Source organism: Stegostoma tigrinum, unplaced genomic scaffold (assembly GCF_030684315.1).
Source record: "Stegostoma tigrinum isolate sSteTig4 unplaced genomic scaffold, sSteTig4.hap1 scaffold_86, whole genome shotgun sequence".
NCBI classification, from domain to species: domain Eukaryota; kingdom Metazoa; phylum Chordata; class Chondrichthyes; order Orectolobiformes; family Stegostomatidae; genus Stegostoma; species Stegostoma tigrinum.
The window spans coordinates 624336-696424 of record NW_026728811.1 but is presented as its reverse complement, the minus strand read 5'-3'; the positions used below and the strand labels follow the sequence as shown (position 1 = coordinate 696424).

At 44.9% G+C, this 72089-nt stretch overlaps 1 long non-coding RNA gene across 1 annotated transcript; it reads right to left on the bottom strand.

Moving 5' to 3' along the window:
- Nucleotides 1-26517: 26517 nt before the first annotated feature.
- On the bottom strand, nucleotides 26518-41492 carry LOC132209328 (uncharacterized). The gene is made up of 3 exons (XR_009445434.1): nucleotides 41468-41492; nucleotides 26702-26822; nucleotides 26518-26586 (listed from the first exon to the last, which is right to left on the bottom strand). It is a non-coding gene; the product is annotated as an uncharacterized LOC132209328 (long non-coding RNA).
- Nucleotides 41493-72089: the final 30597 nt, after the last annotated feature.

Here is a 72089-nt window from a genome sequence, read left to right as displayed (position 1 = left end):
CCAGGAAACTGTGTCTTTCTAGCCTCTCCTTCCTTTAATCCAGGCAGCATCCTGGTAAAGCTGGTAAAGGCGCAACAACACCTCTTCTTCCTGAGGAAGCTGAGGAAATGGATTAAGAGATTTAGTATATCTGCACCCGAGAAAGCATTCTGTCCCAGCACAGCAACTAGCCTGCTCAGGACCGTAAGAAACTACTGAAGGTTGTGTGCACAGGTCAGACCATCACAGAAGCCAACCTTCCATTCATTGGCGCCATGACACATCTCGTTGCCGGGGAAAATCTGCCATCATAATCGAAGACCCACGCCACCCGCTAAGGCTCTCCAACATCCTCTTCCATCAGGCAGAATATACAAAGTTTGAAAACATGCACTGGCGCCTAATTTGACAGAAACACTGAAATGTGCCACAGTAAACCACTGTGGGATAAGGTTGCACAAACCAGCACTACCCTCAGGCACAGCAACATGGTGCTTCATTGCTGCAACATTGAACTGAAATGAGAAAATCCTGGATGGATTGATTAATGAGTGAATTTGATTGATTGATGAATTTGGGTAAAGGGATATTTCAGCACATTCTTCAGCTGCTGCCTGAACTTAGTCTGGGTCACGGCATAAATCGCGGTGTTTGTGCAGCAACTGAGGAGCTGCAGCATGAAGCCCAATTCCTGCACACAGTGGTCTAGATACACAGACTTATACCCAAACCACCACATCCGGTTCCACATTGAATACACCATTAACATTGACCACAACAGGACGAAATTGGCCGAGATCACAAACAGAAAAATGATGGATTTTTTTCGATTTCTCATTTCTGTGTCACACTGACCGTCCCCATTGGTGTGAGCCCGGAGTCTCCTGCGGGCTCTGCTGGTCACTAAAATGTGTCTGACAGTGAAAACATTGAGCAGCAGAATCAGGAGAAATGGAAGAGCCGGGGTTAGAATGTGGTGGAGGAACTCGATTGTGACCAAGGCACGAGAGTCATAAATACCACCTCTTACATGACAAAACCAGGGGGCATTCACCAGCCGATACGTTGCTGTGAGCATAAAATACCAGAAAATGTTCTTTAAACAGCTCAGCACAGTCACTGTTCCCAGAACCACAGCCGCCGTTTTCTCACTGCAATATTTACTTTTCAGCTTCTGGCAACAAATGGCCACAAATCGATCAAAGGTGAAAGTGACGGTGAACCAGACAGAACAGTCAGTGGCTGCATAAAGCAGGATGGCGTGGATATTGCACACACGGATGAAGAACAGGAAATAAAACTGTTCCCGATAAACAATGGGAATGTGTCTCAATATCAGATCAAGGATAATGAGCAGTAAATCCGCTGCTGCCATGGCCCCCAGGTAACGTCTGACACATGGAGATAATCCACAATCTTTATAAAGCAGGACGTAGATCGTCACTACGTTAACTATGGAGAAAGAAAACAAATAAATTATACATCAGCCTGGAGGCAAAGCCACCAGTTTGGATGAGGATCCAGTGCGATTTTTAAATGTGTCGCTGTATTCAGAGATTTATTAAAGATATTGAGGCTGAAATGCAAATGGTAGGTTCTAAATTACTTACAAAAATGTGGCGTAAAGTACAAAAAACACTCCCCCTCCAAACACACAGGCACTCATCCATAATAACAGATGGTTTCTCGAGCGTTCCCACATAATTGATCGCTCAATAGCATGCCGAAGTCACTTCTTTGCAGTTTCTAATATGGAGGGTGAAAACATTGCTGTCCCGAAGGAAAATTGAATTAAAATTGAGGTTGGAAATTTTTGTCTTTTGGTCTAAACAGTGGTCGACCCTCAGTAATGAAGAAATGTAACTCAGGGAAAACTTATTCACCTCTTTAACTACACCGGGGGACTTCGAAACAATGTTTCCTTCCTCTCCCTGGAATGGGATCTCTTCTTTCAGGACGTTATATTTTGTTCAAGTAATTGACCTCCGGGCGTTCACAGGTAATGCCAGTCACAGAATGTTTTGGGGAATGTCAGTTTTAGAATTTTCTAGGGAATGGCGGTTATAGAATAGGCCTGGGAACGCTAGTAATACAATATTCCAGAGACTGACAGTTATAAAATGTTCTGCAGAAAGTCGGGTATAGAATGTTCTAGAGAATGTTGGTTATAGAATGTTCCAGAAAATGCCACGTACAAAATGCAATAGAGTCATAAAGATCCATATCACAATGGGCCTTCAGTCCACCTGGTCTGATGAAATCCACTCAGCCTCACAGTGTTAATCTCTCATCAAACTCAACTCGACACACTCTCTCTCTCTCTCTTGCCTTTGCAATAACCCCATAGGGGCATAGAATCTTCTGGAGATAGTCAGTTATGGAATGTTCCAGAGAATGCCACTTGTAGAATTTTCTGAATGATGTCGTTTATTGCAGTTTCCAGATAACGCTCTGGACATTTTGCAGTTTCAGAATAATGTCAGTCGCCTGATATGTAACACATAAGGGGAATAAGCAGAGCGTTTTTTTTCTCAAATCTCATCCGAATAACGTCCATCCCGAGTCCAGCCAGCCTTTTAAACCTGCTCCACCATTTAATAAGCTCAGGACTGATCTGATGGTGTCCTGAGATCCATGTCACAGATACTTTCAACTATTCAATCCTTTGTCTCGTTATACAATTAGAGATCCTGCATAGGGAATATTAGGAATTAGGAGCAAAATTAAAGAGCAGGACCTCAACTGTTATAACCACCTGGTTATTACCTGACCCACGTGTAAATTGGTACAGAAAAGAAAAGACAACTGAGGAAGTAAGGTTGCCACGAAAGGAATGGTGCAGGAAGGATGGGTTCCTTTTCGAGGGGCACTGGTATTGGTTTTGGGACAGGACGGAGCTGAACCTTTGGGACGGACTGCACCTGAACTGTTCAGCAACCAGGATATGACTCGAAAGGTGAAATACTGTCGTCGCAAAGACTGGAAACTAGTAGAAGTGGGGAGAAGTAGAAGGAGAGGTCATTAACATTTCCAGAACAATGAGATTTACCAGGTACTTGAGATAGCTTTGGAACCAGGATTAACAAGAATTCAAGGAAATTCTACCAATTCATTAGTGACAAAACACTAACAATTGAGACAATAGGGCCCGTTAAAGATCAACAAGGCTGTCTATCCATGGAACCACATGAAAAGGGTAAGATACTAAACAAGTGTTTTGCATCCTATATCGTGTGGAGTAGGATATATAAACTAGAGAATTTGGAGAAATACATTATGATTTCTTGAAATGTGCCAATAGTACAGAGGAGGAGGTGCTGGACGTCTTGAAATGCATAAAGTTGGGTAAATTCCTCGCAAATGAGCAGTTGTACCCCAGAACATTGTGGGAATCTGGGGAAGTGAATGTTGGGCCCCTTGCTGAGATATTTGTATCAACAATAACCATGGGTAATGTGTTGGAAGAGAAGGGGTTGGTATGTGGTGCTATTATTTCGGAAAGATGGTAAGGAAAAACCAGGGAATTGTGCATTAGTGAATCCGACATCAGTGGTGCCTAAATTGTTGGAGGGGACTCCAAGGAACAGGACATATATATGAGGAAAGGTAAGGACAGATCAGAGATTTTCAACATGACTTGTGTGTTAGAAATCATGTCGCACTAACTTGATTGAATATTTTGAGAAGTGACAAAAAATATTGATAATGGCATCAACTGTCTGTACAGACTTCAGCAAGGCATTCAGCAAGATTCTACGTGGTAGACCAGTTTGCAAGGTTAGATCGCATGGAATCTAGGGGCAACCAGCCACTAGGATATAAAATTGGCTTGAAGGTGGGATGCAGAGCATAATGTTAAGTGTTGACTTTTTTTTGTCTGATTGGAGGCCTATGACCAATGGTGTGTTGCAAGGATCAGTGCTGTGTCCGGTAGTTTTTGTCATTTATATCAATGAGTTAGATATGAACATAGGAGGAAAAGTGAGTAAGTTCACAGATAACTCCAAAATTGTTGGGGTGTCAACAGTGAAGAATAATATCTCAGAGAACAATGGGACCTTGATTAAATGGGCTGGTAAGTGGTAGATAAATTTTATTTTAGATAAATGTGAGGTATTGCATTTTGAAAGCCGAATCAGGGCAGTATTTATAGACTTATTGGTAGGGATCTTCAAGGAAATAATGGAATCCCTACAGTGTTCAAAAAGGCCCTTCTGCCCTTTGAGTCCACACTAATACTCCAAAGGACATCCCACCAGGATCACCTGCACCATATCGCTGTAAACCTGTATTTTTACTGTAAATCCAGTAATACACATCATTGGAAAAAAATGGCCAATTAACATGGCCAATCCACCCTAACTTGCACATCTTTGGACAGTGGGAGTAGACAAACGAACCCACAGAAAAGCCGTGCACGCACAAGAAAAGCGTGCAAACTCCACATAGGCATTCATTTGAGGGTGGAACTAAACCTGGACCCCCATTTCCGGGAAGTAGCAAGGCTAACTACTGAAACACCATGTCACCCTGGGGTGAAGGTTCACAGTTCCCTGAAGCTGGAGTCACAGGTAGACAGGTTAGTGAAGAAAGCATTTAGTACACTTACCTTTTTTGGTTAGTGCGTTGAAGAGAGGCGTTTGGATGTCATGGGACTGTACAGAACATCAGTTAGTCCACATTTGAAATACGGCATTTAATTTTGATCTCCTTTCTATAGAAACAATGTTGTTGAACTTGCAAGTATGGAAACATGATTTATAGGGTATTGCTGGTGTTAGAGAATTCGAGCGAAAGGGAGAGTTTGAATTGGGTGGGGCCATTGTCCCCAGAGCTTTGGAGGATAATGGATGACTATATAGAAGTAATAAAATAATGAGAGCATTGGATATGACGAATAGTCAAGGTCTTTTCTGAGGGTAGGAGAAAGCAAAGCTAGAGTGCATAGGTTTAAGTTGAGGGGTAAAGACTGAAAAGGGTTCGAAGGTGCAACCTGCTCAGGCAGAGAGCGGTGCATGTACCGAATGAGCTGCGAAATGAAGTGATGGAGGCTGGCATTTGGATTTGTACATGAAAAGGAAGGGGTTGGGGCATTTAGGCCAAATGTTGGAAAAGAGGACTAGGTTAATTAGGATACCTGGTTGGCATGGACAGATTGGCAGGAAGGGGCTGCCTCCGTGCTGCACAGCTGCCTGACTCTATATGAGAAGGTGAACATTCAGTTTCTCTCAGTTCCGACGAAGGGTCACCGGACCTGGAACATTGACTCTGATTTTTGTTCATGAATGCTGCCAGACCTGCTGAGTCTTTCCAACAACTTCAGTTTCTGTTCCTGATTTATAGCATCCATAGCTTTTTCTTTCAGTTTTTATTGAACCTCTCTAGCCTGTTACACAGAAAAGGAGGTGGCTATTCAGCCTCTTGGGTCTCTTAAACTGAAACAGGAGGAGGCTATTTGATCTCTCAAGTCTGCCACAGGGGGCCTTTTAGGTTTTGAGCCTGTTACAATGGAACAGAGGGAGGCCATGTGGGCTCTGGACTCTGTTACAGCGGAAAAGGAGGTGGCCAAGCAACCTCTGGAGCCGGTTACACAGGTTGGAGGGTGTGAGCTATCGGGAGAGGCTGAATAAGTTGGGGCTAGTTGGCCGGGAGCATCGGAGGCTGTAGGATGAGCTTAAAACTTTATACAGTCATGAGCGGCATGGATATGGTGAGTAGTCAAAGGCTTTTCCCCAAGGTAGGGGAGTCCAAATCTAGATGATACAGGTTTAAGGTGAGGGGGAAAAGATTTTAAAAAGGACCAAAGGGGCACTTTTTCTTTTCACACAGAGGAGCACTTCTGTATGGATTGAGCTTCAGTTGAAGTGGTGGAGGATTGTTTCGTTTTCAGGTTTAAAAGACATCTGGAAGGGGATATGACCAGGAAGGGTTTAGAGCGATACAGGCCAATTGCTGACAAATGGGGCTAGATTCATTTGGGATATCTCATCGTCCTGGACAAGTTGGACAGAAGGGCCTGTCAGCACACTGCACGCCTCTATGACTCTACTACTGGAAGATGCCATCCAGCTTCACAAGTCTGTCATACAACTGCACGACCTGTTAGCTCGCTTGCACAATTACTGAGAGAAAAAAAAAATCATAAATACATCGTTCAGATTGTGAGGATGCTTTTCAGAAACAGAAGAAAGGCTTCCAGTCAATAGAAGCTGTAAGTAATGTGAATGGACCATTCAGTCCCTCAATTCCATTCCATGGGTAAAGCACACAGCTATTCGAACCTATTGTTCAGGATCAGGAGGAACACGTCTGTTTTCATGATAAAAAAAAATTAAAAGATTGTGGATGTTGTAAATCAGGAACAAAAGCAGAAGCTGGTGGAAAAATTCAGAATAATTCTGAAGCAGGATCACCGGACCTGAAACGTTAACTCTGATTTTCTCTTCACAGATGCTGTCCGACTTGCTGATGTTTTCACAAAGCTGGCACACAGGGACAGAACAAAGCCATTTAACTGCTCGAGACGATACACAGTTTGATCTGGAGGTCAGTAAGTCTCCAGGATTCTGTTACCCAGGAACAGGAGGAGGCAACTCACTCTCCACCACTATGGTACACTGGCAGGCACGGTGATTTGGCTTGTTACAAACAGAAATATATGAATACGTTGCAGGAGTGGGCCATTCAATCCTGTTCCCCCATTCAATAATATTCAATGTAATTGTGATTCCTCACCCATTTCCCTCTCTGCAGGTTCTGCGCTGTTTTCTGGCCATGTTACAGACAGAGACACTGTAACTACAGTCATGACGACTCATCTAGCATGGGTCACCAAAGCATCTGGTCTTCCTGAATGCCCACAGAAGATTAAAACACAACCTTGAGGAAACTATCCCGAGCAGTTCCATGAACCTCCCAAAAAGAATTAAGTGAAACACTACTCAACGCCAAGTTCGAAGCCTAGTCTGAATCAATAAGAGTCCGGGGATTCCAGAACAAATGATCAGCTGAGAGAGACTAACACAGACGTTCAGTAGACCGTCACAGAACACGTTACAAAGGTGTACCCCTTAGCTGTTGAATATCTCTTGTCCAACATGGAGCACCGCGCAGGACACTGGGAAGTGAAAGAAAGTGCAAGCAATCGTTTTTTTTCAATGTCAGTTTCATAATGATGAACTGAATGTTCCAGAGTGAATGATACAATAGGTCAGTGAGGATACGGGACATCAGTTCAAGTTAAACTGGACAATTACTTAATGGGCAACAAGATGCAGCAATACGTGGGTAGACAGCAGAATGGGACTTGCCTGGGGATTCAGAATTTGGAGGGTGCAATCGTAAGAATGAGAGCATAAAATAAATATGCTGCCAGGTCAGCTAAAATTGAATTTTTAAAAAAATCACATTCACAATCCAGTTCACAGAATCAGCCCAGACACCATAAATTCAGAGAAGGCATCCGTTCAGCATCGAACACTGTGCAAACCAGGATAGTGTTCGTCTCAATGCAAGCTGGCAATCTGTCCAGTGTGGAACACTGATTACACCAAACCAGTGCATTGACCTATAAACCCAAACTAGACATCTATCCACCGCAAGGACCACAGCAGTGCACTGTTCTATAAGCTCAGAGAAGATAACTGTGCAGCATGGGGAGCTGAGCAGACCACGGCTTGCATTGAGTTATAAATTTAAACTATGTATCTGTCGCCTTGTCGAGCTGTGCAAACCACCCCAGTGTATTGGTCAGTAACACTGCTGAAGATCACAACGTGTAGAGCTGGATGAACACAGCATGCCAAACAGCACCAGAGGAGCAAGAAGGCTGACATTTCAGGCTTAGGCCCTTTTTCATCCAGCTCTACACCTTGTGGTCCCAGATTCACCAGCACCTGCAGTTCATACTATCACTGCCTTAGTTCGCTCTCAGCTTGGGGAACCTTGCAGCCCATGCTGGAAGTGACAGGATATGAGGCTCTCATCCATTTGCAGCTCCATATCCCCAACGTGCCATGACAAAGGGTGCTGTGGATGCGAGCATCACTGCCAGAGAGAGATGCCAGGGAATCAGTTTAAATACCAACCAAAACAAGGGGTTCAGAATATAGACAGAGAAAGGAAAACTGAGAGATAATGTCATGGAGGGATGTGTTCACGGGTTTCAGAATGCTGAAGTGAAAATATTTTGATAGCACCTTGCAACATGGGCCAATGTTTCCCACAATGACGGGTGTATGGAATTTTGGTGAGTTCAGTTGACGGAGAGTGTTGGATGACCATTTGTTCCGTAACTTTGAAACTCAGAGTGGCGACTGCAGAACCTTTGACTCATTGGGTTCAACCTTGCAATATTTTGTCTCAGAGTCATTTTCATTGAGTTTGACAGGGAACATCTGCATGAGGCCAAGCTAATTTCCTGCTTCTACCTTGTCAATCTCACCTCATTAATTACCTACACCACCCCATATCTTCCCTCTCACTCAGCATCCTCCAGTTTTGCCCCTTCATCATGGCTAGTGGTACTGACCACTGCCTGGATGCTCCTGGATATTCTGTGATTCCTGGCTCTGGTGCCATCTTTAAAAGGCTAATGGGCACATGCGGTTTTCTTTGTTTGGACCTGCCCTGAACTGTGTACAGTGAGCATAGCAGATAAGGGGCTATTGCATCACATTTTTTTGACAGGGGCCTGGAGGTCCAAGTGAATGGGTTAGTACAGGGGAAGACCATTCTCTTTCCAGGGGAGGCCATGACACCAGAACATGATCCGAGCTTTTGCCTATTTCAGTCCAGTATCGGCAGGGTGAAGAAATGCCCAGCAATACAGGATAAGCATGAAACCCCTCCCTGTTCATTGAGGGTAAGTGCCACCGTATTCTTTCCACTCTGTCACACTCAATGTACTTCTTTCATAGCATTGACCTTCAAACAAGATTCATGAGCTAACATTCTAAGTGCATGCAGCATCATACCTCTCTCCCACCTCCACTGTAACCCCCACACTAATAACACTGCATGGATTCAAAACTCGACTGACTCACTCCAGACACATCAGTATTTACCTCCTACCTCCAACAACCCTAGGAGCAGGATCACCCACTTCCATCCACCCTTCCACCCTCACGCCCTTTCTGTCATTTCAGGAGAACGAGCGTGTAATAGAGTAGAAAGTGTGCAGCCGGTTGGTGGAGTGCCCAACATCCGTTCCCTCACAACTTTCTCCCACCCTGCGCCATATTGACAGGTCCCAAAGATGCTCAGGATGACTTGCGTGGAGGTTCTGGAACATCCATATCGCACCAACTGAGTAAGAAGCAATATTCAGTGATGAACAATTCTCATTTTCAACCTACTGTAAGTTATTTTTCACTTGGCATAACTTAGATGCTGTGGCCCAGAAAACTGTCCCTCTTTTATGTTGAGTCAGTGCAAATGGAATCTCCACGGTCTTGTTGTGTCACAACACATCGTCTCCACCACCTCCCAGGAAAGGAACATGATCGAACAGCAAAACACACTGAGTGGGTCGAATCGGCCATTTCTGCTCCAATTTCTTACGCTTTCATGATCTTATGCTCGTTGTAATTTATCTACCTAAAAGAGCAGTGGAGGATGAAGTTGATAAATATTTGGTTGAAAAGTCTTAATGGTAAAAAGCGGTATGGGGGGTTTGAGGTCTATGCCTGTTACTAATTGTTGTATCCTTCAAACTCCAAAGAGATGGTGACATAGTGTGATGTTAACTCATTTAAAAAATAAGGGCTCGCCTATTTAAGACTAATATAAAGGTATTACCTTTTCTTAGTGTTGTGCTCACCTCCAGGCCAGTGAAGATTTGGTTTTTGAAAATACTCAAGGCTGAGGCCAACTGATTTTTGATGGAAAAGGGAATCATTGTTTATGCGAACAAACAGGAAAGGCATGTTCAGACACATTCAGATAACAATATGCTTTTATATGATTCAACTCAGGCAGGGAGAAATTGCAACCTTCCTGAGAAGCGACCGCTTATTGCCCCCATGTCTGTCTGTCTGCCTACCTGTCTGCCTACCTGTCTGTCTGTCTGTCTGTCTGTCTATCTGTCTGTCTGTCTGTCTATCTATCTATCTATCTATCTATCTATCTATCTATCTATCTATCTGTCTGTCTATCTATCTATCTGCCTACCTACCTACCTACCTATCTCTTTCACCTCACAGCGATGTGTGTGAATGGAAACCCCGCTCAGTGATCTTTACTACACGTGGAGGATTCCGGTTGAGGATTCATTGAAATTTCCAAACTCCCTGAAGCAAAAGGAATTAAACTAAATCCAACTGGTCCAAGTCGAAATCCAACTGCCAGCAGCTTGTGTGTCCAGAATGACTTCAGAAGCAGAGTAACATTTGGGACAATCTGCTTTTTGCTCGTGTCATGAGTTTAACTTTTTTTTTTGACAAAACTCTTCAAACTGATATTCTGCAGTGATTTTTTCCCGTTTGTCTTCACGTGTGCATATGTGTGTGCATGACTCTGTGTGTTTGCATGTGTGTGTGATTGTAAGTGTGTCTGTATGTGGTTATTTTTATGTGTTTCAGTATTTATAGAACGATAAATACTGATGTACATATTTTCAATGCTCAAACTATTTGTCATTTAACCTTCCATCACAGCGTCAGTTACGTTGCTTTGATTATGGCTGAGCTGTTTTTTTAGTAAACGTAAGACTTCTACTCAATTTTTCCTAAACGCTGAACGTAACCCAGTCTGAGACCTGCATAATTAGCCATATCACCAAGTTGGCAACAAATAAATTAGTGAAGAGTTGGACAAAAAAAGAAAAAAAAAACCCTCCATTCTCAGTCTAAACAGGGATGAGGAGAAATTCTCAAAGGGTCATTTGAGTGGGAATTCCCTTCCCCAGAAGTCTGTGGTTCCTGCATGTTTGCATTGATTCAAAGCAGCGTTAGTTAGATATTTGAAAGCAGAGTGATCCAAGGATAACGAACTACGGATAGGAAGGTGTGACTGAGGCGACAACCGGGTCAGCCACAAGCTTAGTGACTGGTGGAGCAGCGTCAAAGTGTCTAATGACCCACTCCTGCTCCTCAGTCCTATGTTCCATTCTGATCCTCAAATCTGCCACACTGAAGCTGTGGAAGGCCACTTGTTCCAGCTACTTCATGCACAGAAACTCCTCAGAACTGCCACACACCATGTGATGCATGTTGGATAATGTTTTTGGTGGAAAACGGGGGCACCAGCGTGAAACACACCCCAACTCTCCTCACAGACGTTCCCCAGTATCCCTTTATTGGTCGTGGTCTAGACCTTGATTCACTGTGAAAACAGCCGCATACTGGTCACTGACATCACTGACAAAATTCTCTGGTCTTCCTACCTGCAACATTCCAAAGCATCAATTTCAGGGAAATCACAACCAATAACTTTTCAAAAGCAGAATTGGAGGAAACAAGATACAGAAGTAAATCTTTCAGCCCCTCAAGCCTGCCTTCCCCTTCAATGTGATCATGGCTAATCTGATGTTGGCCTCAATTCCTCTTTCCTGCCCACTTCCTTGTAGCTCTCAAATTTCTGATGTGTCAAAATTTAATCACTTCTTTCCAAACATTTCAGTGACCTAGCTCTCTATGCTCTTTGGAATTATGACGTTCCGACAGTCACTACTCTCTGAGAGAAGGAAACAGCCCCCACACATACAGCATAACCTATTAACACGAACAAAAGATACAAACACAGTGTAAATGTGATGGGCACAGATTGCAAGGCAGCATTTGACTCGCAGTGGTATCAAGGAAACCAAACAAAATTGGACTAAATAGGAATCAGTGTAAACTCTTCAATGGGTGGAGACATTCGTAGCACAGTGTGGTTGTGAGACATCAATCACCTCAGCGCCGGGGTATCATTGCGGGAGATATTCAAGGTAGCTTCCTCGGCACAAACTTTTTCAACTGTTTCATCAATGCCTTACCCCCATCATAGGATGAGAAATTGGGATGATCGCCGAAGATTACACAATGTTTAGCACAACTTGTCAGGCCTCAGTTCCTAAAGCAGCCTGTGTCAGTGTGCACCAAAAACTGGACAACAGTCAAGCTTGAAATATTAAAGTGTGTGTAACATTCATGTAACAGCACTACTGGACACAGCACATATTCACAGTAAAAGGAAGACATCATTCAGCACCTCGAGGTGATTTCACAGGAGGATAAGGAAGTCTTTCAGTCCATTGAGATTTTGGACAAAGGGGACAGCCCATTCAGTCACTCCTGCCTGTGACATCAGAAAAGAGTGTGTCTTGTCAGCACATCAAAATTTTAAACAGGACTCTGAGGTTGCTGAATCCAGTCCATGATCCTTTTCCATGGAATGAGGAAGATGCCATTCAGCCCTTTGAAACACTGATACATAAATAGGAGGATATTATTGCCGGCCCAACATGATTAACCAATGAACCACAGACTGCACAGATAGACTGTTACATGTTGCTCCTTCTGGCTGCATGGCTAATGGTGCTTTACCACAATTTGCTGATTGTGAAAAAGGAAAGTGGATCAGTTGTGCCAAGCCTCAAAGATACATCTGCCATCTCTGAGAATACAAACTGTTTTTCTATATGGAGGTCAGAAACTGGCTGCAATGGCAAACTCTGTCTGACTTAGGGCACTGTGGCCCCTGACAGGTTTGTGAACAACATGAAAATCAATGCAGGATCACACACCGACTGCAAAATAAAGTGGTGAGAGCTCATTGAGAGCCTGGAGCTCTCTCAACCTGAAGATGAGGTGTCAACTTGGCGAAGCCACCAAAGAGGACTGTTTGCATGCCAAACAACATAAGCTGCAAGTGATAGAATGAAGCGATTTCGTAGCAAACAGATCAGATCAGAGTCCTGCAGCCCTGCTACATCCACTTGTGTATGATGGTGGAGAAACAAACAATGCACTGGAGGAGGAGGCTCCACAAATATTCCCGTCCTCAATGATGGGAAAGCCCAGCACCTCAGTGCAAAAAGTAAGGCTGAAGCTTTGGCTGCCACCTTCAGCCAGAAATGCCGAGTGGATGATCCATCTCGGATTCCTCCAGAGGTCCACATCATTACAGATACCAGTCTTCAGCCAAATCTATTCTTTCTAAATGATACCAAGAAATGTTTGGAGACACCGAATACTTAGAAGGCTACAGGCCCTGGCAATATCCTGGCATTGTATTGAAGCCTTAAGCTCCAGAACGTGCCACTCCCTAACCAAGCTGTAGCAGGGCAGTTACAACGCAGGCATCGACCTGACATCATATAATGTTGTCCAGGTACTTTCTGTACATGAAAAGCAGGACAGCTGCCCCATCAGCCTACTTTCTATCACGAGCAAAGTGATGGGTGGTATCATAAATAGTACTATTAAAAACACTTTGTCATCAAAAAGTTGCTCAGTGAAGTCCCGTTTGGGTTTCACTGGGGTCTTTCAAATTGTGACTTCATTAAAGCCTTGGTTCAAACATGGACAAAAGAGCTGAATTCATCAGCTGAAGTGAGAGTAACAGTGCTTGGCTTCAAGGTAATATTCGACTGAATGTGGCATCAAGGGGCCTGATTAAACATGGAATCAATCAGTATTTGGGTACACTCATGACTGTTTGGACATATGCCTGGCACAAAGGGCAATGGCCACGGTTGTTGGAGGTTAGCCATCGGATCTCCATGACATCACTGCATGAGCTCTGTGGGGTAGTTTCGGACGCCCAACATTCCCTCCAGCATCAGGTCAGAGGATGTTCATTGATGAATGCATAATGTTCAACACCATTCACAAGTCATTAAAATACCAAAACAGTCCACATTCAAATGCAACAAGATCTGAACAGGATCCAGGCTTGGGCTGAAAGATTTGCACCACACAAATGCCAGGCTGTGGCCACCACCAATAAAAGACATTCTAACCACGGCCCCTAGACATTCTGAATCCTCCTCTGTCAACATTCTGGGAGTTATCATTGATCAGAAACTCAGCTGGACACACCACATAACTGCAGTGGCAACAAAATTTGATGAGAAGTGAGGAATACTTTGGCAAGGAACTCACATCCTGGCTCCTCAAAGCCTGTCTACTATCTTCAAGGCACAAGTCAGGAGTGTGACGGAATACTACCCACTTGCTTGGATGAATGCAGCTCCAACAACACTCAAGAAAATTAACATCACCCAAGATACAAGCATTGACTCCTTCCAGCACCAACATTCAGTGGCAGCAGTGCATACTACATGCAAGATACCCAGCAGAAATTCACCAAAGATTCTCAGATAACACCTTCGAAACCCATGATCATTTCCATCGAGAAGGACAGGGAAGAAGGTATGGAGAAACATCACCACATTCGAGCTACCCTTGAAGACACTAATCATTCTGATCTGGAAAGTATATTGCTTATTCCTTCACTGATGCTCGGTCAAATTCCTGGAATTCCCTCATGAGTGACATTACGATTCAACCCACAGCGGGTAGTGATTCAGGAAGGCAGCTCATCAACAACTTCTCAAGAGACATAAGGGCAATAAATGTTGGCCCAGCCAGTGATGCCCAATGCACACAAATGAATGCTAAAAGAAAAAGAAAACAACATGGAGGTTCGGCAGAGAATCGTAAACTATCTGCAGTCATGTATCAATGTTTTGTTTCAGACGTGTGACGGTGCATAAACTTCATCTTTCAATGGAATCACCTCTTATCCTCTCACAGTGCTACAAATTAAAGCCTCGCTTTCTACACACTCTCCTCATGTCATCGTCATCTCAGGAATCAGTCTGGTGAAACGCCTTTGCATTCTGTCTGTGGCAAAGAATCCGTATTCAGGAGAGAAAATCTGTACACGATGCTCAACAAATGCAGAAAGGTGTCTTTAGCCCTATACCTGAATCATTTTGCAATGAAGGACAACAAACAATTTATTGTTTGGATCACTTGCTAACCCGCCTGAATTCTGTTAGCAACTCATGACCAAGGGTATTCAGGTCCTTTTCGACAACAGCACTTCTCAACTTCTCACCTTCTAATAAAAACGAAATGAGAAGGATGGTGTTTTTTGCCTGCATCTAAATCATTTCTTTGCCTTATAAATATCTGTTCTCCAAGCACTGATGCCTGTGATATCATCTGAGTAGTTACCTTCGGTGTATAGAATGATCTGGCGCACTGTATTCTCTCCATTATCCAAATTTCAATCCACAAAATACTTTTCCCCTTACCCAAGGATTCTAAATGGGTTCACTCACCTGTGTACAACCACATCAAAGGTTTTCTGTAAATTGAAATACACCACTTCCACTTGTTCTCATTTGTCGATGTCACAACCAACATTTTGGACAAACTCCAGAAGATTTATCAGATAATTTCCCATTCATGAATATACGCTAACTCTACCAACTCATATCATTATTCTCCAATTATCTAGTTGTTACATGAATTACAAAAAAAAACTGATATTTTCTCATAACTGACATCATGTTATCCACTACTTAATTTTCTGTTCACCCTTTTCATCCTGTTTTAGATATTTGTGATCGCAATAGCTACTTTCCAGTCAGCAGGATCCTTTCCAGAATCTAAAAAGCATTGAAGAACTTTGATCTCCCTCAATATTCCGGAATGTAGATCATAGAATGATGGAACTTACACTACAGAAGGAAGACATTGACCCATCGTGTCTGTATCAACTCCTGAATGAGCAATCCAGCAACTTCAGTGCTCCAGCCGTATATCTGTAGCCCTCTTAAGGCATCACACATCTGATGCATCAACATATCAATGCTCAATAGAATGAGTTTTTTGAATACTTCCTCTTTATTCTTCCTAATTTCCTACATGTCCTCATTTTTACCAGTCACCTTGTTCCCTAATATTACTGGAACGTTTTGCACTGCTCCCTCTGTGGAGACAGAGCCAACGTGTTCACCTCACTGGACAGAGATGACATCACCTCATGAATACATCAGAGGACGGCTCTCTGGGACACGATGGGCATGTAACTCAATTCCGCCCAGAAATTTCCAGAATAAAACCAGTTCACTTCATGGCCAGTGTCAGCACAGTCCTCCCCCTGGTGTGTGACTACAGGTTATACTGAAAGTGGTGACACAACTCTGGGACCTCTTCATTGCTGAATAAAACTTGCTTCACGCTTTGCAACTGAAATAGGGACAACATTGGAAAACATTCCATGAATCTCCAGAGAGGAGAGCGCAGTGCCCTGATACTCTCTGTTTACAGAGCTTCCCTTCAATGCAGCCTCTGTCCCATTTGTTAGCCATATTGAAGTCCCAGATACACTGTAAATGCAGCAAACATATCTCTCACGGAGTGGAGGCACCAGACCTTCAGGTCTCCCGAAATGAATGCAGCAGCTGACAACACACACGCAAGAAACCATGAAAATAACATTCCCTGGCTTTCCAATGACAGTAGAAAGTCAAATTTATGCATTCATGGTGCACCCATTCAGTGTTGAAAATGCCTTCCTCTCCTCATTTTCTTTTCCTGGATGATAAACTGTTACATTTTTACGCAGTCGCAGTGACCTGAAATATTAACAGTTCCACTCTCCATAAAAGTAGTTTATAATACAATTGCACATTTTTTCTGTACCTCAGTCACAATTACAGTAAAACCACTATTACCGGTGAAGATGGTTGGACATGCTGGAAGGAGGCATTCTAGCGATATTATGTGCAGACTGTTAACCCAAGGACCCAGGTATATGACCCTGACTCAGGATTTGAATCCTGCCACTACAGATAGTTGAATTTGAATTCAACAAAATATCTGGCATTATGTATTTATTGAAACTGTGAATGCATCATCGCTCGTCAGAGAGAAAGAAAAAAAAACTGGCCCACCGCTGTACCTCATGGAAAGAAATCAGCCATCTTCATCTGGTCTGGCCTTCAGTGACTGCAGAGCTAAAGCAATGTGATTGGCTCTCAGTTGCCATCTGAAATAGGCAAGACAGCCATTCAGTTATATCAGTCACTGCAAGGTCTCATAGAAATGAACAGAATGGCTCCAGGCATTGACACACGTGGACAGCAGTGGTTGAAGAAAGCAGCCCACTGACACCTTCTGGAGGGGAAGCAGGAAACGGCAGTAATTTCTAGCCCAGCCAGCGATGATCATGTCCCATTAATGAATAAAGGAAGATGATCACACTCAGGGAAAAGAAACAAAGGGGACATAACTCACTTTAAACACAGACTTGGACATATACCTGCACAGGAATGATATTCAGGAATATGGGAAAAGGCCAAAAATAAACAAGATTAGCATCACATTTTATTTCTATTCCAGCTGATCATCAAGTGTCCCTAATTGCTTCTTTTTTCTCTCTCTTACTCCACGTACTCAACACACTCCTTCTCCCCTTCAAAACAAACATCTCTGTCACCAGATTTAATCACATTATTTCCCAGCATCTTTCAGTTCCAATGTGTGGCCAGTGGATTAAAATGCAAACTCTGTTCTTCTCTTGGCAGGAACTTCAAACCTGTTCAGTTTCCTCACCATTTGTTTTTCCTTTTTGTTTCATGGGATTTTGACATTATTGGAAAGGGCCAGCATTTGTTCACCATCATTAATTGTTCTTGCCTGTGAGGCCAATTCTCAAGGCAGTATAGAGCCGAGCACATTATTATGGGTCTGAGGTCACTCTTAGTCCAGATCAGGTGGTAATGTTAGATTTCTTTACCAAAGGATATTCGTAAAACAGATAGGTTTTTAGACAAAATTCTGTTGATTTTATGGTTGCTGTTAGTGACTTCTTTAATTACTCCAGTTCCTGTCATTTGAATTTATGGTCTGCCATCAGCTGTGAATTTGGAACAGTGTTGTTGATATAAATTACCTGTCCATCAACATTACTACTCTGACACAATCTCCGTATTGTAAAGTAAATTCAGAGACAAGAACAAGTTTCTGGCCAATTATTTGTAACTGGAAGACTGGCTGGTGGAGACCTGAAGACGTGAAGTCTTTACGATATCAAGGCGTAGTTAATGGTTTATTCAACAGCAACAATGACACAGAGGTGGAGCCTGTGGATATTATCGAGCTGGTCGTCGACAGGTTTGCTGATGGAGACAACAATGAGGGATAAATCAGTTCAGGGCAAAAGGGGTCCTCCAGGTTGTGAACACTCGTGTCTGTAAAGGAAGGGTCTGAAATTCATGGAAATGAGCGGTGTTTGCAATTGAAACAAAAGAAAATAGATTCTGCCTTTGCCCAAGTGCGGAAAACGGAAATAGCAATGCAGTTCAACATGTTTTATGGAATTAATGAATGGTTAGAGACAGTGACTTACCAGGAACACCAACAATAGCGAGGAGGGGATAGTAACCCACTTGAATAATCAGCAGTAGACCGTGTATTCGCCATGATAACAGGGCCCAAGGATTTGAAAGGTATAAAAGACCCTCGAATAAACTCCTGTCCGTTATTGTAACATTCCCGTCTATTATTCTCAGATTCAGATTCATTGTTGGAACATTCCAGTCGATTGCTCTCAGATTCTGACCTCTCCGCGCCGTCTCTCTGCAGCTGCTGATCCCTGTCAGTGCTGTAGCTGATGCTCACGCTTATACTATGGGAGAACACACTGAATGGGGCCCCTGAGGAGTAGGAGAAGGAAAGCCTCTTGTGACACAGCTGGAATCCATGGAGACTGACATCAATCACAGTCACTGAACAAACAGTTCTAGTTAACTCCTTTAATTCGAGAAACTTCAGATCAAAATAATAACCAAACTTGTTTGGGTGACTTAATCTCTGTCTATTGGCCTTATCTCCCATTACACATTGCTCTAGCGAAGTCAGTTATGTGGGAGCATAATGGATGATTTCTTTTCGCTGGTTAAATGATTCTACTGTGCTGTCCATATACAATGGTGTACCCATCTCCCCCCTCAAAAAAGTCAAGAGGTTGTTATTGTGCTGGTCTTTCCTTCACCAAAACAAGCGCCAACCAACTGATTGCCACTGGGCATAGCTGCCATGACCTTACAGAGGAAGTGTGGATTTGGCTGGACATTCCTGCCATTTATCTAAGAAGGCATTTTTTTTCAACACACAATACACTTTAGCTTTCTTTTTAAAATACACTGAAAGGCATCTTATTGAAGTTTATTTGCTTTAAAGTTTTTAAAAAATTGGTTTTGTAACTTGAATCCAAAGCCAGGCTTGGCATGAACAATGATCCTGTCCATTTAAACCCACGGATTAATGACAGAATGAACATGATGCTGGTTAGGAGACAGAAAGGAATGAAGCAGTGGCGGTGGAGACTGGAGGGGAGTACAATGATCTCACCCAGTCACCAATTTTTGACCATCACTCTCTTTGGGAGGCAGAATGAAGTGTGATGCAAAGGAAATAGACAGACTACATTTGGGAGATGAAATGCCCAAAGACATTGTGAACAGAGCAGGATAATTTTAAATGTGTCGTCGGGAAATATATTTTATATGAAGACTGCTTTATCACAAGGTATGCATGTTGATAACATTGGTCATATCTGGACGGGGTATTCGAAATTAAATATAGATACAGCTATTAGATGTAGGGGTACAGGATGATTTCTGGACAATAACAGTAGAAATATAGCTCATTCGGACCTCCTGCAGTAATGAGGACGTGTGTTACCACTATTTTACCTGTAGTTATTCTGTGACATGTATTACGAGGTGGCATGGTTGTTATGACTGCTGCCTCATAGTGCCTGGGACTTCGGTTCGATTCTATTCTTAGGTGACTGTATGCAGTTTGGATGTTCTCCTGTGTCTGCAATATGTTTTCTCTGGGTGCTTCCGTTTCCTCCCACAGTTCAAGAATTTGCACGCTGATGGAATGGCCATGCTGAATTGCCTGTGATGTTCAAGAATGTATAGATTAGATGGTTCCGGGGGAAGGGTCTTGGTGTGAAGCTCGGAGAGTAAGTGTGACCTTGTTGGGCTGAAGGGCCTGTTTCCAAACTAAAAGGATTCTCTTAAAAGTTTTCAGAGCATGTGGAGACAGGCTTGTTCAATAAAGAACATGGCATGGGTCATCGTCAATAATCTATTCCTGTTTTTATTTTCATGAAGTTCAGCTGCGTCTAAAATATCTTTTCAAGCAACATCAATTTCCTGAGATTCACAAATTTAGGAGGATATTCTCAAAAAAAAAGTTTTTGTTGGAACTTAAAGAAGAAACAGACACCATGTTTATTCAAGTATCACCAGCACAGCTTCCTGAATGGGAAAAGAAATGGACTATATTTTGTCTGATCTGAACGAGTACAGTGAAGCTGCAATTTCAGTCGACTCTCAAGTATTTGGTTATGGCCAATACATGAGTAACTATAAAGTTGCTATGTTTGACAGGTTCCCCAAGTATCAATGACATATTGAGTTGTGCTGACTTGCCATGAAATTAGTGAACTCAGTGACACTGACATCATACGATCAATCCTCTGAAAGTAACCATTTGAAAACAAACAACAAATAAACAAAAGAGAAGTGCAGCACAGGAACAAACCTTTCACCTTTCCAAGCCTGCGCTGATCGTGGTGACCTGACTAAATTAAAGAAAAACCTTCTGCCCTCATTTGTTCCGTATCCCTCCATTCTCTTCCTATTCATGTAACCATCCAAGTATCTTTTAAATTTTGCCAACGTGCCTCCTTTCATCATCTCTTCTGGTAATGTATTCCAGGCTCCTACCAGTCCATATGAAAAAAAAAACTTTCTGCGCACATCTTGCTCAAACTTTTGCCCTCTCACGTTGAACCTGTGCCCATTTATAAATTGAAACTTCAACCCTGGGAAAAAAAATCAAAACCTCTAACTATCCACCCTATCTCTGCCTCTCATAATTTTCTAGGCCTCTATTCGGTCACCTCTCAGCCACCATCTTTCCAATAAAAACAATCCCATTCTTTTTAACATTTCGTCATTACCAATGACCTCGAGACTGGCCAACATCCTGGTGAACCTTCTCTGCACTCTCTCCAAATCTACCACATCCTTCTGGCAATGTGGCAAACAAAACGATGGGAATCACAACCTCAATGTAATGTCATTCTCTTAGTGTCGCTGGAATCAGACTCATCCAGCAAGGTATTACCTTTCTGAAACTATAGACCCAACTGTGAAAGCATAAAATATCTTGGTATTTTTAAGAAAATATATTCATCTGTGTTTTGGAAGGCAAGGGTAGAGTTTGTTTGTCATCCCCAAAACCTCTGGAGAGTTTGACAGAGAGCTTCGTCCTTGAAATTCTTCTATCCAAGTGGTGCAGATACAGACGCAGACCTCTCTGAAAGGGGATTCCAAGATATTTCAACTAACCAACAATGATGGAACATCAAATTTGTCATCGGTGCCACAATTAAAGCAGTCCTTATCATTTAAGTTACAGTGAAGCAGTGCTCCTTGGTTATTCTAATGACCATACACATTGGACAAGTCAGATTAGCGAAGGTAGATTGAATGATGAATTGACCAGTTCATTAGAACAGTATTTTCCAGATACAATCAGAGAGCAAGACACCTGGTAATATGTAATGGCACAAGATTAATCAATGATCTCATAGCGAACACGCACCGAGGTATCAGTGATCACGGTGTGGCTGAGTGTACTTTGAGGGAGAGATGGTTGGTTCTAAGATGACAGCTTGAAACCTATGTGAGGAAATTGGTAACAGTGCGAAATTAGGGCTGGCTGCAATGAATTGGTAAATTAGCTTAGGAGCTGGGTCAGTAGACTTGTAATGTTAGACATTTGAGGAAATATTTCATCCTGGAAAAAGCTAAACTGCAGTCAGAAAGACTCGAAGAGAATGAAGCACCATCCAAGGCGAAAGAAGGATTTTCAAGATAAGGTGAACTTTCAATAAGAAGCGTAGAATGACACATGGATATTCATATTCAGACATATGCACACAGGACACATTTCTTAGGGGAGTACATTTTATACGCCATCTTTTCCTCGATGCTATCAGTTCTGATGAATAGTTCCTGTTCTCAAAACATTAACCCTGCTTTCAAAATGGAGCTGACATCATAACATCATAACATCACATCATAACCTTGCGATATACTTAGAGCAGATATAACCTGACCATTCCTTATTAATGTGCTACATTTTAACTGAAATATAAATCTGTAAAACAATACTAGTAATGCTCTTTTAAACGGGTTAAGGATGCTGCAGTTGTTCAGACCCGAGTACTGACGACGCTTGACTCGCAGCCCCAGGACAACAAATAATGTTGATCTTGCTGCCCTTGATCTCGCCTACTCCATGCCCTGTGCCATGTAACCAATGTACCTCTGTCTAGATCTTTTCGCAAATTCTGATGTGTTAATCAATGCTTAGTATGATCTGCTTGTCCTGCTCGTAAACAAAGCTTTTCACTGTATTTCGGTACACATAATAATCCATCCATCAATCAATCATTTCCACAGATAATGCCTGTTGGACTGAATTTCTCCATAAATTTCTGATTTTGCTCAGAGAACCTTGTACCATTTTGATTGCGAGATACAGGAAGGGTGTAATTGTACTAGAGTGTGCCCAGAGCAGATCAGCAAGGATGTTACCCGGATGGACCATTTCTGCTGAGAAGACAGACGATCTAGGCTGGTTTTTTTTTTCTGACAGCAGAGGAAGCTCAGTGGGGAGCAGATTAACATGTATAAAATTATGAAGGGGATACATAAGGGAGATTGGACTAAACTTCAGCTTATTGAAAATGATTATTAACCTTCAAGAAAGATTGAAAACAAGTGACAGAAGGTTTACGGGAGATTTAAGGAAGATGTGTTTCTCCCACAGATAGTTCTGGGCATCTGAAATTCACTGCCTGAAAGTGTGCTTAAGCTAAGAATCAGAACATTTTACGAGTGTTTAGATGATCACATGAATGCCAGATCTCTCAGGGATAGTGTGGAAAGTGGGACGAGGGCAAACAGATACAAAAGCAGAAATTGCTAGAAAAGTTTGACAGATCTGTCAACATGTGTGAAGAAACATCGGCGTTATTTTTCAGGTCTGGTGACCCTTCTTTCCAAGGAAATTTTTTTTTTGTTAAAAGACACAAAGATGATGTACCAAAGCCAACTTTCTGTACTTTAAAGCTCGAGTAAGCGAGGTTCTAGGTACAATGGCGAGCGTATCAGACATCTATGGATTTATGGCCCTGTATTTCAAATGTTTTGGGTTTGACTCCCACAGAGCTTTAGATTGTGTTTGATGGAAGTCAATGATGATCTGCAAAAGCCGATTCATTGTCACCCCCTGTTGTCCAGCTCCCACTGCTGACCATGCGAAGTTTGTCAAATTTTCGGGGCAGGTTTTCTGGGGATAATAATGTTTGAAAAATATTCAGACTAGAATCGGTTGCCTACATGATAAACCTGCATAGTTCATGAGAAAGCACAACTGGCTCGCAGCACAAACATTCCCTTCCACAGTTGACATGTTACTTTCGAAATTTTTTGAAGGTGGAGATTGATAAATGTCTGGTACCCAACGGTACACAGGGTTTTGTGGATGGGGTGGAAAATGTCATTGAAGTTTAGATCATCCATGATTCGATCGAATGGTGAGACTCGTTCCTTTTTTATGAGTGAATTTTCCAGCTGAGAGTTTTAAACAATAACCTGGTGAGGATGATGTTAATTGACACCACTGAATATCAACTCATCAACTTTACTACACTTCTCTCACAGCTGGAATTTTCCAGCTTCAGATCAGGCAATGGAAGATTTACTGGAAAATAAAAATTAGTTCCTGTGAATTCCTCCAGTCATTACATTTCTTTCCTAAAATTGTGACATTAAGGATTTTGGAAATGTCCACTCTGTGCAAAATTGTGGGCCATTAATACCTGTCCGGAATAGACGTGGTCCCAACACTGACTCCTGGGAACAGCACTGTGCACCCTCCTCGAGCCTAGCCAACAATGCCACATCCCCACTATTGCAGGGATTTTCAGTCCCTGGGCTTCAATTCTTCACAGAATTGGTTTTAACAGACCTTGTCACTTCGTAATTCTTTAGTTGTATTCTGCTGGGTACCATACTTTGGAAGACGTACTCTGCTGTTTATCGTTTCACTAATGCCAAGGAGAAGAGTCTGTTGCTCTGCGCAATTTACTGAACAGCTTTCAGAAGCAAGGTAAACCAACTCAACTGTTTCCTGCTCTCTGTAACTGAAGCAATCTCTCAAATTGATTCTACTGTCACACAGGCCAAGATTGTAAATGCTATACAAAAGTAAAAACTGTCCGCTATCTCACATCCCTGTTCTCCCCAGAAGATGTCAAAGTGCTGGCCTGAATTGCTTCTCTGTCACTCTGAGAATGATTTGAAAAGTAAAATCTATTCCCTGAGCTGGGATCAACACCATGAAGTTTATACAGACCTAGTACAGTGTGTCTGAATGACAAGACTCCCTGCAGTAACTTTCCCGCTGATTCATATAGCAGCGTCCTCCCTGTGACAGTAAGATACAGAAACAGTTCCCTATTATTGGGAGGGATTCTCTCTTTCGTACCAACTCTGCATTTTTCGCTCTGTCTCAGATGCAGTAATTTAGACAAGGTTCCCAACATAATGTCAGTTCCTGTGCAAGTACGATCTGCCTTCTGCACAGACTTCCACAATTTCCATTCCTCACAAGGAGGTTTGACAGAGAACTGAAGAGCATGTTCATGCTGCCCTTCTCCAGCACTAGCTGCCGGTGGAAGATGTCTTACCCCAGGTGCCAATGGACAGAGCTTGGTCCCGGGAGAAGGGAGTAAGGAGTTAGAATGGGAAGAATCTGTTTTTAAAACTCAATGTTGCTTTCACTCCCCGAGGCAATGGGGATATCCTTAGCTTACAAGAAAACTCACCTGGCTGAGAGTTCATTGTTCTGAGCCGTTTGCTGGTTCATTGATCGAGCGGTATGATTCCTGTTTTGTGTGGATAGAATAAATGAGAATGGTTCTGCACGTTAAAAGCGTGGGCAATCTCTGGCATTTTCTATCTTGCTCTCTTCTTTACTGATGAAGTCTGTTTTTGATGAGAACGAGGTCAGTCTGAGGTCCCTCAGGTTTGCTGTGGCGAATGTATCACATGTGCAAAATAAGGAAGCAAGCTTTGAACAAAAAACCTCTTCTCGTGGTGAACGGACTTCATGACATGGAAAGTCCTCTATAAATGCACCTCTATTTATCTTCAAAGTTCAAAAATCCCAGTGTTTACTGCCCCTGGTCTTTGGGAGCAAGTTTCTCACTGTCTACTTCATCCAAACGCTCATGCCATGAAATCTCCATTTAATCTTCTATGCCCCAAACAGAACAATCTCAGCCTCTGGAATGTCTCCATAAAACTGAATTCTTTCATCCCTGGGCATGATGAAGACTGAGCAGCGCCATGAGAATTTAAGCGGGAAATCAGTTAGTACGTGGAAACATGGAAATGATACGAAACAGAAACCCAGTCTGTGAACCTTTCAAAATGTTTTGTGATCTAGGTGGAAGAAAATGGTTTAATACACAAATGAAGAGAACGTAGTCTCGTTGGAATGGACAAATAGCACCATTCTGGGAGCAAGGAGACAAAATGAGAGGAAATTGTTCTTGAAACTCTGGGTTGGTTTGAATTTCCGGAGCAACATTCGTGACAATTCACTCTGAGTAAGTCTCAGCTGGTTCAGAGCTAGGCAAGTGCACACAGGCGGGGCTTGTTAGTCTAGGGGTATGATTCTCGCTTAGATTATGATATAGTGTAGATATGCAAAAAGTCACTGTGTTCAACTCCCAGACAAACCCAGCTTCTTTACCTTACATTTGCTACAATGCCCAATGAGATTTCCAGAAAAAAAGCTGGTTTTGTTAAATGTGGTTGGATTGCCTAACGTAGGAATGGTGCAGAGGTACCGTTGCAATGAACATGCCGAAAGGAAACACTCGTTCAAAGTGAAAACAAGTGTTCTCGGGCCTTTGCCCACGTTAACTGACTCTGAATGAGTGCTCCAACTGCATTATTGCTCATTTCTGGGAGTGAAACATCCAGATTAAAAAAAAACGAAGGAACTGCAGATGCTGTAAATCAGGAACAAGAATAAATTTGCAAGAAAAGCTCAATAGGTCTGGCAGCATCTGTGAAGGGAAAAAAGGCAGTTAACTTTTCGGGTCTGGTGACCCTTCCTTGGAACAGAGTCATCGGATACAATATGCTTGTTCTGTTTTTTTTTCTCTTTCATTCCACGTATTTTCATTGGAAGAGAAGTTGGAAGACATAATAGGAGGGAAAATCGTGCTCCTTTTCATTATGCCATCTCAACATCCCAACTCGATTATCCAGAGATACACAGAAGGCAGATTCTGTACGTAGAGACAGAATGTAAAAGTCAATCAGAGATGTCAAAAAAGTGCTAACGCGATGGGATTGCTTTGTGTTCAGGAGGTGAAAAGCTCTCTCACCTGAGTCACCTTCACATCAGTTGCTGAGGACTGAATAAGAGAAAAGGTGTTTCACCAGAGCTCACAAGCCTCGCTTTCCTATTCCTCCTTGTTTCGCTCTCCTTGATCCTTTGTGAAAGAATGAAAAGAAAATGGAAACAATATTATTTAGTAGCCTGGCTTGTCCTTTTTGCAAACATTAGAAATCAAAAACGACAATATCACGTTGCGAGGTTGTTCAAACCTTGGTGCAGGTCTGAGCAGCTATCTGCCTTGTCTTTCTCCTTAAGCGTCAATTTTCCTGCACAGCTTTCCAATCGTGGACACGAACAAATGTCAGATTGGCAGCCAGCTGATTCAGAAACCTGTGTGGGAAACGAGGAAAAGCAACTCAATAAATTTTACGATATTTCATGGTGCTTATTTAGAGACGCACGTTTGTGAACACATTGACCGTTAGTAAAAGGTGATCAGAGACGTCGGAGATGTTAACAGCATGTGATTGTTTTTCATTCAAGAAGTGAAAAGCCCTCGTGCCTGAGTCACCATCGCTTCACATCCTGCTGCATGATTAAGGTACAAGTTGCTTCACTTTAACTTCATGTGGCACACTTTTCTATCTCTCCTTGCTTAGACTTTCTTGCTCCTCTTTGATATAAAGAAAAGATTGGATACAATATCAATTGGTAGCCTGTCTTGTCATTTCCTCAGTTTCAATACGAGCATGTTGTTGACTTGAGACCACACGTAAATGCTAATGACTCTACGAGAGCATGAGTCATGAGGTTCATCTGAGCTTGTAAATCCCTTCACTCCTGTTGTTGGCTGAATGAGCCGCTATTGTGTCCACTGCTAAGAAATGCAAACACATTTCTCTACTCCGAAAGGTGACTGAAGGCTTCTGGTTTCAATTCATGCACTTTGAGACACGGCAGAGCAGAACTAGGACGTTCAGAGACTACCTTGAGATGCATTTGACAGAGAGGAATATGCGGTGCACTGCGACACCCGCAAATCAAGCTTTTCCTTGACTTTGAGCTGGAACGCTTTCACACAAAAAGCAAAGGTGACACTACACTGCTCCAGAATGAATTAGGGCACGCTAAATGCACACGTGAAAGGGAGCATTTCAGCACATTCATGGCCAGGAATGAGAGAAATTTAACAAGGATTCATACCACATTGAAATAGAATTATCCTCCTTTCCACAACAAAAGCAGAAATGGCCAACTTCATTCAAAGAAATGTTGGCTGACAAGAACGCTCACTTCATGTCCATCCAGAAACCTATCACTGTAAAAGGGCAACAGCACTGTTTCTGCCCAGCTTCGAATCGGGGACCTTTCACTGGGTAAAGCGAATGTGGTAACCACTACACTACAGAAACACAGCCACTACTCTGCCCTGCGCACTGACCTTCCTACAGCATTAAAATGTGCAGCAGTTCAACACTAAACCTCTCTGTTTCAAATAGATCGATGCAGCCCAGCGTTATTGGCATTATCGAAAAATAAAAGATATCATGTCAACCCGCCCAGAAAATATTCACGTGGACTTTGCCAGGGTTGCAGGTTTCGGACTGTATGGCGAGACTGAATAGGTTTAAGGCAGTTTTCCCTGGAGTGCCGGAGGTTGAGGGACGACCTGGCGGAAGTTGATATAATCATCACGAATCTATACAGGGTGAGGAGTCAAGGTCTTTATCGCATGGTGGGTGAGTCCAAACCTGGAGGGTGTGTAATTAAAGTGAGGGGTAGGAATTTAAAAGCGACCTGAGGGCCATTTCTTTTATTGCCCTGAAGTGGTGCAAGTATGTGTTGAACTGCCAGATGAAGTGGTGCAGCCTGGTAAATGTACAACATTTCCAAGGCATATCGAATGTGTGAGTGAATCGGAAGGGTTTAGAGGGATATGGGCCAAATGCTGGCAAATGGGATTGTGTTAATGTGGGACATCTGGTCGACATTGGTGAGTAGACCAAAGGTTGAGTGTCTGCTCTTTCCATTTCCACAACAAAATTGATAACCACTGGCACAATGGAAGCTCTGTGCTCTCTTGCATCGTACATTGATTGGAAACAAAATGCTTCCTACTATTGCTTTCTACTGATCGCAGCTCATCGCCATCCAGCTTCAGCAGAACAGACAAACAACATGACAGGGTACCAGCATAACGGCAGTGGTGGGAATTGAACCCACGCCTCCGAGGAGACTGGATCTGAATCCAGCTCCTGAGACTGCTTGGCCACACAGCCACTGACAGGTGCGCTGCAAACATGATTCTTTCTGATGTTGCTACTGCAAGACAACATAAGCAAAGGCACAGGGAAAGGCTTGAACCATCCCTGTCTTGTTCATCCATTTTCTTAGCTGCCGGGCAGTGCCCAACTCAAACATTATTTTCCCACGAGATGCTGATAGCCGCTCGATCAATTCAAAAATCAACTGAAAGCAGAGCACGTCATGTGAGACTCAGTCAGGCGACAAATGTAATGTGCCTGGGAGAAAGTATATTCGGTTATGCTTGGATAAAGTAAACATGAACTGCATGGCATTTCCGGCATTTAGATTTTCACTCTGGTGAACGATTCCGCCCTTTGCTCAAAACAGGACAACTTTCACGTTAACATGTAGCGTGAGAAACACCAGACTACTGGGAAAATGCACCAACCTGAGCAGGTCGTGCACCAGATGATACCGTGCAACATATGTAGACTTACCTTCGACGACGTTTTGCAGTGTAAGTGGCTCAAAGATAACCCTCTGTCTGAAAAACTGAGCAAGCATTAGAATTCGAGAACGACAAATCACATTGGGAGGTTGATCGAACCTCGGTGCAGCTACGAGCTGTCACCTTCCTTACCTTTCTCCTTACTCCAACATTTTCCAATCGTGGACATGAACAAATCTCAGGTAGCAGCCAGCTGATTTGCAAGCTGGCATTGGAGACGTGAAAAAGCAACTCAGTAAAATTTACGAAATTCCACGGTGCTTATTTAGAGATGCACAAAAGGCAGTTTCTGAACACATTTCTGAATGTAAAAGGCGATCAGAGATGTCAAATAAATGCTAACAGCATGCGATTGCTTTTTGTTCAAGAAGCGAAAAGCTGTCGCTCCTGAGTACCATCACTTCACATCCTGCTGACTGATTAAGATAGGGTTAGGGTTAGGGTTGGTGATCATGTTCTCTTGTTGTTAGTTTCCTTCCTGTTTGTCCGATGTAGTGTTTCTCACAGTCTCTGCAGGGGATCTTGCAGATGACATTGGTCCTGTCCATGGTCGGGATTGGATCTTTAGTTCTGGTGAGCACTTGTCGTAGGGTTGATGTGGGTTTGTGTGCCACCCTGATGCCGAGTGGTCGAGAAGTCTTGTGGTGAGTTCTGACATGTTCCTGATGTAAGGAAGTGTGATGTGTGTGTCGGGGCATGTAGAATCTTTCTGATGCTGTTCCTGGAGACATCTCCTGACACAGATCTTTGGATATCCATTATCGTTGAACAACTGGCTACAAAAAGACATGGCCAATGCTCACTCATCTTAATCCACACGGAGAAGGAGTACCACCACTTCGACTGGGACAGCACCAAATTCCTGGGACAGGCAAGCCAGAGGCAAACATGAGAATTCCTGGAAGCATGGCACTCCACGAAGCAGGCGATGAATAAACACATTGAACTCGATCCCAAATACATTCCACTATGGAGGAAACCCACAAGTGAGGCAATCCATCACAACGAACCCCAGAGTTTAAAAACCAGGCGGGAAAGCACTCTGATGCTTCATCAGAAGCTGCACTGAGGATCTTACCAAGCATGGTAACGAAACGTCTGCGGAACAACAAACCACCTCAGCGAGCCATCCAACCTCAACATAGTCATCATTAGATTTTTAATTCTAGATATCTTTTTAGAATTGGAATGTCACCACCTGCTGTGTCAGGATTTTCAGTGAGTCGATTACAACCAGGGAAAAAAAACACAGATACAAACACATATGGAGACACATGTCAACATGACCATTGTATCATTTGAAACTCAAGAGGGAGAGACAGAGAGAAAACAGGGAAGTGAGTTAACCCCGTTTCAATGGATTCACCCCCAAAACAACAGAAAGCCCACTGGAAAGAACCACAGGCACAAACACACAGCCACAGAGACTCACACTAATGCACACACTCAGCTTACAGTTTTGTTTCACATCAGTCTAGCTTGCACACAGTGGGAGTTCAACAGTGACACACTAATACAGAGACAGAAACACACAGACACATATGTACACACACGTATGTACACAAAGGCATATAGACACACATTGAGACAGAAGCACACAGACACAGAGCCACACACTGAGACAAACATGTGCATACAGACAGTGACACACATACGCACACATATAAATGCTGAAACACAGAGGGAGAAAGGGATGGAACGAGTTGGAGAGAGAGTGTCAAAGGTTCTTTCTAGTTCGGAAGAATCTTGGTTTGAGTTGCCTGGGCCTGAATGCACATAATATTCGCAGACAGTTCAATGATTGGAGAATATTTCCTTGTAGCTAATGTTCCTATTGACGATCCGGAGATGTGTGACAAAGGAAACAGTGAATTTTTTAACTGACAACCTTTATTGGTTAAAAGCTGAGCATCTTGATTGGTTGTGACACAGAGACTGATGTGAAACAAAACTGTAAGCTCTCTTAAACCCAGGTGTGAGCCAGTTCAAATTTCAGATTGCAACAACTAAAATACCAATGTTCCTCTGCCAGTTTATCATGGAGACACAGGCCCGCAGTCAATGCAAGTACACCCATGCCACCAGGAACTGGCCGTGTGTGCTGATACATACAAACTGATTCTGCAGTCTCTCTCCAATTTACTCAGTTTAAATTCAAGCTGACTATGATTCATTTCAGGATAACGATGGGCTGAATGAAGTCTTTGCTGTAATCAAGCTGTGATTTCATGGGAACATTATAGATTTAGGCATTGATTGAATGGATCAAGAGATGAGATTAAAACTCAAGGCGGGTAGTGCTCCAATTAAATGGTTTTGACATCGCTTTTCATCATTTCGGAGTTTAATCAAGGGCCCACTGAAATCATTATCTCGCTTCATGGATACTGAAATTTAATTGAGAAGGAAAAAGAATGCCTCGATCTTGTTTAGTTTGTTGATTTTGTAACCACATGTAATGATTGTGGTTGGCCATCCAAATGTTTCCCGACACAGGGCAGTCTGACCCTCAGGGAGGTTTCTTTAATAAACTGTTCCCGGGGGCTTCCAGCTGCACCATGACGTCATACACCATGAGCGGCGACAGCCTTCAACTACTGTGATGCAACAATGATGCTGGCTCCCGGAATATAATGATTTGTCGTGGGTCACGTGGCGCTGAATCATTCAATGAAATGTAATTACATCCCCAGGTATTCACGTTTCTACATTACAATCTCAGGCACTTCCATCTCTGACTTCAAGTTAAGCAATTCTTGGGATTCCATATTTCTATTAAGGATATTCATGATGCTACTTCCTGGTGAAATTGGAGAAATATTGTGTTTTGGTGGCTGAATTTACTGAACAATGTTCGGTAAGAGGGTCGGGAATCTCGTCAGTTGTTTCTATTTTCCCTCAGATCCTTTTCCTCTGCTTGCATTTTAAGGCGGGTCGATAATAACGATGTACATACAGAATCAAATTCCCCAGTGCCCTACAAGTTCAGAGCAGGACACAGGCAGGGCTCCGCACACAAATCACATTAAGTTTACACCACTCATTTGCAGGCCAGCTTCCCTGGAACATATGCTAGGATGGAGGCTTTTGGCGACGGAGTGTATGGATCTCAAACTCGTTTCTGATTATTTTTCAAGTTTGCCATGGGAACAATGTTTCACGGCTGTGGTGTGCCATTGTTTGGGTAAATTCTCACTTCCTCTCATGTGTGAAGTAAAACGCAAACTGCTCACCATGCGGTTTACACACACAGCTGCCTCCCTCTGGGTAGCTGCTTCATTCAGCCGGTGATAGCACAATGTTAAATATATTACACTGATCTTTTATTACTTAAGCTATAGACACGCCATTTTATGTTTCAATTCATCAGGATTTTCCAGCTTCTCCTGTTGTGGCAGAGTGGCATTGAATTCAGAAAGAGATGTTTCCAATCAACAGCAAATCCCTTCCTCTTACTAGACGCAGGAACAGTGATCTCTATGCAACAGCAAGGGCACATCCACAACCTCTCTTCACATTAACGGTAAGCCTGAATTTTATAATCTGTGTCGAGAGCAGGGAGTCAGAAAGAAGATGTGCTTGAGATTGAACAGTAATCCCATGAGCAACGTGGAATGTACTCCGCTCTGAGGGTATCCCAACTTGACCGGGACTGCTCCTAACTTGGCCAAAAGGGCTGTTTGGTCTTGGGGTATGATTCTCACTTTGAGGGCTGTACAGCCCGTAAAAAATCTGAGAGATCACGTGTTTAAATACCAAACAAGCCCTGATTAGTTGTCTTTGCTTTGCCAATTCACCCATCAACTTTCTGGAAAAAAAACGTTTTCAATGACGTTGAAACTCATTAGTTGCAGTGTGTTGGGTGCTCAGGCCACTCTGCAGTAACTCCCCATAAGTGCCTACAGCAGCATCCTCGCTTTGACACGGGGTCTTGTTTTATTTTTCAATTCATCAGGATTTTCCAGCTCTTCCTGCTGTGGCAGAGTGACATTGAATTCAGAAAGAGATATTTCCAATCAACAGCAAATCCTTTCCTCTTACTGGATGCAGGATGAAGAAAATCATGTTTATTCAAGCTTTCTGCTTCTAAAATTTAGCATCCTTACGTGGGGCTGCAAAACTGACCTGGGTTAGGTGCCAAGTTAAACTGATGTGACTCCCGGTGTGCAAAGGACAACACACAAATGAGAGTTATTGTATCATTGATTGTATACCAGGATAAACAGGGAAAACCAGTCTTGAGCACCCAAATTGAACCTTTCTCCAGTTGGCCTAAGTCAGCTCTCACGAACCACTATCACCATTCACTTTTCCTAATGTCCCTGCTGTTCTTGTTGCAAACTGACTGCACGTCACACAATTGCAGCTGACATTGCTGGTGTGGAACTGTAACTGTGGTGAAGTGATTCTGACTAGTTCACAACATTATTCTGTTTCTAAAGATCAGTCTTTTTTTAACTATAAATGTTAACCATTAGCAGGCCATGGTAGTGAAGGTTCTGAAACCTTATTACGAGACTACCAGTGAAAATCTGTTTAAAAACCAAAAGAACTGCGGATGCTGTAAATTGGGAACATAAACAGAAGTTGCTGGAAAAGCTCAGCAGGTCTGGTGGCAGCTGTGAAGAAAAACAGAGTTAATGTTTCAGGTCGATGACCCCTCCTTTCCGTTCTGAGGAAAGATCTCTGTTTATATCAACTTGGGCACTGTCTGATTCAGCCTTGCTTTCTCCCATCTTCCTGCACATAATACCTACAGCTCTGTTTCGATTTTGTTATTTCTTGATTTAAAGTATACAGGCTATCCCATTATCTATTACATTGTAATTTGTTATACGTGAGACCCTCCGACTATTGTCAGGCTAGTGGCTGAATAGCTCAGCGGTTAGAGCACTGGCCTTGTAAACCAGCAGTCATGAGTTTGCATCTCACTGGGGCCTTAGGCAATTTTTGTACACCTGCTGTTTCCAAGATCCAAAGGAGCACTTTAAACATCATCTGAAATTATGAAAATATCATTTCTTCTACAGGCCTGAAATGTGCTTTAAATGCCACACTCCTGTTTATCTTTCCAGGAATTTGAGGAACACCATTCGGAAGGACAGGAAGCAGCTGATATGATCAATGTTTGGATGGAAGAGTGAGGTGAGGCCATATAGACTACAGAGTGACAGGAGAAGAACTCAGGCCAAGGGGCGTGACTGAGTTCTTCCTTTATTTGCTGTAAGCAGACTCTAGTTTTGAAGTCTGGAATGGGACAAGATAAGCCAAGTGGGTGAAATCCGACTTTCTGCGGTTTGATCTTTCCAGGAGCCTTGGTCACTCTTGGTAGAATGTGCCCATGTTTGTTTCCTTCTGGAGGTAAGGTTAAGTTTCCCGAGGGAGCATGAAACAGTTTTCCCATCTCAAACTTTCCTCCCATTTGTTGTGTTGATTGAGATTAAAACATTTCGGTGAAATTATCATTGAAATGATTACTTGAAACGTCACAGCACACAAGACTACAGGCCAAGTCCTGGAAACTGGGATGATGCTCCTCTTTCCATGCTTTAAAACTCAATGTTTTGATCATCTTTGAGGAGAAATTGATGTCCAGTTAAAAAAAGGCAGGAGCTGAGTCATTAAGAAACTATAGTACTTCTGTCCTCATCCCTGGTGGGCCTACTGTCTAGGATTCAGTGCTTTCACTGTTCACATCCGCAAAATCACAGCAAAAGCACAGCAGCTCTGACAGCAATCTTTTCTATGTCTCCGATCAGAGAATGTCCCTAAGAACACCAGACTCAATGTCCCAGCCTCTAAAAGAAGTCGAATTATAGTACTTCTGTCCTCATCCCTGGTGGGCCTACTGTCTAGGATTCAGTGCTTTCACTGTTCACGTACGCAAAATCACAACAAAAGCACAGCAGCTCTGACAGCAATCTTTTCTATGTCTCGGATCAGAGAATGTCCCTGAGAACACCAGACTCAATGTCCCAGCCTCTAAAAGAAGTCGAAGGTGTCTTGGCAGTCTCTGCTCAGTCGGACATCTGATTCAGTGAATCAGAGGAGAATATCCTTTTACCCAAATTCACCAATCAATGAAATTCATTTGTAAATCCACGCAGGATATTTTCATTTCAGTTCGATGTTTTAGCAATGAAGCAGCCTGCTGTTAGGATAAGAAACTGAGGGTAATGCTGGTTTGTCCAAAATTATCCCACAGCGGGTGGCAGGGATACATTTGAATGTTTCTCTCAATTCAGGGGCCAGTGAGAAAAGGTGCCATTCCACTGACTGTATCAATCACTTCAATTTGTAAATAATTGAAATGTTCATTAAGAAGTGTCAAGCAGCAGAATGAGTTGTATTGTTGTTTGTCTTTGTGTTGTAGAAGCTGGGGGACGGACAATTAGAATTGGCCCCAAGTTGTCATCCTCAGAGTAGAGGACAGGAATGAAACTGAGTTGAGGAGTTGGGTACAAGTCACTCTGTCCTTACTTCCACCTCTGGGTTACCCACTCCAAACTGGTCTTGGTACATTTCACCTTTCTCCCTTGCTCCCTCTCCCTCCCACATTCACACTGTCCCTCTTCCTGTTTTTGCCTCCTGTTCATATCTCAAGGGCAGTATCGATTGGGCAAAACTGCTCTGTGTCTCTAAAGACATTCTTTGAAAAATGAAACAACTGTGCAACCTGACATACCTTCTTCAGAAAAATATGTACCACTTGTGTAGTGAAGTTAGAAGGCCACCAGGCGGTGGCATTGTACGAGAGAGACAGTCTGAGCCTTTGACTCATCGGTTTCTAATTCATTTAAACTTCTCCCCTGAGTCTCATTGCAGCCAGATATAGACACGCAGATACAAATATGCACACGGACACATATGGAGATATACATCAAGCTGACCATTGTATCACTTCAAACGCAAGAGGGTCAGACAGAAAGTTGGGTGGGGTATAATTCAATTTCTATGGATTTGCCTCCAAAACAACAGAAGCCCCAAGGCACAAACATAATAGTACACACACTAGATGTGCACTATCTCACACACAAACAGAAAAACACAGCTACAAATACACAGATAGTTCAACTGAGATAGAAACACACACTCAGTTACAGAGATGCACACAGACTCTCTCTCTCTCTCTCACACACACATAAACAGAGAGACACCGTGGCACACATCCAGAGACAAGCATAAACACAGACACACACTGACATGTAAGCATACAGACACTGACAGACATTAACACAGAAATATACATGCATATGTGCAGACTCTAACTTAACATACATACATACACACAGAAACACAACACACTCATACAGACTGTGTGCAGTAACTGACACTGCTCCGAATTTAACCATCATTAACAGAGCTAGAACATAGAAGCGTAGAGCAATGTATAGGTCCTTCAGCCCACGATGCTGTGCCGAACTTTTACCCTAAACCTAAGGTCTATCTGGCCTCCACCCCTACCTTATGCTATCATACATATGCCTATTTAATAGCAGCTTAAATGCCCCAAAGAGGCCGACTCCACTACCCTCTCTAGCAATGCATTCCAGACCCCGGCCACTCTGAGTAAAGAACCTACCTGTGACGTCTCCCCTATATCTACCTCCACTCGATTTAAAACTATGTCCCCTCATAATAGCTCCCTCCAACCGCGGAAAAAGTCTCTGGCTGTCCACTCTATCTATACTTCTGATCATTTTGTAAACCTCTCACACTTCATCATTCTAAAGAGAAAAGCCCTAGCTCTCTCAAATTTTCCTCCCTCGTACAGCCTTCCTTCCATTCCAGGCAACATCCTGGTAAATCTCCTCTGCACCTTTGCCAATGCCTCCACATCTTTCCTGTAATGAGGCAAACACAACTGGACACAATATTCCACTTGTGGCCGAACCTGGCTTTTGTATAGCTGGAGCATAACTTCACGGCTCTTGAAATCAATCCCTCTATTAATGAAAGCTACCACACCATACGCCTTCTTAACAACTCAATCCACCAGCTTTCAGGGAACTTTGGACATGAACCCCAAGATCCCCATGCTCCTCCCAACTGCCAAGGATTTTTCCATTAACACTGTATTCTGCTTTCAAGTTTGTCCTTCCAAAATGAATCTCCTCACACTTTTCAAGGTTAAACTCCATTCGTCACTTGTCTGCCCCGCTCTGCAACCTATCAATGTCCCTTTGTAACCTAGAACAGCCCTTTGCACTATTCATAACTCAACCCACCTTTGTATCATCCATGAACTTGCCAATCCACCCTTCCACTCCTACATCAAAATCATTTACAAAATCTACAAATAGGAAGAGGACCCAAGACACATCCTTGTGGTACATCAGTCGTAACTGAACAACATGTTGACTATTTTCCATCCACTACCACCCTTTTTCTTCTCAGGGTCAGCCAATTCTGAATCCAATCTGCCATATTTTCCCTACCCACGCCTCCTTACTTTCTGCATGAGCCTACCATGGGGAACCTCAACGAACGCCTTACGTAAATCCATGTATACCACATCCATTGCTCTACCTTCATCCATGTGTTTGGCCACATCTTCAAAGAATTCAATAACGTTTGTGAGGCCTGATCTATCTCTCACAAATCCATGCTGCTTGCGTCAATCAGATAATTCCCAGCTTTTACTGATGAACTATCAATGGGAAAGTGGGACAGTTCGATGAAGTACCTCATTCTATTGTCAGGAATGAGGTGACAGTGTTTGATAAACTTAGGATTATTTGTACAATGAACAAACTTCCACTTGTGCAACAGATCCATGTAATCCCCTGATGTTCACCTGTGAAATAGATTGATATTCATTCCAGAAACTAATTAAAAGTAATCCCCCGTCTTTGATGGTTACCCACAGCTTGACTCATACCTTGCGTTAGTCTGTGTGAAAATACTGTGTTCACCTGCAGGATCAATTTGTGTTATGGCTGCAGAAGGCTCAGTTCCCTTGTCTGGATAAAAGTGTTTTATACCCGTTTTGAAACTGCAGCCTTGTCTCTGTGTGGGTTTTAGGTCTGGGGCCAATGTGTGTGTGTGTGTGCGCGTGAGTGAGAGAGAGTTTGTGAGAGTGCGGGTTGGGGGGAGGGGTGCAAGGGAGGGACAATCATGAGACATTGGACTGAACTTCTGAGTTGCTGCTTTATTTCCCCCTCCTCCTCCACACCCCTCCCCCCACCTCTAACCTCACAAAGAAGCTTCTTGGTTTGCTCTATATCTGGAGGATGTGTGTACCAGGTACAGACAGCTCGGAACTGATTGGGTAGCTGGGATTTGGGAGGAGAGAGGGGTTTGAATGACATAACTTGGGGTTTATAAAATTGGTTATGACAGCCATACTTATCTTGTTCATGTGGATGAAGCCAGGAGGTGAGCCTCAGAGTTATTCTTACTGTGCCAGTGTGAGTACAGCTGGAATCTCAATGCCAGCTTTGGACCTGTACCACCCTCTTCCAGAAGCAGCCCTGGTGAGTATTGGCTCCTCAGACTCTGTATCTTTCCTGAATTCCTGGCTGTATCTCACTGACCTCCTCTTCTTGCCTCTCTTTTTCTCTGTTTTCTCGCTTTGCATCCCTGTTTTTCTCTCCAAGCCTCTCCTTTTGTCTCCCTTTGCTTTATCTCTGTCAGTCTCTTTCTCGCTCACATTCTACTCTTGTCTCTCTTTGTTTCATTCTCTCTCTCCCTCTTTGTGTTTCTGTCTCTTTCTTTCAAAGTCTCTCCTCTTGTCTCCCTTTTGGTCTTTCTCAGTCCTTGTCTCTTTCTCTCACCTGAATCTCTGTCTCTCTCACAGTCTAGTTTAGATCATTTTGTTTCATTCTCTCTCTCTGTCTCTCACGAGCAACAACTCTTTGCCCCCCACCACTCTCTCTTTGTTCCCTCCCCTATCATTCTCTCTCTCTCTGTCTTTTCCCTCCATATTTCTCTCTCCTTTCCCTCCATTTTTCTCTATTTCATCTCCTGGTGTCTTGTTGCACTGCCGCTTTCTTTCCTTCACCACTCCAAAAATTTTGTTTCCATTCAAAATTGCCAAATTCCAACCCCTCCCCTCCACAAATGTGACTGCCCCTACAAATTTGACCCTAGAATTTTGTTATTTCATTTGAGACTCATATACCTCTCTCATTTCACATTCTTCTTCCTCAATTTTCTGCCTACAATATAACCGCCAAGTTTCGCTGCCGCCCAGTTTTGTCCCTCTCTTTACCTCCCAGAGGAATGTCAAACTTTTGTCCCACCCTTACAGTATTGTATCCCCATCCCAAATCCTTGTGCTGGTGAATGCAATATTGCACCCCCCCCCAATACCAATATTTTGTGGGCCTACCGACCAAGTATTGTCCCCACAATTATGGTATTTCCCAATTGCAGTTCCCCAAAAGTTTGTTCTCCATCGCAATTTTGCAAACTCCCCACTAAGTCATCTCAAATATTGCCTCCCACAAATTTGCGCACCTGTTTAAATATTTCCCCCGTGACTTTTACCCCGATGAAAATGTTCAGCCTCACAGTTTCTGATTGCTGCCAGTGTAGCTACACCCTCTTTCTTCATTCCTCTGTGATGCCTCCACTGTGTATAGATAGCCCACTGTATCTCCCTCCATGTGCAAAACCCAAATATCACCTCACCCTCACTGGATCCCTGACTGCACCCCAGAGATACTCTGGCCTGTTCATTGACTGCCTTACTGCAAAGCAAGATCCCATTTCGCAGGCTCACCCCAAGCCCGACTACCACTCACTTTAGCCAAAGTGTAATGGTGCAACATGTAGGCACTGCAAAGACCAGGAAGATCCCCTGGCATTTCGCATGAAGAACAGAGAAGGACAGAGATGGAGATGGAGAGAGAGAGCGAGAGAGAGAGAGAGAGCGAGATCCCATTGAAAACAAGGAAAAAGAGAAAGAGGAGAGAGACACAGAGATAGGAGAAAGATAGAAATCCCATGGACAGGACGAGAAAGGACAGATATAGAGAGTGGGACAGACAGAAGGGACAGTGAAAAATCGAGAGAGAGAAGAGCAGAAAGAGAGATACCATTCAGAACGAGTGACAGAGATGGGGGGGAGGGTGGTATGGGGATGCAGACAAAATGACCCTCAGGAAGGAACATCAAGATCACACAGGACAATGAGAGAGAGAAAGAGAGAGGAGTGTTGAGGAGAGGTGAATGGGTAAACTTGGAAATCAGCAAGACTGAACAATGAAATGGTTCTTGAAAAACCTGGGAAGGGGACAAGACATTTGGAGGGAGGAATATGAAGGGATGTGGGAGAGTGAACAGGGGTGGATGTGAAGAATGATGGGGAGACAAGGATTTATAGAAAACTGTGGGAAGGACAGGAAGGCGAGAATATGGAGGCAAAGAGAGTGGAAGGCAGTGACATCAGACTTAGCAGCAGCCCCCTTTTTCCACTTTCTCTCCCCCACACCTCCAGCCCAGAGCTCATCCCCTTGTTTTACAAATCTCAGGGACAGCCTGAACCCCATAATTATTTTCCCCTGTGAGCATACAAGTGTGCAAATGAATGACAAGGAGACAGGCTGGTTTATTATCATGCTCTCATTTCTCTCTTTCTCTTTGGTTCCAGCTCTGTCCGAAGCTTCCTCACGGCAGAACAATTTAATTCTCCCAATCAGTGCTTCGTCCCAAATTTCAGCTCCCGAATCTAATCACCTCAGGGGCGAGGTTGGAAAGACAGACAAGAAATGAAAACAAAAAACCTACACCCATCACCTAAAACACAGCAAAATCACACCAATCTCTGCCCGAGCTTCCATAATCTGACCCTTTCCCCCAATTGCCCTACGACCTCCAGAACAGCCCATCATCTTCAAGAGGGAACAGGAAGAGGCTCAAACCACCTCAGTGTTTCTGTTTAAAGTGAGGACAGAGAGATATTTACTCCAGATGATGAGGCTCCCCTCCACCGGACATCCCCAACTACACGACCCCGAACATCTCCACTGCCAGAGAATGTGTCCACCACTGTATGTGTATAAGCTTCAGTCTCTCAGTAATCTCCTCTGGTGGAAGAGAAGGAAATTGATCCATCAAAGCCAAAGTTTTGAAACAAAAATGAAGAGAAACGTATGAGATTCCATCACAGGCTGACTTTCGAAATTTCCCCAATTTATCAGCACTTTCCCTGATTTTAAACCCCGAGAATAGGAACAAATTTGACTTCGGTTCAGGGGAGAAATGCTTTCTGACTGCATCCAGTGTTTACTTTCTGAGAGGCTGGACAATTAATCACTGATGGGGAGTCACTCACCGGAGCCTGCGTCTCTCTCTTTGTCGCTCCAGATGAGTTTCTGACGCCCTGCGGTAAAAAAACAATAAAAAGACCAAAGACCGTCCCACTCCCATTCAGCAGGCATAGACCCCATGACCACTACTTCCAGGATTGGGGCTGTTTCTACATGACATATTAATGATGAACTGATACACTTACTTTTCTCTCTCTCTCTGTCACTGTCTCTATCACTGTCAGTCTTCCCTCCCTCTCTCTGTCCCAATCCACCTCTCTATCTCTGTGCAACTTTGTCCTACTCTTGAGAATTGATCAAACTCTCCCTCTCTCTCTCTGTCACTTTTCTGTCTGTGGCTGTCCCTCTGTCTCTCTCCCTCTCTGCCCCATCCACCTCTCCATCTCTGCTCTGTTTTCTGTTGCTCAACAATCGCTCTCTCTCTCTCTCTCTTCCTCTCTGCCTGTCTCTGCCCCATCTCACTCTCTCTCACTCCTCTGTCCCTCTATCTTCTTCTCTTTGACGCCATCGACCTCTCCGTTCAGCTTTCCTTGCTCTTGACAATCGGTATTTATTTCTCTCTCTCTCAGTCTCCATCTCCTCTGTTTTGATTGAAACACTCCTGCCTTACATTTTCCACAAGTTGCAATCTCCCCGCCGTGTCTCCTTGACGTTTGCGACACCAATATCGCATTTTGAAGGGTGAGGCGATGACAAGAGGTGGGAGTGATCGGAGTTGAGGGTAAAGGAGGGACGATGCATTTCACCCACTAAAAGCTGTCAGCAGTGTCCGCTCAGGGCCCTGTAGACAGACACACAACACGTTTGAGGCTGTTCCGCAGACCAAGGGGATGCACAGCAAGATTCCACAGGCAGCCACTTAATGTACCTCGAAGGGATTCCCTCAAAACTTTGTTGGAGCCAACCACACCCTGCCCCCACAAACTGAAGGACTGACTGCGGAATGAAGGACATTCTGCACAGCAGCATCCCAACAGCTTTCCCCAGGTTCCCCATACTGAAGAGACTAAAGGTTTCCATATCCTTCACCGGCCAAGATCAGAAGCGCCGACACACCCACCTCATCTGAATTTGGAAATGGTGGACCCCTGCTCCTGTAGAGGAAAAGGCTGCAGGTTGTCCCCACACAGCAAGATTGCAACGTGAAAACAGGATTCCCCCACTGAGTCCACCAGCAACTACTAAACACCCCATTTTAACTTAGACCTTAGCTCAGACTGAACACTGGAGTTAATCCCTCACCCCCTTTTCCTCAGAACCTATATCTATGTCCCTCAGCCCTGTCCCTCTTTCAGCTGTCTCCAATTTCCCTCCATACCACCATCTTGGCCCCTACACTCTCCACCGTGCCGGTTCCCACAAGCAGCAAAACAATAGTCACTTGTTGATGAGAGAGGATTAATTTCACACCAAACATTGGCCGTGAGGGAGTGTGGGTGTCAGGCCGTGCAGTTTCGGCCCCTTTGAAATATTGATCCCCCTCCTTATCTCCAATCCAGAGCCTGCGCTGACCTCCCCATTCCCTCAACGCTCAACACCAGAGAGAGGAATGAAGTCCCAGTCAATGGAAACAATTCGCTCCATTTACTCACAAACTTCACACAGACCAACCGGGGGTGGTAGGAGGGAATGGCATATAGAGGGGGTGGGATCCCACTCCCTTCCGATATCCTGGCACACCCATCCCACCCACCTCCCCATTAAAATGACAACAAGTCACAGCAGAATTTCTTCCAGATTTTCCAAGATAAAATACAGGGAAGTAACCAGCTGGATGGAGAAACAGGGGAATCCAGCCTTTCCCTCCCCTTCCCCATTGCCCTCAGATCACCACATTCAAGTGGAGCCCGCACCTTTTTTTATCCCTCGCCTGAAGTTCAGATACGACTCTCCTCGATGATTCACAAAGCTTTCAATTGTATCAGTCCTGTCCTTGTTTGTTTTACCAAAACACAGTACCGTGTATTTATTCAAATTTAGACTCCATCTGCCACTCCTGAGCCCATTGACCCAATTGAACAAGCTCTCTTTGTAATCTTAAATATCTTCATTGGCCACCATACCAGAAATTTGGGAATCACTCACAAACTTACTAACCATGCCTTCTATAGTCCCATCTGAATCATTTACACAAATGACAAACGAAAGTGGACCCAGCAGAAGACCCTGTTGAACAGGTGTCCATTCTGAAAAGCAACATCCAGCACCAGTTTGTCTCTTGCCATTAACAAACTCTGTATCCAATTAGCAAGCTCATCCTGAATCCCATGTGATCTAACTTTAATAATGCATTTGTCACAAGGAACTTTGTTGAAAGCTTCACTTTACTCCAAGTAAACAATGTGACCAGCTGTGCCCTTATCAACCTTCTTAGTCACTTCCTCACAAAAACTCAATGAAGTGTGTGCGGCGTGATTTCTCTTGCATAAAACCATGCTGACTATACCTAATCAGTCAGTGACTCTCGAGATGCATCGGCTCACAGATTTATGGTTCTCAGGCTTCTCCTCACATCAGTTTTCAAACAAATGCAAACACCAGCCATTCTCCAGTTATTAGAAACTTCACCATTATTTAGAGACGATACAAATGTTTCTGCAGCGGCTCACAATTTTCTCCCTAACTTTCCAAAGTGCCCGAGACATACTAGCTCAGAACCCAGAGAATTATCCACGTCTATACCTTTTAAGACCACCAGCACTTCCTCTTTTATAATGTGAACTGTTTTCAAAATATCATTATTTATTTCCCTGAGTTCTCCAGCCTCCATTTCTTTCTCCACACTAAAAACTTAGGCAATATATTCAAGTAATATGTTTCCCAACTCCTGAGACTCAACACAAAGATCAACTCCTTCATCTGTATGGAGCCCAACTCTCTCTCATTGCTCTCTTTCTCTAATGTACTTGTGGCATTCCTTTGAGACATCCTCAAACTTACTCACCAAGACTATCTCATATCTCTCTTTGCTTTCCTGGTGCTCCTCTTAGGAATGACCCCACACTATTCATACTATTCGAAAGATTCATTTTCTCCCAATTGTTTATGTCTAATATGTGATTCTTTTTTAGTTTTATTTAACAAGTCCTTCATCCCTGCAATCAATCTTGTAAACGTCCTCTGGATCCCTCGAACACCAGCACATCTTTTCTTAATACAGGACCCAAAACTACTCAATTTTCCCACTGCGGTTTGACAAGCACCTTTTATATGCTCAGCAGTACATTTCCGCTCGAGCTGTCTTCAAATGAATGCCTACATTGCCTTTGCCTTATTACCACCATTTGAACCTGCATGTCAACCTTACAAAGAATCCTGAACTGAATCTTTTAAGTCTCTTTTGACTTTAGATTTCTGAAGGTTTTCCATGTTCAGAAAATAGTCTATGTCTTTACTCTTCCCACCCATATGAATAGCCTTGCACTTTCCTTCACTGGATGCCGCATGCCACTTCTTTGTGCACTCCCCCAGCCTGACCAAGTCATTCTGAAGGCTTCCCACAGCATCGATACAACCTGTCCCTCCACCTATCATTGAGTCATCTGCAAACTTAGCGACCATGTCCTTAATTCCTTTGTCCAGCTCATTAATACATTGCATGAATAGCTGTGGTGCCAACACTTGCTCCTGCTCAACTCCACTAGTCATCCGGCTGTCATTCTGAAAAAGTCTCCTTTATCCCAACTCTCTGCCTTCTGCCAGTCAGCCAATCCTCAATCCATGCCAGTACTTTGTTCCTAAGACCACGGGCACTTCCCTTATTTGGCAGCTTCCTGTACGGCAGCCAGTCAATGCCTTCTGAAAATCCAACAGATCACTTCCACTGGTTCCCCCTCATCCAGGATGCTCAGTACCCCGTCAAAGAATTTCATCAGATTTGTCAGGCATGGAGCCCCCTTGGGGAAGCCACGCTGCCTCTTCCAAGTACTCCATGATCACATCTTTACAGTGACCTGCCACACTGTTTGAAACAAAGGTTTTTTTTTTTCACTTTTATCCAGAATATTTAAAGAATTGCTTTCAGTCATGAATGTTTTGAACCGCTAAGTCAAATTACCATTGAGATCTGTGAACTCTATGTTGTCTCAGCCGGATTGTCAAATGAATGAATTCCTTCCCCCACACAGAGCAGGTGAATGGCCTGTTCGCCAGGGTGGCTCTGTGCTGTCTCAGCAGGGCTGAGGAGTGACCCAAGTGTTCTTTTCTTTTTCCTCACATGCAGCAGGTAAATACATTCTACCCAGTGTGAACTTGCTGGTTTACTGAGAGTTGAGATGATCACCTGAACTCAGTCCCACAATGAAAGCCTCCGAAAAGATACCTCATCATGTGAAAATGTTGATGGGACATCAGTTCGACAGAACTTCGATAACACTTCCCACAGACCGGACATTTCAAAGGTTTCTCCTCAATTTGAACACATTGATGATAAAACTACCTCCATGATCTTGCACAGGGATTCCCATAATCGCAGCATTTATAAGGTCTCTCCTCAGCTTGAACATGTAGATGACAATTCAGTTCCCAGGAGCTTCTGCACCGCTTCCAGCAGTCTGGGCGTTTGAAAGATTTCTCCAGTGTGAATTTGCTGGTGTCTCAGCAGGTTAGACGACTGAGTGAATGCGCTCCCACATTCGGAGCAGCTGAATGGTCTCTTCCCAGTGTGAACCTGCTGGTGTTCTGTGAGGTCGAATGATCACCTGTACCCAGTCCCAGAGTGACAGAACCTGAATGGTCCCTTTTCAGGGTGAAATTGTTGGTGGGATATCAGGTCCGGGGGTTTTGTAGCATTTTCTGCAGGCTGAGCATTTAAAAGGTCTCTCATTAATGTGAGCTAGTTGATGCGACAAGAGATCCCTGGGACTTATAAAGCACGTCCCATAGTTTGGGCATTTAAAAGATCTCTCCTCCACGTGAGCACTTTGGTAGGTCATCAGGTCCCCAGATGTTTTATAGTATTTTCCAGTCTCGACATTTAAAGGGTCTGTCTTCAGTGTGAAGATGTTGATGGGCCGCCAAGTTTCCAGAGGTTTTATAACATTTTCCACAGTTTTGGCATTTAAAAGGTCTCTCATTAATGCAAGCTAGTTAATGGGACATCAGGTTCCGGGATGTTCTGAAGCATTTTCCAAAGGCTGGGCTTTGAAATGGTCTCTTATCAGTGTGAATGAGCTGGCATTGCAGCAGGTGAGATTACTGAGTGAATCCCTCCCGACACATTAAGCAGGTAAATGGCCTGTTACTGGCGTGAATCTGTCGATGAGTTTTCAGCTCAGATGTGGAAATGAATTCCTCCCAACAATCTCCACATTTCCACAGTTTCACCCCAGTGTGACTGCATTTGTGGTTTGTGAGGTCTGATGATTGGCTGAAGCCTTGTCCACACACACAACATGCGTAGTTTCTCTCCAGTGTGAATGGACCGTTTTCCTACCAGGTTTAAAATCTGATCATGTTCCATTTGTGATGAAATGGGCGTGATGTTTGGTTGTGTTCGTCTTCCCCTTCTAATATCCTGTGAAATTGACATCAAACAAAAAACAAGAGAGTCAGAGACAATCTCTCACAAGACACCGGCTTCTGTGTGAAGATAGAGAATGAAAGCGAGGGATTTTGAACACCAGCAACTTGATCAGAATTTTGTCAGAGTCATTTAAACACCCAGCCTCCATCATTGAGAATGGGCAGGGTAGCAGGTGGATGTGAACACCAACATCTCTAAATTCCCTCCAGGTCACAAACCATCCAAACTTTGCTGACATCCAGTCCTGGTGGAGCAGAAATTTCCTCCCATTAACTAATGACAAAACCAAGGCCTTTATCATGTTTCCCCAACACAAACTCCACTGCGTCACAACTGACTCCAAACCCTCTGTGGCAATTGCCTGAGTTTGAACCAAAAAGTCATAACCGTGGTGAAATATTTCATCCCGAACTGAGTTTTCAGCCACATATCCCCACCGTCATTGAGACTGCCTAATTCTGCCACAGTAACATTACCCAACTCTTCCGAGTCTTTGCTCATTTGCTGCTGAAACACTCATCCATTCCTTTGTTACCTCTGGACTTAACTATCGTTACACACTCCTCACGGTCCTCTCACATTCCCCTCTCTGCACTTGTCTTATTTCTCTGCTTCTACTTTTGTGTGTCCTTGAGCTCTGTTTCGTGTTTTTTTTTGCTTCCTTCTACTGAGTGTATCCAAATGAGATTTTTACCACTGCTCATTCTCCCAACCATGTGCTGCTGTCTTAACAGCTTTCTCTTCCCACATCAGCTCTCTCAATGCTGTAAGGGAAGGAGTTTCCACTTTAGGAGGTACGAATATGTGGACAGATTGTGGAAAGATGTAGGAGCAACAGGGTGGTGGTGACGGGAGATTTTAACGTTCCCAACATTGACTGGGATTCACTTAGAGTTATGATCAGAGATAATGGGAACTGCAGATGCTGGAGAATCCAAGATAACACAGTGCGAAGCTGGATGAACACAGCAGGCCAAGCAGCATCTCAGGAGCACAAACGCTGACGTTTCAGGCCTAGACCTTTCATCAGCGAGGGGGATGGGGAGAGGGTTCTGAAATAAATAGGGAGAGAGGGGGAGGAGGACCGAAGTGTTTATCCACTTCACAAGCACCTTCCACCCCAACCTCAAGTTCACCTGGGCCATCTCCAACACATCCCTCACCTTCCTTGACCTCTCTGTCTCCCTCTCAGATACCCAGCTAGAAACTGATGCCCATTTCAACCCCACCGACTCCCACAGCTACCTAGAGTACACCACCTCCCACCCAAACCCTGCAAAAATTCCATCCCCTATTCCCAATTCCTTCGCCTTCACCACATCTGCTCCCAGGATGAGGCATTCCACTCTCACACATCCGAGATGGCTGCGTTCTTCAAGGACCGCAACTTCCCCCTGCAGTGGTCAAGAACGCCCTTGACCACGTCTCCCGCATTTCCCACAACACGTCCTTCACACCGCGACCCCGCAATAACCGAACTAAGAGAATCCCTTCCGTCCTCACATACCACCCCACCAACCTCCGGATACAACACTTCATCCTCCGACAGTTCCGCCATCTACAATCCAATCCCACCACCCAAGACATTTTCCATCCCCACCCTTGTCTGCCTTCTGAAGAGACCACTCACTCCGTGACTCCCTTGTTCGCTCCACAATCCCCTCCAACCTCACCTCTCCCGGCACCTTTCCCTGCAACCACAGGAAGTGCGACACTTGCCCCGACACCTCCTCCCTCACCCCCATCCCAGGCCCCAAGATGACTTTCCAAGTGGAGGGTTGGGGACCACTTTGCAGAATACGTCCGCACGGTTCACAATAAACAACCGCACCTCCCAGTCGCGAACTATTTTAACTCCCCCTCCCATTCCTTAGACGACATGTCCATCATCGGCCACCTGCAGTGCCACAATGATGCCACCCGAAGGTTGCAGGAACAGCAACACAAATTCCACTTGGGAACCCTGCAGCCCAATGGTATCAATGTGGGCTTCACAAACTTCAAAGTCTCCACCTCCCCCACAGCATCCCAAAACCAGCCCAGCTCATCCCCGCCTCCCTAACCCGTACTTCCTCTCACCTATCCCCGCTTCCCACCTCAAGCCGCACCTCCATTTCCCACATACCAACCTCATCCCGCCTCCTTGACCTGTCCGTCCTCCCCGTACTGACCTATGCCATCGCCACCTATACTCTCCTCTCCACCTATCTTCTCCTCTATGCATCTTCGGTCCGCCTCCCCTTCTCTCCCTATTTATTTCAGAACCCTCTCCCCATCCCCCTCTCTGATGAAGGGTCTAGACCTGAAACGTCAGCTTTTGTGCTCCTGAGATGCTGCTTGGCCTGCTGTGTTCGTCCAGCTTCACACTTTGTTATCTTCACTTCGAGTTAGTGGTTTAGATGGAGCAGAATTTTTAAGGATCATGGAGGAGGGTTTTCTAGAGCTGCGTGTAAATACTCCAACTTATTAAGGCGCCATACTGAGCCTGGTGTTGGGGAATAAATATTGATGAACAAAGAAGAGCGTGGTCCTGAAGGAAGAGTGCTAAACTGGGGGAAGGCCAACAATAGCAAAATTTGACAGGAACTGGGGAAAGTGGATTTGGAGCATCTGTTTGAGGGTAAATCCACATTTGATATGTGGGAGACTTTTAAAGAGAGGTTTATTAGACTGTCGGACAGACATGTTCCTGTGAAAATGAGTGACAGAAAGGGCAAGATTAGGGAACAATGGATGACAGGTAAAATTGTGAGACTGACAAAGAGGAAAATGGAAGCATACATAAGGTCTAGGCGACTGAAAACAGACGAAGCTTTGGAAGAATTTGGATAAGCATATGGACGTACATGGAATAGTATAGGTTAGATGGGCTTCAGATCGGTATGACATGTTGGCACAGCATCGAGGGCCGAAGAGCCTGTACTGTGCTGTAATGTTCGGGAAAGTAGGACTAACCTGAAACGAAGAAATAAGAGGGCTGAAAGGGATCATGAAATATCTTTAGCAAACAGGGTTTAGGAAATTCCCAAAGCCTTTTGACAGACATGAGGAGCAAGAGGGTAACTGGAGGAAGAGTTGGCCCACTCAAGGATGAAGGAGGGAAGTTATGCAAGGAGTCAGAGAAAATGAGTGAGATTCTTGATGAGTACTTTAACTCTGTATTCACTTAGAGAAAGACATGACAGATTTTGAGGTTGGTGATAGATTTTTGATTACTGTCGGTCAAGTCGGCATAAGGAGGGAGGTTGGGGGGAGTGTTGGGTATTCTAAAAGGCATTAGGGTGGGCAAGTCCCCAGGCCCAGATGTCATCGATTCCAGGCTTTTGAGGGAAGCGAGTGAAGAAATAGCTGGGGCCTGAACAGATATCTTTGCAGCATCCTTGAGTACGGGTGAGGTCCCGGAGGACTGGAGAATTGCTAATGTTGTCCCCTTGTTTCAGGAGGTAGCAAGGATAATCCAGGTAATTATGGGCCAGTGAACCTGACGTCTGTGATGGGGAAGCCATTGGAGAAAATACTGAGGCATAAGATCTATTTACATTTGGAAGAAAATGGGCTTATCAGTGATAGGGAGCAGGAAAGTTGATGTCTTACCAACTTGATAGAATTCTAAACCAGCTATTCTAAATGCTAAACCAGCCCATCGTGCCCACCCCCATCCCAAGAATGACATTTTTTTTAAAAAAATGCCCTTCCAGATACCTGCATTATCTCTAATTCCATACTCCTGAAAATTCTTGTTTTTTAATGTTTCACATTTGGTGCCCTCAAGTTTCAGCTGCCAAGGCCACAAATGCTGAAATTTCCTCACTAAAACTCTCCCTTTCTCTGCCTCAGTTTTGTACTTGCAAATATGCCTTCAAAACAACAAATTTGACCATAAAGCATTTTGTCACCTTCCTAACATGTTATTGATGATTCTGGTCAAACGTTGCATTGTAATACTCCTGGGGAACAGCCTGGATGTTTCCATTCAGTGAAAGATACTACAATGATATCAATTAATTGTCATTGATTTGGACACATATCACAGTTCCTTCATCACCATTTCATGAGTAACTCCTCGCTGAACAGCATTGTGGGACGTACTCAGGAAATATAATTGCCAGCAGCAAATGGTCAGGCAATTTTCTGCTGTATAAACCTCATTTAGAGAGCGAATGAAGGTAACAATAAAATATCTAGGATAGTCACACCCATTATTGGAGACAGAGGAACTTAGACATGACAGAGCTGATCGAGGAGAGCAGAAATGAACCAGGACAATGGATGGGCTCTCATTCATCAGTGTTATACAGCAACTTTTAACATCAGTCTCACGATATTATGGGGGTGAGAAAATTCTACCAACCATGTGCTGCTGCCTTAACAGCTCCATCTTCCCACATGAGCTCTCACAATGCTGTGAAAGAAGGAACACCAGCCCCAGAGTCAGATGTCTGAGAACAGCACGAGAAGCTGAATTGTGCAGATTTCTGGTTAAAAAATACTGAAATAATTTCATTGTGTTCCAACTATAAAATCAAATGCTAATCTCTACCCCTGGAAAGTTATCAAAAGCACTGGAGTCAGAGGAAACTATCACAGTTCAGGATACCTCAGACTCAGAGTGATGTCACTGAGTAATTGTCCACGTGTCATAGCATCACTCATTTGAACAGACAGCATTTGGGTCTGCACAAAAAGGTGACCTCCATGAAGGATGTGATGGTCAACTCATCATTCAAAAAGAAATTCAGCAGAATGTTTAAAGAACTGAGGGATACTGGTTTTAAGGTCACATTGGAGAAATTGAAGTTGCCCCTCATAGTGCAAAGGAGGTCAATATGACAGTAGATAAAGGGGGTGATAATACAGTATGGACCTGGAGGAAAATGTTCTGATGAAAGGTCCCTTCCTGAAATGTCAACTTGCCTCCTCCTCCAATGTTGTCTGGCCTGCTATGTTCCTTCAGCTCCACAGTGTGTTATCTCAGTTTCCAGCATCTGCAGTTCTTGCTATCTCTGATTTGATAAAGGTGTCCAGGTTTAAATCAGGTGGATAAAGAGCAGCTGTTCCTCTTTGCTGACAGTAAAACTGTTTGGCACACAGATTTAAAATATAGGACAATAGTTACTGGGAAATGTAAGAAAGGAATTTTGTGCTATTTTTATTTTACTCAATACTTCCCTTTAAAGGCCAATAATATCCAGTGCTAAATGAATAAAAAAGGCATGCTTAGATCATTTGGTTTGAGTTTCCGATCTGGAAATCCTCTTCTGATGTGCTGTAAAAAAATTACAAAAGCCACCTCAGTCAATCTGGGACACAATTTCGGAAGAAGCAACTATTTCCTTGATTTGGAGTTTGCTGTTTAAATGCTCCTCTCCCAACTCCCTGTAAAAGCAGTTTATATATACGCCAAGATAACAAGTGTGGAGCTGGATGAACACAGCAGGGCAAGCAGCATCTCAGGAGCACAAAAGCTGACATTTCGGGCCTCCACCCTTCATCAGCGAGGGGGATGGGGAGAGGGTTCTGGAATAAATAGGGAGAGAGGGGGAGGTGGACCGAAGATGGAGAGAAAAGATGATAGTTGGAGAGGACAGGAGAGGTGGGGAGGTAGGGAGGGGATAGGTCAGTCCGGGGAAGACGGGTAGGTCTTCCTACCTACTAACCTCATCCCGCCTCTTCGACCTGTCCATCCTCCCTGGACTGACCTATCCCCTCCCTACCTCCCCACCCAAACTCTCCTCTCCACCTATCTTCTTTTCTCTCCATCTTCAGTCCACCTCCCCCCCTTCTCCCTATTTATTCCAGAACCCTCACCCCATCCCCCTCTCTGATGAAGGGTCTAGGGCCAAAACGTCAGCTTTTGTGCTCCCGAGATGTTGCTTGTCCTGCTGTGTTCATCCAGCTCCACACGTTGTTATCTTGGATTCTCCAGCATCTGCAGTTCCCATTGTCACTTATAAAAACGCCATCTCTGTCAGTCCAGGAGAGACATTCACAACTTTCTTGCCCCTGGCCCAGGACAACCGCACATGCGCCTTGATGCCCTCTGCCTCCTACAAAGATGGCTGCCGTTACCCACAGTCTGCCATTGAGCGGGAGCCTCGATTTTAACATTTTATGAAACCGGGACAGATTGCTTCTTTATACGGGATCTGTCACATTCGCAAAGTGTTCAGAAATTCTCCCCGTCTCACTGACCGGTCTATTGCCTCCCCCGTTCCGCCTTACTATTACCTCTTGTGGAGTCGAGGGAAACAGCGACTGCTGCTCAGGATCACTCCCAGTGCGCAAGCTCTAGACAGTGGGCACTTGGGAACTTAGAGCGCGCGCGCAGTGATCAGCAATGCTGTGCACAGCACTCGGAATTTTGGGTTAAGTGCCCATCGTTGTAAATTACAAAATCTGACACTGAGTCACACACTGAGTCTGACACTCAGATGCCATACACATTCTGGGTCAGAGGACTGCTTTCTTATTAGAGAGACAAAACTGATGGTGGCTGAACTTGAGGGACACCACAACTCATGTCAGCAGAGAGGTTGAATGTAGAAAGTCATTAGTGGTAACCTCAGGCGGTGTGGGATTTCATTCTACACTGTTGGCATCATGGCGGAAACTGGCAAATGGCTCTGAGAAACAGTTTGGATTTAATAGCTGTCTTCAAAGAGGAAAATGTAGTTTCATGTTGTAGCAACCAGCAATGCTTTCCTTTCCTTTGTTGAAGAAAGTGTTTTTGTTCCACTGATGCCCTCAAACTTTGACTGCCTATATGGATGAGCACTTGAAACGTCAAAGCAGACGAGGTGCTGGGCCAAGCCCTGGAAACTGGCTTTAGAAGTGAGATCAAAAACAAAGTTTCTGGTAAAGCTGAGCAGGTCTGGCAGCATCTGTGGAGGAGAAAACGGAGTTAACGTTTCAGGTCAGGTGACCCTTCCTCCGGTTTTTATTTATAAGTGAGATATTTGATGACTGCATAGATATAATGGGCCGAAGGTTCTTTCTCCGTGGTGTTAAAATATCACTGACTAATATTTTGCAACTGAAACAAAAGATCAAAAGCAGTGTCAAGACAGAAAACGTGCAAGTATTGTCTGCACCTTCCTTTTTGGGATTCAGCATTGCAACTGTTGTGTTCATGGCTTGATTCCGAAATAGGAATGAGGATTTTATTGTTCCTCTCAAAATTCTTAAAGTGAACGTGAATTCCTGACATGAAAACACATGAAGGGAATAGCTTTGTCAGAATAAGTAACAGTTTGACATCAGGGATGAAAGCAAACAGGAGGAAGTGCTGAAATCCAATGACTTCACGTGCTCAAACACAGTACTGCAAAAATAATACTTGCGCCTTATTACAGCATACAGATTTCTTTGCGATTTAATATGTTGGACACAAAAAATGGTTTTCCTTTTGGGCAATCTGCACGAGCGTGCCTAATATCAGAATGGGGGTTGCACATTTAAGACAGATGAGGAAAAGTTTATTCTCTCAAATGATGGTGAATCTATGGAATTCCTTACAGCAGAGGCTTGTCAGATCTGGGTCGTTCAGTGTATTAAATGGTGAGATTGGCAGATTTTTAATCAGTAAAGGTATCAAGTGTTATGGGGAATGGCAAGAAAGTGCAGCTCAGGATTATCATATCAGACACGAGATCAGTAAATGGTGGAGCAGACTGAATGGGCTGGATGGTCTCTTTCTGCTACTAAAGTTTATGGTCTTAATACGAGACTGTTAGGATGACTTGAGTGAAATTTGCCAGCTTAACATGCATGGATCCTCTCCGAGCTCTGAAATGAGGTGAGATGTGCACCGTCAACACACAAACGAGAGTCATTGTGGGTGATTGATCCGGAGTGATTATATATCAGGGTAAACAGTGAAAATCAGTCATCAGAGCCCAGAGATAGTAGGAACTGCCGATGCTTGAGAATCTGAGATAACAAGGTGTGGAGCTGGATAAGCACATCAGACCAAGCAGCATCAGAGGAGCAGGAAATTTGATGTTTCGGGTCTCACCCTTCTTCAGAACCTGAAGCATCAGCTTTCCTGCCTTCAGAACCGACGTAGGGCCTGGCTGCGTGAGGCCTACGGTCAGCTCCTACAAACCACTGTGGCCCTTCACTTTTCCTGACGTCTCCTCTCTTCTTGTTTTCAACCATTTGCTAACTCTGTTTCCCGACACAGATGCTGCCAGGCCTGCTGAGCTTCCATGTCAATTCCATTTTTGTGTCATATTTCCCCAGTTCTTTGTTTTATTTTAATCTGAGTGACGTCTGGGACTAAACAGTTCACCTTCCATCTCCTGAAGGATCAGTTAGAAGTGCTGTCACCATGATGAAATAACACAGCAGAGTGACTATTCCCTGACTAGAAATCAAAGCTGGGCTGGGGAGGGGCGAGGTCCGAATCCTAGCCACGAGACCACCAGTGAAAGGGGCAGCGAGTGTGGTACATTTCTGCAATGACACTGCTTTTGCTTTTTCATTTGCAACCATTTTCACTGCAGATCAGTTTCTCCATCTGAGATTTTACAGCGTGGAAGACGACCATTTGGTCCATCATGTCAGCGCAGATTATCAAACCTTCATCTATTCTTGTCCCAGTACTGAGTGCACTGAGTTACAATTACCCATCCAAGCTGCAAACACATCAGCGCAATTACACTGGGAAGAAACTGTTCACCTGCTTTGTGTGTGAGAAGGCATTCACAGCAGTTTCACATTGGAAGGGGCTGTCTCCCTGCTGTGAGTGTGGCAAGGAATTCATGCAGTTATGCCCCCTGCTGACACACCAATGGGCCCACACTGGGGAGAGGCCTTTCACCTGCTTTGAGTGTGGGAAGGATTTCTCCTGGTCATGCTGCCTGTTGAAATACCCACAGGTTCACTCTGAAGAGAGACTCTTTTAATGTGCAGTTCGTGGGAAGTGCTATAAAAGCTCAAGGGAACTCATGTACCATCAACATGTTCACACTGAAGGGAGACCATTCATGTGTTCTCACTGTAGGGCTGGGTTCAGGGCATCATCAACCCTCACTGTGCACCAGCAAATACACACTGGGGAGAGGTCATTCACCTACTCTGTGTATGGGAGAAAATTCACTCAGTCATACAGCTTGAAGAAACACCAGTGGCTTCAAAAGTAACTGCAGTAATTGGGTTTTTCTTTTATTTGTTCGTGTGATCATGGCATCAGAAGCTCAGCAAGCTTTTATCATCCGTTCTAACTGCACAGAGGATGGTTCAGAATCAAACTAATGGTTATAGCTTGGAGTCACATGGAGGTCAGAATAACAATGGTTCCCAGGCCCAATGGCATTGAGTTGATTTTCTGGTCGCTTGTCCCGTTTCTGAAACAATAGTCAATAAATTGTTGCAGTTGATTTAAAAGTGAAAGACCAAAATGGGTTTTATTCTGATTCAGCATGCCCTGCTGTTTTCTCAGTTGTTATTGACAACCTCATGGTCCTCACGCCATCACCTGTTTCGGAGGGTGTTACAGGCAAGGGGGAATGGTTAACTGCATCTGGTCACTCAAAGGGTCAATTGTCCCAAAAGGGTAACTCTGATTTCTTTCATAGATGCTGCCAGGCCTGCTCAGTTTTACAGCAATTTCTGTTTTTGTTTCTGATTTCCCTGCATTTGCAGTTTTTTTAAAAATGTTTTTCAATATTTACCTTGTCTGTTTCAAAGAAGCCTCATTGATAGGTTTGGTGGGTTTTGGAAATTGAAAGTTAGGCCACAGATCAGGCAATGGTCTCATTGAATGACAGAACAGGCTTGAGGGGCCGAATGGTCTACTCCTGTTCCTATAAAAGTATTCCATCTGCAGCTTGTGGCATCATTTCCCCTCACGACTCACTTCACATCCGTGACTCTTACACTATATGCTATTACTGGCTGAACAAATCTCCTGTGTTTGAACTAAGTCTGTTATTATTCAGCATTCCATCTTCGCCTGCCTGGGTTTGACTCTCGTCAGAGAATGTTGTCTCTCCTGCAGAAATTCACCAAAGATCCTCAGGCAGCACATTCCAAACCCATGACCACTTCCATCTGGAAGAACAAGGTCAGCAGATATATGGGAAGGTCACCACATCCACGTTCCACTCCAAGTCACTCACCATCCTGACTAGGAAATATATCACTGTTCCTTCACTGTCGCTGGGTCAAATCCCTGGAATTCCCTCCCTAATAGCATTGTGGGTCACAAAACATCAGGAGGACTGCAGCAGTTCAAGAAGGCAGCTCACCACCACCTTCTCAAGGGCAACTACTGATGGGCAAGAAATGCTGGCACAGCTAGGTCCGCCCACATCCCACACATTAATCACAAAAATATTGTGTGAACACTCACAACTGGAGGATCCTGGAGTTTCATTCGCCTGGAACAAAAACAAAGTTGCTGGAAAAGCTCAGCAGATCTGAAAACATCTGTGACCCTTCCTCACCCCACTGGGATCTACCAAACCTGTTTATTATTTCCACTTCCTCTTTCATTCTGACTCTTTAATTTCTCAATTTCAGTCCACGCGCCTTTTGAGCTCTTCAACAACCCCATTTGGGAAAATGAGAGAAAGCTAGAATTAATGCAGCGAACTGGGAAGTGGTCGGAAGTATGCGGAGAGGCCACATCAAAGGAAGCTCCCATTCCAACAACAGAGCTTCTCAAAACACAAAGACAGCATGAAAGATTGAGCTGAATGAACATGGGGATGTGTGACCTGTCATGAGGAAAATGTGATCATGATCACAAATGGTTAAGATCACAGGATCCCGATAGTGCAGAAAGAGGTCATTCAGTGCATCTAGTCTGCACTAGCTCTCTATCCCACCCTACTCCTATAAACCCCACATTTACCGCAGCTAACCCGACCACCTACCCTGCACACTCGGGGACAATTTAGTGCGGCCAATCCACCTAAGCTGCATTTTTAGACTGTGGGAGGATCACAGTTTAGCTCTAAAGAGGCAAGCTTGTAGATTAAAGTTCAAAAACACCTCAACTCTGAAACAATTTCATGGGTTTTGTTTCCAAAATAAAAATCTGGGGAACGCTGCACCCACAACGATTTCAGTTACTCTCTGGAGGAAGAGAATTTAAAACTCTGACCCGGGGACGCGGTGAGTTGACAGAGGCCTGGGACCAGAAATGTAACAGATTCTGAGCAAGGTGGGGGTGAGACAAGGGCAAAAGGCACATGTCACGGGGGGAAGGCAGGAGAGATTAAATTGCAGAAATGTTATTCGTCCTTCAAGGCAGCAGGGAGTGGAGTTAGGGCTGGAAAAGAAACAAATAAACAAAACATGTGCCTGGGGCCAGGTGTGCAGTGGACACAGAAACAAATTGAGACAAGAAATGTAAACAAATTGGGGCAGAGTTCACGGCCTGAATTTGTTGATCTCAATGATGAGGCCAGAAAGCTGTAAAGCCTGGCTCGTTCTATTCCAGCCAACACATACATGATGGGTCAAGGGTGAATGCTGCTGGCCAGCCAACAATACGCACATCACACAAATGAATTAAAAAAGGCCTTGCTCTGCTCTGTAATTTTCTGTTACTTTTGTTCTGACATTTGCGGTTTGTTTCTGATGATGGCTATAACCCTAAAATTGAATGAGAGTTTAGTACACTAGAGAAATGTAAAATAAGTCAGCTTTGCCACAAACACATCACTGTAGATTGTTGTCTTTGTCCTGAGGGTTGAACAGCACCTGGAGCTCAGAAAGGACAATCTCAGGGGTATGGAGGTAGGGGAATCATACGCAGCAACAGAACTTCAGCCGGGACCCATCCTTCAGGGTCACACTCAGGGGGTCAGATGGCACATTACACTTTCATGTCTCATGCCACGGTGTGGGCTAATCCTGCTGTTTGTAAGAAATGTGTCCCAGCTACTGTCTTCCATGGCTCACAGCTCCTCGACACGGAACAGAATCTCGTTTCCAACTGGGTTTAGTGTCAGAGGAAGAACAACGGTGAACGCTGGAAATGTGCTTCAAATCAGAGATTAGTATAAATCAATGATCTGTTCCTGACTGGAAGTGAACCCTCAGGCTCAGGTTTAGGTTTCCTCTACATTGGTAAAGATAAAACAGTATTTCGTAGCTGTACAACACTGAAACCCAGAGCAGTGGGAGCAGGGGTATGAGCAGCCTGTCCCTGTCTCTGCTGTAACCACACAGAATGCGCCAGGGTGAAGTGAGAGAAGGGTCTGGGTTAGAAATTATATTTCACCAACAGCGATGACACAGGGAGTGTTGACAAAATGTTAATTTTCATTTTCAATATCGACACGTAACATGGATATAATGGTCAGGAAAGGATGAAGAGCGGTTATTGCTGGCAGTGGGAAGATGTTTTTCTGAAGGAGTCTCATCTGAGACTTTGTCACTTTTTTATGCTGTCTCCAGGACATGTCTGTTATTCCTACTTTGATGTCATTTTCCAACTTGACTACCTTCTGTTCAGTTGTCTGATCCAGAGGTAACTGTCAAAAACCAATGTTTCACTTTGTAGACAGCTTCATATGACAGCATTTTTTTTTAATTTCAAAAGCTGTCCATCAGGTTTAATACAATTGAACACAAAACAGCCCTCTTGATTTGCATCTCAATGACATCCCCGTACTCCCTACACCACTGATGCACAGTGGCAGCAGTCACTGCACTAGGATGGACTGCAGTGGCTTAGCAGTGCTCCTCCAACAGAACCTTCTGAATCTGCAGTCTTTACCATCCGGAGCAGGTCGAAATTGAATTAGACCTTGAGCCCTCCAAAAGCTTTTCCAGTCAGAGTATTTAAAAGGTCTGTTGCCAGTGTGAACCCACTGGAGTGACATAACAACATATGAACAGAAGAACTAGGAACAGGAGTAGGCCATCCGGCCCCTTGAGCCTGCCCCACCATTCAATAAGATCATGGGTGATCTTTTGAGACTCAGATTCACTTACCCGCCCACTCAGCATAAAGCTTCAATCCTTTCTTGTTCAAACATTTATCTGGCCATGCCTTAAAAACACGCAGTTAGGTAGCTTCAACTGCTTCACTCGGCAGGGAATTCCACAGATTCACAACCCTTTGGGTGAAGAAGTTCCTCCTGACCTCAGTCCTACATCTGCTTCCCTTTATTTTGAGGCGATGCCCTCTAGTCCTCGTCTCACCTGCTAGTGGAAACAACCTCCCTGCCTCCACTTTATCTATTCCCATCATAATCTTATATATTTCTATAAGATCTCTCCTTATTCTTCTGAATTCCAATGAGTATAATCCCAGCCTAATTATTCTCTCCTCATAATCCGACCCTCTCAACTCTGGAATCAACCGAGGGTATCTCCTCGCCACCCCCTCCAGTGCTAGTATATCTCTTCTCAAGTAAGGAGACCAAAACTGCACACAGTACTCCAGGTGTAGCCTCACCAGGACCCTGTACAGCTGCAGCATCGCCTCCCTGTTTTTAAACTCCATCCCTCCAGCAATGGCAGACAAAATTCCATTTGCCTTTTTAATTACCTGCTGCACCATCAATCCCACCTTCAGCGATTCATGCACAAGGACACCCAAGAGCCCCTGTGCAGCGGCATGCTGCAAATTTTACCAATTAAAACACAGTCCATTTTGCTGTTATTCCTAACAAAATGGGTGACCTCACATTTATCAACATCGTACTCCATCTGCCACACCTTTGCCCACTCACTTAGACTATCTGTATTCGTCTGCAGACATTTTGTGTCTTCTGCACATGTTGTGCTACCACTCACCTGAGTGTCATCCACAAATTTTGACACACCACACTTGGTCCCCAATTCCAAATCATCTTTGTAAATCGTAAACAATTGCTGCCCCAGCACTGATCCCTGAGGCACAGCACTAGCCACTGACTGCCAACCAGAAAAAACACCCACTTACCCCTACTCTTTGCTTTCTACTGGTCAACCAATCTTCTATCCATGCCGATACATTACCTGTAATACTATTCAATCTTACACAGCAGCCTTTGGTGTAGCACCTTGTCAAATAACTTTTGGAAATCCAGATACACCTCAGCCACAGGTTCCCTAATGTCCACCATGCAAGTAATGCCCACCAGTTTAGTTAAACATGACCTATCCTTCATCAACCCACGCTGGGTGTTCCCAATGGGACAATTCATATCCAGATGCCTTGCTATTTTTTTCTTTAATGATAGATTCAAGCATTTTCCCCACTACCGAAGTTAAGCTAACTGGCCTAAAGTTATCTGCTTTTTGTCTACTTCCTTTTGAAAACAGTGGAGTCACATTGGCTGTTTTCCAATCTGCGGGAACCACCCCAGAGTCCAGTGAACTTTGTGAAATAATTACTAGTGCATTTGCTACGTCCCCCATTCCCTCTTTTAGTGCCCTGGGATGCATTTCATCAGGGCCTGGAGACTTGTCTACCTTTAGCCCATTACCTTGTCCAGCTCTGCCTCATTAGAGATAATGATAGTTTCTAGGTCCTCGCCTGCTATAACCTTCTTGCTGTTAGTTGTCTGCATGTTATTTGTGTCTTTCACTGTGAAGACCAACACGAAATAACTGTTTAATGCCTCGGCTATTTCCTCATTCCCAGTTATTAAATTGGCCATCTCATCTTCTATAGGATGAATGTTTACCTTTGCCACTCTTTTACGATTTACATATTTATAGAAACTTTTGCTCCCTGTTTTTGTATTCTGAGCTAGTTTACATGACACTGGGTGAGTGAGCAAATCCCTTCCCACACATTTAGCAGGTGAATGGTTTCTCCCTGGAGTGACTCCGATGGTGAGCTTCCAGCTTGCCTGGCCCTTCACACTGTCCACACATTTCCACCATTTTTCAATGATGCTGATCTCCTGGCATCTCTCCAGATTGCATGATCTGCTGAACTCTTGTCCATAAACACAATGTGTGGACAGTTTCCTTGCTCTGTGGATTTTTTTTTATTTTCAGAATGTTGACTCGATGATGTTGAATAATTTCTGCAGTTAGCTCACTGGACCATTCAGAATCAGGTGTGTCAGTGTGCGGGTGCTGGCGCTTTCCCACTCACACTGATGTTTGAAATCTTTTCCCAGAGACATAACAGATAAATATATTCCTTTCCGGTCCTGATGAATTGAATAACTCGGATCGATCTTAACATAGTGTTTGATTTGATTGTTCCATCTTCAATGTCTTTCTTTCTATTACTCTGTGAAATAGTGGTTGGTCAGTGAGGAGGGAGGGGTGGGAAGGTGGGAGGGAAGACAGACAGATCAAGGAGGCAGGGATGAAGCTAGTCGAGGTGGGGCAGTGACAGGGATGGACAGGAAAGAAGCAAAGGACAGTGACAGGCAGCAAGGGACAGGGGCAGGGATGGAGGGAGTAAGCGGGAGTGAGATAAAATCTTCGAACAAACAAATTCATATTTCTGAGAGAGATAGTAGGAACTGCCAATGTCAGAGAATCTGAGATAACACGGTGTTCTCGAGAAATCTTAAGGGTCTCCACTCAAAATGTCAGCTTTCCTGCTCCTCTGATGTTGCTTGGCCTGCTGTGTTCATCCAGCTCCACACCGTGTTATCTCATATTTCTGAGAGACAATTCTCCTTTATTACACCCACCCCAAAACTATTGACTGACAGTAAAAGATATGAAAATCAGTACCAAAAGCAAAACCAACATTCCTGAACAATCAGGTTGTTGTTCTCAGTGTCTATGAGGCATTGTATACCCTGATGTACCAACTTGTGATGGGAAGTACCCAACCCAGTGGTGGGCTCTACAAGCTCCCCGTCCACAGAGAGGTCACAAAAGACAGATGGTACCCTTTGGGGTTAGTAGGAACTGCCGATGCTGGGGTCTGAGATAACAAGGTGTGCGATAACAGAGTGTGGGATAACAAGGTGTGGAATAACAGGGTGTGGGATAACAAGGTGTGGGATAGCAAGTTGTGGGATAACAGGGTGTGGGGTAACAAGATGTGGGATAACAAATTGTGGGATAACAAGGTGTGGGATAACAAGGCATGGAGCTGGATGAGTACAGCATCAGAAGAACAGGAAAGCTGATATTCCGGGTCTGGACACTTCATCAGAAATGAGGCAGGGGAAAGGCGTTGATAGAAGGTGGACAGTGGTGCAAATAGATGGAGAGAAGACGGACAGGTCATGGAGGCGGGGATGGAGCCAGTAAAGCTAAATGTAGCTCGGAAGTGGGAATGGGGGTTTGGTCAGTGAGGAGGGAGTGGCGGGTAAGTGGGAGGGAAAACGGACAGGGCAAGGAGGCGAGGATGAAGATAGTAGAGGTGGGATGGGGCAGGGATGGACTGGAAGGGAGCGGGGGACAGTGACAGGAAGCAGGGTACAGGGACAGGCAGGGAGAGAGTGAGAGGGAGCCAGGGACAGGAACAGGGAGCAAGCGACAGAGAGGGGGACGGGCCGGTGAGACAGGGAGCGAGGGAAAAGGACAGGGATGGAGGAATAGGAAGGGTGTGAGGGACAGGGAAATGGAGGGAGGGATAGGGAGGGACTGAGGGACAGGGACGAGGATGGACAAGGAGGGGGAGGGACAGGGAGAGATCAAAGGGCAGGGAGGGAGGGACAGTTAGAGAGTGAGGGACAGGGAGGGAGGGACTGTGAGGGAGGGAGGGACACAGACAAGGACAGGCAGCGAGGGATAGGAACAGGGAGGGCAACAGCAAGGGATCAAGGGACAGAGGGCGCGAGAGGGACAGGGAGGGTGCCTGGGAATAACCAAGAGCGAACAAGGTAGAGGGAGCAAGGAAGTGACAGAGAGGGAGCGAAGGAACAAGGGGCGGGTAGGGACGGAGGGATGGGAGGCAGTGGGGAGGGATAGGGAGGGAGGGAGGGATGCCACAAGGGACAGGGAGGGAGGGATAGGTCGGGGTGAGGGAAGGATGGGGAACGAGGGAACAAGGGTCAAGGAGAGAGTGAGGGATGGGGAGGGAGCAAGGGATGTAGATGGAGTGAGAGAGCAAGTGAGGGATGGGGTGGCAGCGAGACAGTAGGGCCATGAGAGAGCCATGGGGAGGGAGCGATGGAGCGAGAGATGGGGAAGGAGTCAGTGAAGGAGCGTGGGATGGGGAGGGAGCTAGTGAACGAGTGTGGGACGTGGACAGAGCAAGAGACAGGCATAAACAAGGGAGGGAGCAACAGGAAGGGAGGGGCAGGAAGGGAGCAAGGCAGCAAGGCCCAGGTAGGGAGGGATGGATGGATGGGGAGGCAGAGGGGGAGGGATGAGGAGAGAGGTAGGGAGCCCACAAGGGATGGGGAGGGAAGGACAGGACCAAGGGACGGGAGGGGAATCGAGGGATGGGAGCAACGGATGGGGAGGTTGCGAGGGAGCGAGGTACAGGGAAAGGATGGAGTGAGGAAGGGATGGTGAGGGAGCACAGGACAGGGAGGGAGAGACTTGAAGTGAGGGAGCAAGGGACGGGGAGAGACCGAGGGCGTTGCATGGATGAGGGAGCCAGGGATGGGGAGGGAGCGAGGAAGCAAGGGACAGAGCCAGGAACAGGGAGGGAGGGAGCGAGGGACAGGGATGGAAGGAGCAATGGACAGATAGGGACGGGAATGGGAGAGACAGGGACCGAGAGCGAGAAGCGAGGGACAGGGAGCGAGGGATGGGGAGGGAGGGAGCCAGGGAGTGAGTAACGGGGAAGGAAGTAGTTAGCGAGGATTGAGGGAGAGAGGAACTGAGGGAGCGATGGAAAGGTGTGGAAGGAGCGAGAAAGGGATGGGGAGGCAGAAGAGGAGGTGAGGAAGTGAGCGAGGGACAGGGAGTGAGGGAGGGAGTGAGGCACTGAGAGGCAGCGACTGAGCGAGGGACAGGGAGGGTGCAAGGGATGGAGAGGGAGGAACAAGGATGGTGCGAGTGTATGAGGAACGTTTAGGGAGAGAGGGAGGGAATGAGAGACAGGGTGGTCGGTGTGAGGGATGGGGAGGGAGCAAGGAATGGGGATGGAGAGAGGGACGGTGAGGGAAGAGGGATGGGGATGGAGCAAAGGACAGAAAGGGAGGGAGGGAGCAACAGGGAGAGGAGCTAGGGAGTGAGGGATGGGGGAGGGAGCAAGGGAGCAATGGACACGGAGGGATGGAGTGAGGGACAAGGAGGGAAGGAATCAGGGAGCGAAGGAGGGGCAGGGTGGGAGCGAGTGATGGAGAGGGACGGAGTTAGCGATGGACCAGAGGGGAGCGACAGAGCGAAGGACCGAGCGAGGGAGCGAGGAACAGAGCAAGAGAATGAGGAACAGAGCAATGGAGTGAGGGAGGGTGAGGGATTGAAGGACCGAGGAACAGGGAAGGAGGGAGGGAGAAAGGGACAGGGAACCCAAGAGGAATGGGGATGGAGTGAGGGACGGGGAGGGTCTGAGTGAGGGAGTAAAGGATGGGGAGGGAGCAAGGGACGGGGTGAGAATGTGGGACAGGGAGGGAGCGAGTGATGGGGGAGCAAGGGACGGCGCGGGAGCGAGAGACTGGAATGGGTCAAGGCAGCAAGGGACGGGAAGGTGGGGGGAAGAATGTGGAGGGACAAGGGATGGGAAGAGAGCGAGTTAGCGAGGGAGTCAGGCACGGAGTGAGAGAGCGAGGGACAGTGAGAGGGAGCGAGGGGCGGTGAGGGAGTGAGGAACAGGGAGGGACGAGTGACGCTGAGAGAGTGAGGGATGGGGTGGGAGCGACGGCTGGCGCGGGAGCGAAGGAGTTAGGGACAGCGATGAATCGAGAGACTGGGACACATTAAGACAGGGAGGGAGGGAAAAATGGGGAGGGAGCAAACGAGTGAGCAAGGGATGTGGAGGGAGGACGTGAGTGAAGGATGGAGAGGGAGAAAGGGAGCGAGTGAGCGAGGGATGGTTAGGAAGAGAGAGGGAGGGAATGAGGGACAGAGAGAGAGAGAGAGAGAGAGAGAGATGCAGGGAGAGAATAAGGAACAGGGATGGAGGGAGGGATGGGAAGGGAGCAAGCGAGGTAGAGAGGGACCAGGGAGGGAGCAAGGGATCAGGAGGGACAGGGAGAGGGACAGGGAGGGAGGTGGAAGCAGCAAAGGATATGAATGGATGCAGGGACAGAGCGAGGGACAGGGATGGACAAGGAGGGGGAGGGAAAAGGAGGGAGCAAAGAAAAAGGAGGGAGGGTCAGGGAAAGAGCGAGGTGCAGGGACATAGACTGGGAGGGAGGGAGAGACAGGGAAGGAGCGATTGACTGGGAGTGGGGCATGGAGGGAGCGAGGGACAGGGAGGGATGCGGGATGGGGAGGGTGCGAGGGACCAGGAGGTTGCGTTGGAGAGTGAGGGACAGGGAAGGAGGGAGTGAAGGAGGCATCACGGGATAGGGAGTGTAAGAGGGACCAGAAGGGACTGACAGAGAGGAAGAGAGGGATGGGGAGGGATGGACGGGGAGTAGGGTAGGATGGAGGGGGGAGCGAAGGACGGCAAGGGATTGAGGGACAGAAAGGGTGCAAGGGATTGGAGGGACTGAGGGATGGAGTGAGGGACAGTGTGGGAGCAAGGGACAGGGATTGCAACAGGGTGGGGTGAGTGAGGGACATGGACTGGGAGGGACAGGGAGTGAGCGAGGGATGGGCAGTGAGTGATGGGGAGGACGTGAGGGAGCGAGGGACAGGGAGGGAAGTGGAAGGAGTGATGGAGTGACAGGGAAAGAATGACAAGGGGGTGGAGGGAGAGAGCGACAGGGATAGGGGGACACGGCCCAGGGAGCCACATACAGGGGGCCAGGGAGCAGGGGGTTCCAGAGTTAAATGAGGGACTTGAAGGGGGAGAGGAGGACAAGGAAGAGGAGGGAGAGAAAAAGAGAGAGAGAGAGATAGAGACAAGGAAACAGAGGCAGAGAGGTGAGAGTGAGGGGGTAGGAGTCAGAGACAAAGGGTACAGAGGGCGATTAGATTAGATTAGATTCCCTACAGTGTCGAAACAGGCCATTCGGCCCAACAAGTCCACACCGTCCTTTGGAACATCCCACCCCGACCCATTCCCCGACAACCCACACACCCCTGAACACTATGGGCAACATAGCATGGCCAATCCAAGTAGCCTGCACACCTTAGGGTTGTGGGAGGAAACCGGAGCATCCGGAGGAAACCCACGCAGAAACAGGGAGAATGTGCAAACTGCACACAGACAGTCGCCCGAAACTGGAATCGAACCCGGGTCGCTGGCGCTGTGAGGCTGTCGTGCGAACCACTGAGACACCGTACTGCCGGGATGTGGAAAGAGATGGAGAGGGGGAGGGGGACGGAGAGAGGGAAAGAGTGTGATAGGGGATTAGGGAGAGATGGGGTCAGAGGGAAAAATACAGAGTGGGAGATGGGGTTCATGCAGGCAGACGGTGAGAGAATGGGGTGTGGACATTCGAGGAGGAGAGAGAGACAGGATGCAGCGAGAGAGGGAGGGAGTGGTTTGTAGAGGGTGGGTGGAAAGAGAGAAGGAAGGGAATGGAGAGATGGGTGGAGAGCGGGGGGGCGGTACAGAGAAATGTGGGTCAGAGAGGGAGAGACTGAGTGAGGAAGGGCAGGAGAGAGAGAAAGAGACAGAGATATCCCAGAGGTGAATGCAAGGACAGAGTGACTTAAACCCAACTCCTGAGCTCAGTCCCGAAATCCTCCCATTCCCTTGGGACCGAATCTGTCTCTCTCCAGCTGAGCTTCTTCAACACAGAGACAAACAACAATATAGTTTGCTGTGCTACTTGGCACTTTTTAATGAACGTTAATTACATATTGAAGTTGTGGATGCAGTCAGTGGAACGGTACCTTTTCTCTTTGGCCTGTGAGTTGAGAGAAACATTGACATGTTTCCCTGTAACTCCCTGTGGGATAAAGTTGGATAAACCAGCACTGCCCTCAGTCTGTTACCATAGAGACAGGCTGCTTCATTGCTGAAACATTGAACTGAAATGAGAAAATCCCGGATGGAATTATTAATGAGTGAATTTGATTGATTGATGAATTTGGGTAAAGGGATATTTCAGCACATTCTTCAACTGCTGCCTGAACTTAGTCTGGGTCACGGCATAAATCGCGGTGTTTGTGCAGCAACTGAGGAGCTGCAGCATGAAGCCCAATTCCTGCACAAAGGGATGTAGATGTACAGAGTAATACCCCAAATTCCACATCCGGAACCATATAGAATATAGCATTAATATTGACCATAACAGGATGAAATTGGCTGAGATCACAAACAGTAAAATTATGGATTTTTTTCGATTTCTCATTTCTGTGTCACACTGACCGTCCCCATTTGTGTGAGCCTGGAGTCTCCTGCGGGCTCTGCTGGTCACTAAAATGTGTCTGACGGTGAAAACATTGAGCAGCAGAATCAGAAGAAATGGGAGAGCTGGGGTTAAAATGTGGTGGAGGAACTCGGTTGTGACCCAGAGATGTGAGCTTTGAACATCGGGCGTTAACTCACAAAACAAGGGTGCGTTCCCCTTCCAATACCGAGCTCTGAGCATAAAATACCAGAAAATGTTCTTTAAACAGCTCAGCACAGTCACTGTTGCCAGAACCACAGCCGCCGTTTTCTCACTGCAATATTTACTTTTCAGGTTCTGGCAACAAATGGCCACAAATCGATCAAAGGTGAAAGCTACGGTGAACCAGACAGAACAGTCAGAGGCTGCATAAAGAAGGACGGCGTGGATATTACACACGGGGATGGACAACAGGAAATCAAACTGTTCTGGATAAACAATGGGAATGTGTCTCAATATCAGGTCGAGGATAATGACCAGTAGATCCGCCACTGCCATGGCCCCCAGGTAACGTCTGACACATGGAGACAATCCACAATCTTTATAAAGCAGGACATAGATCGTCACTACATTAACTGTGAGGAAGGAAAACAAAAAAAAAATTATACATCAGCCTGGAGATAAATTTACCAGTTTGATTGAGGACTCAGTGACATTTTCAAATGTATCACTGATTTATCAAGAAACAAAAAGCTGGAATAACAAATAGTATGGTCTCAACATTTTTTTTACACAAAATGTGACATAAATCACATCACAAGAAACACTCCCTCCCCAAACACATAGGTGCACATCCACAAGAACACATGACTTCCAGAACATTCCCACACATGTGATCACTCGGCAGCAGACACAGGTCCTAATAAGGAGGGTGAAGACGTTGCCATCCTGAAGAACTCTCTCGCAGTTGCTTGAAGACAAATGGAGTTTCGAAATTTCTGGGTTTTTTTAGTCTTAACTGATTTGAAGTAATGTAAATTGAAAGGAAACAAATTCACCCCTGTAACTGCCTAAGGTGATTTCGAAACAGTATCTCCTTCTCCCTGGAACGGGACCTATTCCCTTGAGATCTTGCCTTTTGTTCAATTAACTGATGTCTGGCTGATTACAAAAAAATGTCTTGGTCTAAAATGTTCCAGGGAATGTCAGTTACAAAATGTGATAGTGTCATAAAGATCCACATCACAAAGGCCCTTCTGTCCATCAGTTTTGGTGAGACCCACTCAGCCTCCCAGTGGAAATCTCTCCCCAAACTTTTCTAGCACTTTGCACACAAAAGAAGATTAAAATAATACCTTGATTATTTAATCTAAAATCCCTTATCATGATCATACAAATATCATTCCTTATTCAGAGATCTCCCTCACTTTTTTTCATTGTGTATAACACTTCTGAATGTAATATGTCCTTGGTATTCAGTTCCCATTAAAGACGGAACCATTTCCATCATTACTTTGGTCATGAAGAGAGATTACCAGACTGAGTAATAAAGTGTGTCATGGTGGGTTCACTCTGACCTGCGCAGACATCAGAAGTTTTGCTCCATCTCCATAATGCTCTGCTCCCTGATATTTCCAGTGGATCCATTGCTCTCAGTACACATGGGACATCTTCCTTTGTGTGGTTGACAGGGTGGATGTTGTGAACCATATATCAATGGATGGCTTTTATCCATGAGACAATTCTATTTTTTTTTCTACATGGAGACCTGAAAACGATGGGAATGGCTTCCTGCTCCTGGATGAAGGGGCTGTGGTTGCTGCCAGGACAGTGGGTATTCATCAACATGATCTACTGTGCATGGTCACATTGCAATGTTAATGGAGTCAGAGTTCCTTCAGTTTCTCAACCTCTCCCTATTGACGTGGAAACCCCACAGAGCCATATGCAACATTGGGAATACTGCTATACTGGGAAAACAATGATATAGCTGGCAGCTCCCTGCTGAGGGAGAAGCATTGTATTCACACCATCCACAATATATATCGTCCATCACTAAATGTGGAAACTGATATTGACATACGGGAAAATGATGGCTTTGTCACTCACTCTTGGCTGGAAAGTTCCAGATCAGAGAAGCTGAATGAAACAGTGACCTTAACAGTCACTGGCAGCATTGCCCACCCCTAGTGTGAAGCTGCAGGTCGTGTTGAAGAAGGTGACACTGCTCTGTGATTAGATGCTTGTTCAACCAGGGTCTTCTCACACTCTGCTCCTGGGTTAAATGTGGCTTGGGAAGCCGTTCTCAGACAAAACGAGGCGGATTCTTCCTCTTCCCCACCCATTCCTCACACACACTCACTCCATGGTTTGGTCTTCTCTGCAACCCCTGCTACACGTATTGTTAATTCTGCAGATCCAGATGCTGTCAGTACAGTCTCCATGCTCTGTCCAGAGTTGGGTCACTAAATCCTCAGATCTCCCTGAATGTGTGAGGTAGCTAATAGCACAACCTCCAGCACTAACACTAACTTTCAATAACAGGAGTCAGTCAGGAGCCCCTTGGTGCAAGTTAGATACCTGGTCATTTTGAATAATACTTGAAGGGCTTTCTTGTTTTACATGAGCAGCTGAGAGGACCAAACAGGCACTCGGTGGTCAGGCAGAAACCAAGTTTTAAATACATCAGTTAAAGCTGCTGAAACCCCTGTTCAACATGGAGCAACACACGGGACACACTGGGAAGTGAACAACTGCCTGCCACACACCATTTCATTGTTTCTGAGCTGCACACTACTGACACTCGATACACTAGGGAGCCAAAAGCCAAGGCCAGGGAAAGACACAGAGGGACACAAGATTCACTCTAAAACTTGTAAAATACAATTCATTAACTGAGAACATATTGTGGAAATACGGGAAGAAGTCAGGGGAGTATGAATAACTGGAGGATTGAGAACTTGGAAGGTCCAATCACAAACATAGAAACGTAGAAAATAGGTGCAGGAGTAGATCTTTTGGGCCTCAGGCCTATACCACCATTCAATAAGATCATGGCTGAGCATACAATCTCAGTATCCCATTCCCGCTTTCTTGCCATAGCCCTTGACTCGCAAGGGCCAAATCCAGCTCTCGCTTGAGTATATTTAATGAACTGGCCCCAACAAATGCCTTTGGAAGAGACGCCTACAGGTGCACAACTCTCTATGAAGAAATTCTTCCTGACTTCAATCTAAATGGTTTACCCCTTCTTCTTAAAGCGTTACCCCCGGTCTGGGCTTCCCCACTATCAGGAACATTCTTCCCACAGCTAGCCTGTCCAGCCCATCAGGAATTTATATGTTTCAATGAAATTCCTCCTCTTTCTTCTAAATTTTAGTGAGTACCAGCTCAGTCGATCCAGTCTTTCTTCAAATTTTGCTGTCCCTGGAATCAGTCTGGTGAACTGTCGCCAGGCTCCCTCATTACTAAAAACGCCCTTCCTCAGACTAGGAGACCAAAACTATACAAAATTCTCAAGGTGTGGCCTCACCAAGGCTCTGGATAACTGCAGAAAGACATCTTTACCCCAATGCTCAAATCCTCTCACTATGAAGGCCAGCATGCCATGAGCTTTCATCACCACCCATTGCATATGCATGCCATCCTTACGCGACCGTTCCACCGTAACACCCAGATCTCATTGCACCTCAGCTTTTCATAACCTGTGCCATTCATATATTAATCTGCCTTTTTGCTTTTTGAGCAAAGTGGATCACCTCACAGTATTCCACATTATATTGCATTTACCGAGTATTTGCCTACTCAGCCAATCTATCCAAGTCACCCTGCAGCCTCTTAGCATTCTCCTCACAGCACACTCTGCCACTCAGCTTAGTGTCATCTGCAAAT